Below are 72,089 nucleotides of genomic sequence, written 5' to 3'. Positions count from 1 at the left end.
GAGTATAGAAAAGCTGAGTACAGTTGCAGAGGTTCTATGGAGAGTATAGAAAAGCTGAGTACAGGTGCAGAGGTTCTATGTAGAGTATAGAAAAGCTGAATACAGGTGCAGAGGTTCTATGTAGAGTATAGAAAAGCTGAGTACAGGTGCAGAGGTTCTATGTATAGTATAGAAAAGCTGAGTACAGGTGCAGAGGTTCTATGGAGAGTATAGAAAAGCTGAGTGCAGGTGCAGAGGTTCTATGTAGAGTATAGAAAAGCTGAGTACAGGTGGAGAGGTCATATATAGAGTATAGAAAAGCTGAGTACAGGTGCAGAGGTCATATATAGAGTATAGAAAAGCTGAGTGCAGGTGCAGAGGTTCTATATAGAGTATAGAAAAGCTGAGTACAGGTGCAGAGGTTCTATATATAGTATAGAAAAGCTGAGTGCAGGTGCAGAGGTCATATATAGAGTGTAGAAAAGCTGAGTGCAGGTGCAGAGGTCATATATAGAGTATAGAAAAGCTGAGTATAGGTGCAGAGGTTATATATAGAGTATAGAAAAGCTGAGTACAGGTGCAGAGGTCATATAGAGTATAGAAAAGCTGAGTACAGGTGCAGAGGTCATATGTAGAGTATAGAAAAGCTCAGTACAGGTGCAGAGGTTCTATGTAGAGTATAGAAAAGCTGAGTACTGGTGCAGAGGTCATATAGAGTATAGAAAAGCTGAGTACAGGTGGAGAGGTCATATGTAGAGTATAGAAAAGCTGAGTACAGGTGCAGAGGTTCTATGGAGAGTATAGAAAAGCTGAGTACAGGTGCAGAGGTCATATAGAGTATAGAAAAGCTGAGTACAGGTGCAGAGGTCATATAGAGTATAGAAAAGCTGAGTACAGGTGCAGAGGTCATATAGAGTATAGAAAAGCTGAGTACAGGTGCAGAGGTCATATGTAGAGTATAGAAAAGCTGAGTACAGGTGCAGAGGTCATATATAGAGTATAGAAAAGCTGAGTACAGGTGCAGAGGTTCTATGTAGAGTATAGAAAAGCTGAGTACAGGTGCAGAGGTCATATATAGAGTATAGAAAAGCTGAGTGCAGGTGCAGAGGTCATATATAGAGTATAGAAAAGCTGAGTACAGGTGCAGAGGTCATATATAGAGTATAGAAAAGCTGAGTACAGGTACAGAGGTCATATATAGAGTATAGAAAAGCTGAGTGCAGGTGCAGAGGTCATATATAGAGTATAGAAAAGCTGAGTGCAGGTGCAGAGGTTATATATAGAGTATAGAAAAGCTGAGTGCAGGTGCAGAGGTTATATATAGAGTATAGAAAAGCTGAGTGCAGGTGCAGAGGTCATATATAGAGTATAGAAAAGCTGAGTACAGGTGTAGAGGTTCTATATATAGAGTATAGAAAAGCTGAGTACAGGTGCAGAGGTTCTATGGAGAGTATAGAAAAGCTGAGTACAGGTGCAGAGGTTCTATGGAGAGTATAGAAAAGCTGAGTACAGGTGCAGAGGTCATATATAGAGTATAGAAAAGCTGAGTACAGGTGGAGAGGTCATATGTAGAGTATAGAAAAGCTGAGTACAGGTGCAGAGGTTCTATGGAGAGTATAGAAAAGCTGAGTACAGGTGCAGAGGTTCTATGGAGAGTATAGAAAAGCTGAGTGCAGGTGCAGAGGTCATATATAGAGTATAGAAAAGCTGAGTATGGTGCAGAGGTCATATATAGAGTATAGAAAAGCTGAGTGCAGGTGCAGAGGTTCTATGGAGAGTATAGAAAAGCTGAGTACAGGTGTATAGGTCATATATAGAGTATAGAAAAGCTGAGTACAGGTATAGAGGTCATATATAGAGTATAGAAAAGCTGAGTACAGGTGTATAGGTCATATATAGAGTATAGAAAAGCTGAGTACAGGTGCAGAGGTCATATGTAGAGTATAGAAAAGCTGAGTACAGGTGCAGGGGTTCTATGGAGAGTATAGAAAAGCTGAGTACAGGTGGAGAGGTCATATGTAGAGTATAGAAAAGCTCAGTACAGGTGCAGAGGTTCTATGTAGAGTATAGAAAAGCTGAGTACAGGTGTAGAGGTTCTATATAGAGTATAGAAAAGCTGAGTACAGGTGCAGAGGTTCTATGGAGAGTATAGAAAAGCTGAGTACAGGTGCAGAGGTTCTATGTAGAGTATAGAAAAGCTGAGTACAGGTGCAGAGGTTCTATGTATAGTATAGAAAAGCTGAGTACAGGTGCAGAGGTTCTATGGAGAGTATAGAAAAGCTGAGTGCAGGTGCAGAGGTTCTATGGAGAGTATAGAAAAGCTGAGTACAGGTGGAGAGGTCATATATAGAGTGTAGAAAAGCTGAGTACAGGTGCAGAGGTCATATATAGAGTATAGAAAAGCTGAGTGCAGGTGCAGAGGTTCTATATAGAGTATAGAAAAGCTGAGTACAGGTGCAGAGGTTCTATATATAGTATAGAAAAGCTGAGTGCAGGTGTAGAGGTCATATATAGAGTATAGAAAAGCTGAGTGCAGGTGCAGAGGTCATATATAGAGTATAGAAAAGCTGAGTACAGGTGCAGAGGTTATATATAGAGTATAGAAAAGCTGAGTACAGGTGCAGAGGTCATATGTAGAGTATAGAAAAGCTGAGTACAGGTGCAGAGGTTCTATGGAGAGTATAGAAAAGCTGAGTACAGGTGCAGAGGTCATATAGAGTATAGAAAAGCTGAGTACAGGTTTAGAGGTTCTATGTAGAGTATAGAAAAGCTGAGTACAGGTGCAGAGGTTCTATGTAGAGTATAGGAAAGCTGAGTACAGGTGCAGAGGTTCTATGGAGAGTATAGAAAAGCTGAGTACAGGTGCAGAGGTCATATATAGAGTATAGAAAAGCTGAGTGCAGGTGCAGAGGTTCTATATAGAGTATAGAAAAGCTGAGTACAGGTGCAGAGGTCATATATAGAGTATAGAAAAGCTGAGTACAGGTGTAGAGGTCATATATAGAGTATAGAAAAGCTGAGTACAGGTGTATAGGTCATATATAGAGTATAGAAAAGCTGAGTACAGGTGCAGAGGTCATATATAGAGTATAGAAAAGCTGAGTACAGGTGCAGAGGTTCTATATAGAGTATAGAAAAGCTGAGTACAGGTGTATAGGTCATATATAGAGTATAGAAAAGCTGAGTACAGGTGCAGAGGTCATATATAGAGTATAGAAAAGCTGAGTACAGGTGCAGAGGTTCTATATAGAGTATAGAAAAGCTGAGTACAGGTGTATAGGTCATATATAGAGTATAGAAAAGCTGAGTACAGGTGCAGAGGTCATATATAGAGTATAGAAAAGCTGAGTACAGGTGCAGAGGTCATATATAGAGTATAGAAAAGCTGAGTGCAGGTGCAGAGGTTCTATGTAGAGTATAGAAAAGCTGAGTACAGGTGCAGAGGTCATATAGAGTATAGAAAAGCTGAGTACAGGTGGAGAGGTCATATGTAGAGTATAGAAAAGCTGAGTACAGGTGCAGAGGTTCTATGGAGAGTATAGAAAAGCTGAGTACAGGTGCAGAGGTCATATAGAGTATAGAAAAGCTGAGTACAGGTGCAGAGGTCATATATAGAGTATAGAAAAGCTGAGTACAGGTGCAGAGGTCATATATAGAGTATAGAAAAGCTGAGTACAGGTGTAGAGGTCATATAGAGTATAGAAAAGCTGAGTACAGGTGCAGAGGTCATATATAGAGTATAGAAAAGCTGAGTACAGGTGCAGAGGTCATATATAGAGTATAGAAAAGCTGAGTACAGGTGCAGAGGTCATATAGAGTATAGAAAAGCTGAGTACAGGTGCAGAGGTTCTATATAGAGTATAGAAAAGCTGAGTACAGGTGTAGAGGTTCTATGTAGAGTATAGAAAAGCTGAGTACAGGTGTAGTGGTCATATATAGAGTATAGAAAAGCTGAGTACAGGTGCAGAGGTCATATATAGAGTATAGAAAAGCTGAGTACAGGTGTAGAGGTCATATATAGAGTATAGAAAAGCTGAGTACAGGTGCAGAGGTTCTATGTAGAGTATAGAAAAGCTGAGTACAGGTGCAGAGGTCATATATAGACTATAGAAAAGCTGAGTACAGGTGTATAGGTCATATATAGAGTATAGAAAAGCTGAGTACAGGTGCAGAGGTCATATATAGAGTATAGAAAAGCTGAGTACAGGTGCAGAGGTTATATATAGAGTATAGAAAAGCTGAGTACAGGTGCAGAGGTTCTATATAGAGTATAGAAAAGCTGAGTACAGGTGCAGAGGTTATATATAGAGTATAGAAAAGCTGAGTACAGGTGTAGATGTTCTATATAGAGTATAGAAAAGCTGAGTACAGGTGTAGAGGTCATATATAGAGTATAGAAAAGCTGAGTACAGGTGCAGAGGTTCTATGTAGAGTATAGAAAAGCTGAGTACAGGTGCAGAGCTCATATATAGAGTATAGAAAAGCTGAGTACAGGTGCAGAGGTTCTATATAGAGTATAGAAAAGCTGAGTACAGGTGCAGAGGTTATATATAGAGTATAGAAAAGCTGAGTACAGGTGCAGAGGTCATATGTAGAGTATAGAAAAGCTGAGTACAGGTGTAGAGGTCATATATAGAGTATAGAAAAGCTGAGTACAGGTGCAGAGGTCATATGTAGAGTATAGAAAAGCTGAGTACAGGTGTAGAGGTCATATATAGAGTATAGAAAAGCTGAGTACAGGTGCAGAGGTCATATGTAGAGTATAGAAAAGCTGAGTACAGGTGCAGAGGTTCTATATAGAGTATAGAAAAGCTGAGTACAGGTGCAGAGGTCATATATAGAGTATAGAAAAGCTGAGTACAGGTGTAGAGGTCATATATAGAGTATAGAAAAGCTGAGTACAGGTGTAGAGGTCATATATAGAGTATAGAAAATCTGAGTACAGGTGCAGAGGTTCTATATAGAGTATAGAAAAGCTGAGTACAGGTGTAGAGGTCATATATAGAGTATAGAAAAGCTGAGTACAGGTGCAGAGGTTATATATAGAGTATAGAAAAGCTGAGTACAGGTGCAGAGGTTCTATATAGAGTATAGAAAAGCTGAGTACAGGTGTAGAGGTCATATATAGAGTATAGAAAAGCTGAGTACAGGTGCAGAGGTCATATATAGAGTATAGAAAAGCTGAGTACAGGTGCAGAGGTCATATATAGAGTATAGAAAAGCTGAGTACAGGTGCAGAGGTCATATATAGAGTATAGAAAAGCTGAGTACAGGTGCAGAGGTCATATATAGAGTATAGAAAAGCTGAGTACAGGTGTAGAGGTCATATAGAGTATAGAAAAGCTGAGTACAGGTGCAGAGGTCATATATAGAGTATAGAAAAGCTGAGTACAGGTGCAGAGGTCATATATAGAGTATAGAAAAGCTGAGTACAGGTGCAGAGGTCATATAGAGTATAGAAAAGCTGAGTACAGGTGCAGAGGTTCTATATAGAGTATAGAAAAGCTGAGTACAGGTGTAGAGGTTCTATGTAGAGTATAGAAAAGCTGAGTACAGGTGTAGAGGTCATATATAGAGTATAGAAAAGCTGAGTACAGGTGCAGAGGTCATATATAGAGTATAGAAAAGCTGAGTACAGGTGCAGAGGTCATATATAGAGTATAGAAAAGCTGAGTACAGGTGTAGAGGTTCTATATAGAGTATAGAAAAGCTGAGTGCAGGTGCAGAGGTCATATGTAGAGTATAGAAAAGCTGAGTACAGGTGTAGAGGTCATATATAGAGTATAGAAAAGCTGAGTACAGGTGCAGAGGTCATATGTAGAGTATAGAAAAGCTGAGTACAGGTGCAGAGGTTCTATATAGAGTATAGAAAAGCTGAGTACAGGTGCAGAGGTCATATATAGAGTATAGAAAAGCTGAGTACAGGTGTAGAGGTCATATATAGAGTATAGAAAAGCTGAGTACAGGTGCAGAGGTTCTATATAGAGTATAGAAAAGCTGAGTACAGGTGCAGAGGTCATATATAGAGTATAGAAAAGCTGAGTACAGGTGCAGAGGTCATATGTAGAGTATAGAAAAGCTGAGTACAGGTGCAGAGGTTCTATATAGAGTATAGAAAAGCTGAGTACAGGTGCAGAGGTCATATATAGAGTATAGAAAAGCTGAGTACAGGTGTAGAGGTCATATATAGAGTATAGAAAAGCTGAGTACAGGTGTAGAGGTCATATATAGAGTATAGAAAATCTGAGTACAGGTGCAGAGGTCATATATAGAGTATAGAAAAGCTGAGTACAGGTGCAGAGGTCATATAGAGTATAGAAAAGCTGAGTACAGGTGCAGAGGTTCTATATAGAGTATAGAAAAGCTGAGTACAGGTGTAGAGGTTCTATGTAGAGTATAGAAAAGCTGAGTACAGGTGTAGAGGTCATATATAGAGTATAGAAAAGCTGAGTACAGGTGCAGAGGTCATATATAGAGTATAGAAAAGCTGAGTACAGGTGCAGAGGTCATATATAGAGTATAGAAAAGCTGAGTACAGGTGTAGAGGTTCTATGTAGAGTATAGAAAAGCTGAGTACAGGTGCAGAGGTCATATATAGAGTATAGAAAAGCTGAGTACAGGTGTATAGGTCATATATAGAGTATAGAAAAGCTGAGTACAGGTGCAGAGGTCATATATAGAGTATAGAAAAGCTGAGTACAGGTGCAGAGGTTATATATAGAGTATAGAAAAGCTGAGTACAGGTGCAGAGGTTCTATATAGAGTATAGAAAAGCTGAGTACAGGTGCAGAGGTTATATATAGAGTATAGAAAAGCTGAGTACAGGTGTAGATGTTCTATATAGAGTATAGAAAAGCTGAGTACAGGTGTAGAGGTCATATATAGAGTATAGAAAAGCTGAGTACAGGTGCAGAGGTTCTATATAGAGTATAGAAAAGCTGAGTACAGGTGTAGAGGTCATATATAGAGTATAGAAAAGCTGAGTACAGGTGCAGAGGTCATATATAGAGTATAGAAAAGCTGAGTACAGGTGTAGAGGTCATATATAGAGTATAGAAAAGCTGAGTACAGGTGCAGAGGTCATATATAGAGTATAGAAAAGCTGAGTGCAGGTGCAGAGGTCATATATAGAGTAAAGAAAAGCTGAGTACAGGTGCAGAGGTCATATATAGAGTAAAGAAAAGCTGAGTACAGGTGCAGAGGTTATATATAGAGTATAGAAAAGCTGAGTACAGGTGCAGAGGTTCTATATAGAGTATAGAAAAGCTGAGTACAGGTGCAGAGGTTATATATAGAGTATAGAAAAGCCGAGTACAGGTGTAGATGTTCTATATAGAGTATAGAAAAGCTGAGTACAGGTGCAGAGGTCATATATAGAGTATAGAAAAGCTGAGTACAGGTGTAGAGGTCATATATAGAGTATAGAAAAGCTGAGTACAGGTGTAGAGGTCATATATAGAGTATAGAAAAGCTGAGTACAGGTGCAGAGGTTCTATATAGAGTATAGAAAAGCTGAGTACAGGTGCAGAGGTCATATATAGAGTATAGAAAAGCTGAGTACAGGTGTAGAGGTCATATATAGAGTATAGAAAAGCTGAGTACAGGTGTAGAGGTCATATATAGAGTATAGAAAAGCTGAGTACAGGTGCAGAGGTCATATATAGAGTATAGAAAAGCTGAGTGCAGGTGCAGAGGTCATATATAGAGTAAAGAAAAGCTGAGTACAGGTGCAGAGGTCATATATAGAGTATAGAAAAGCTGAGTACAGGTGCAGAGGTCATATATAGAGTATAGAAAAGCTGAGTACAGGTACAGAGGTCATATATAGAGTATAGAAAAGCTGAGTGCAGGTGCAGAGGTCATATATAGAGTATAGAAAAGCTGAGTGCAGGTGCAGAGGTTATATATAGAGTATAGAAAAGCTGAGTGCAGGTGCAGAGGTTATATATAGAGTATAGAAAAGCTGAGTGCAGGTGCAGAGGTCATATATAGAGTATAGAAAAGCTGAGTACAGGTGTAGAGGTTCTATATATAGAGTATAGAAAAGCTGAGTACAGGTGCAGAGGTTCTATGGAGAGTATAGAAAAGCTGAGTACAGGTGCAGAGGTTCTATGGAGAGTATAGAAAAGCTGAGTACAGGTGCAGAGGTCATATATAGAGTATAGAAAAGCTGAGTACAGGTGGAGAGGTCATATGTAGAGTATAGAAAAGCTCAGTACAGGTGCAGAGGTTCTATGGAGAGTATAGAAAAGCTGAGTACAGGTGCAGAGGTTCTATGGAGAGTATAGAAAAGCTGAGTACAGGTGCAGAGGTCATATATAGAGTATAGAAAAGCTGTATTCCAAGCGGAGAGGTCCTATGGAGAGTATAGAAAAGCTGAGTACAGGTGCAGAGGTCATATAGAGTATAGAAAAGCTGAGTACAGGTGCAGAGGTTCTATGGAGAGTATAGAAAAGCTGAGTACAGGTGCAGAGGTTCTATGGAGAGTATAGAAAAGCTGAGTGCAGGTGCAGAGGTCATATATAGAGTATAGAAAAGCTGAGTACAGGTGCAGAGGTCATATATAGAGTATAGAAAAGCTGAGTGCAGGTGCAGAGGTTCTATGGAGAGTATAGAAAAGCTGAGTACAGGTGTATAGGTCATATATAGAGTATAGAAAAGCTGAGTACAGGTATAGAGGTCATATATAGAGTATAGAAAAGCTGAGTACAGGTGTATAGGTCATATATAGAGTATAGAAAAGCTGAGTACAGGTGCAGAGGTCATATGTAGAGTATAGAAAAGCTGAGTACAGGTGCAGGGGTTCTATGGAGAGTATAGAAAAGCTGAGTACAGGTGGAGAGGTCATATGTAGAGTATAGAAAAGCTCAGTACAGGTGCAGAGGTTCTATGTAGAGTATAGAAAAGCTGAGTACAGGTGTAGAGGTTCTATATAGAGTATAGAAAAGCTGAGTACAGGTGCAGAGGTTCTACGGAGAGTATAGAAAAGCTGAGTACAGGTGCAGAGGTTCTATGTAGAGTATAGAAAAGCTGAGTACAGGTGCAGAGGTTCTATGTAGAGTATAGAAAAGCTGAGTACAGGTGCAGAGGTTCTATGGAGAGTATAGAAAAGCTGAGTGCAGGTGCAGAGGTTCTATGGAGAGTATAGAAAAGCTGAGTACAGGTGGAGAGGTCATATATAGAGTGTAGAAAAGCTGAGTACAGGTGCAGAGGTCATATATAGAGTATAGAAAAGCTGAGTGCAGGTGCAGAGGTTCTATATAGAGTATAGAAAAGCTGAGTACAGGTGCAGAGGTTCTATATATAGTATAGAAAAGCTGAGTGCAGGTGTAGAGGTCATATATAGAGTATAGAAAAGCTGAGTGCAGGTGCAGAGGTCATATATAGAGTATAGAAAAGCTGAGTACAGGTGCAGAGGTTATATATAGAGTATAGAAAAGCTGAGTACAGGTGCAGAGGTCATATGTAGAGTATAGAAAAGCTGAGTACAGGTGCAGAGGTTCTATGGAGAGTATAGAAAAGCTGAGTACAGGTGCAGAGGTCATATAGAGTATAGAAAAGCTGAGTACAGGTTTAGAGGTTCTATGTAGAGTATAGAAAAGCTGAGTACAGGTGCAGAGGTTCTATGTAGAGTATAGGAAAGCTGAGTACAGGTGCAGAGGTTCTATGGAGAGTATAGAAAAGCTGAGTACAGGTGCAGAGGTCATATATAGAGTATAGAAAAGCTGAGTGCAGGTGCAGAGGTTCTATATAGAGTATAGAAAAGCTGAGTACAGGTGTATAGGTCATATATAGAGTATAGAAAAGCTGAGTACAGGTGCAGAGGTCATATATAGAGTATAGAAAAGCTGAGTACAGGTGCAGAGGTTCTATATAGAGTATAGAAAAGCTGAGTACAGGTGTATAGGTCATATATAGAGTATAGAAAAGCTGAGTACAGGTGCAGAGGTCATATATAGAGTATAGAAAAGCTGAGTACAGGTGCAGAGGTCATATATAGAGTATAGAAAAGCTGAGTACAGGTGCAGAGGTTCTATATAGAGTATAGAAAAGCTGAGTACAGGTGTATAGGTCATATATAGAGTATAGAAAAGCTGAGTACAGGTGCAGAGGTCATATATAGAGTATAGAAAAGCTGAGTACAGGTGCAGAGGTCATATATAGAGTATAGAAAAGCTGAGTGCAGGTGCAGAGGTTCTATGTAGAGTATAGAAAAGCTGAGTACAGGTGCAGAGGTCATATAGAGTATAGAAAAGCTGAGTACAGGTGGAGAGGTCATATGTAGAGTATAGAAAAGCTGAGTACAGGTGCAGAGGTTCTATGGAGAGTATAGAAAAGCTGAGTACAGGTGCAGAGGTCATATAGAGTATAGAAAAGCTGAGTACAGGTGCAGAGGTCATATATAGAGTATAGAAAAGCTGAGTACAGGTGCAGAGGTCATATATAGAGTATAGAAAAGCTGAGTACAGGTGTAGAGGTCATATAGAGTATAGAAAAGCTGAGTACAGGTGCAGAGGTCATATATAGAGTATAGAAAAGCTGAGTACAGGTGCAGAGGTCATATATAGAGTATAGAAAAGCTGAGTACAGGTGCAGAGGTCATATAGAGTATAGAAAAGCTGAGTACAGGTGCAGAGGTTCTATATAGAGTATAGAAAAGCTGAGTACAGGTGTAGAGGTTCTATGTAGAGTATAGAAAAGCTGAGTACAGGTGTAGAGGTCATATATAGAGTATAGAAAAGCTGAGTACAGGTGCAGAGGTCATATATAGAGTATAGAAAAGCTGAGTACAGGTGCAGAGGTCATATATAGAGTATAGAAAAGCTGAGTACAGGTGCAGAGGTTCTATGTAGAGTATAGAAAAGCTGAGTACAGGTGCAGAGGTCATATATAGAGTATAGAAAAGCTGAGTACAGGTGTATAGGTCATATATAGAGTATAGAAAAGCTGAGTGCAGGTGCAGAGGTCATATATAGAGTATAGAAAAGCTGAGTACAGGTGTAGAGGTTCTATATATAGAGTATAGAAAAGCTGAGTACAGGTGCAGAGGTTCTATGGAGAGTATAGAAAAGCTGAGTACAGGTGCAGAGGTTCTATGGAGAGTATAGAAAAGCTGAGTACAGGTGCAGAGGTCATATATAGAGTATAGAAAAGCTGAGTACAGGTGGAGAGGTCATATGTAGAGTATAGAAAAGCTCAGTACAGGTGCAGAGGTTCTATGGAGAGTATAGAAAAGCTGAGTACAGGTGCAGAGGTTCTATGGAGAGTATAGAAAAGCTGAGTACTGGTGTATAGGTCATATATAGAGTATAGAAAAGCTGAGTGCAGGTGCAGAGGTTATATATAGAGTATAGAAAAGCTGAGTGCAGGTGCAGAGGTCATATATAGAGTATAGAAAAGCTGAGTACAGGTGTAGATGTTCTATATATAGAGTATAGAAAAGCTGAGTACAGGTGCAGAGGTTCTATGGAGAGTATAGAAAAGCTGAGTACAGGTGCAGAGGTCATATATAGAGTATAGAAAAGCTGAGTACAGGTGGAGAGGTCATATGTAGAGTATAGAAAAGCTCAGTACAGGTGCAGAGGTTCTATGGAGAGTATAGAAAAGCTGAGTACAGGTGCAGAGGTTCTATGGAGAGTATCGAAAAGCTGAGTACAGGTGCAGAGGTCATATATAGAGTATAGAAAAGCTGAGTACAGGTGGAGAGGTCCTATGGAGAGTATAGAAAAGCTGAGTACTGGTGTATAGGTCATATATAGAGTATAGAAAAGCTGAGTGCAGGTGCAGAGGTTATATATAGAGTATAAAAAAGCTGAGTACAGGTGCAGAGGTCATATATAGAGTATAGAAAAGCTGAGTACAGGTGCAGAGGTCATATAGAGTATAGAAAAGCTGAGTACAGGTGCAGAGGTTCTATATAGAGTATAGAAAAGCTGAGTACAGGTGTAGAGGTTCTATGTAGAGTATAGAAAAGCTGAGTACAGGTGTAGAGGTCATATATAGAGTATAGAAAAGCTGAGTACAGGTGCAGAGGTCATATATAGAGTATAGAAAAGCTGAGTACAGGTGCAGAGGTCATATATAGAGTATAGAAAAGCTGAGTACAGGTGCAGAGGTTCTATGTAGAGTATAGAAAAGCTGAGTACAGGTGCAGAGGTCATATATAGAGTATAGAAAAGCTGAGTACAGGTGTATAGGTCATATATAGAGTATAGAAAAGCTGAGTGCAGGTGCAGAGGTCATATATAGAGTATAGAAAAGCTGAGTACAGGTGTATAGGTCATATATAGAGTATAGAAAAGCTGAGTACAGGTGCAGAGGTCATATATAGAGTATAGAAAAGCTGAGTACAGGTGCAGAGGTCATATATAGAGTATAGAAAAGCTGAGTACAGGTGCAGAGGTTCTATATAGAGTATAGAAAAGCTGAGTACAGGTGTATAGGTCATATATAGAGTATAGAAAAGCTGAGTACAGGTGCAGAGGTCATATATAGAGTATAGAAAAGCTGAGTACAGGTGCAGAGGTCATATATAGAGTATAGAAAAGCTGAGTGCAGGTGCAGAGGTTCTATGTAGAGTATAGAAAAGCTGAGTACAGGTGCAGAGGTCATATAGAGTATAGAAAAGCTGAGTACAGGTGGAGAGGTCATATGTAGAGTATAGAAAAGCTGAGTACAGGTGCAGAGGTTCTATGGAGAGTATAGAAAAGCTGAGTACAGGTGCAGAGGTCATATAGAGTATAGAAAAGCTGAGTACAGGTGCAGAGGTCATATATAGAGTATAGAAAAGCTGAGTACAGGTGCAGAGGTCATATATAGAGTATAGAAAAGCTGAGTACAGGTGTAGAGGTCATATAGAGTATAGAAAAGCTGAGTACAGGTGCAGAGGTCATATATAGAGTATAGAAAAGCTGAGTACAGGTGCAGAGGTCATATATAGAGTATAGAAAAGCTGAGTACAGGTGCAGAGGTCATATAGAGTATAGAAAAGCTGAGTACAGGTGCAGAGGTTCTATATAGAGTATAGAAAAGCTGAGTACAGGTGTAGAGGTTCTATGTAGAGTATAGAAAAGCTGAGTACAGGTGTAGAGGTCATATATAGAGTATAGAAAAGCTGAGTACAGGTGCAGAGGTCATATATAGAGTATAGAAAAGCTGAGTACAGGTGCAGAGGTCATATATAGAGTATAGAAAAGCTGAGTACAGGTGCAGAGGTTCTATGTAGAGTATAGAAAAGCTGAGTACAGGTGCAGAGGTCATATATAGAGTATAGAAAAGCTGAGTACAGGTGTATAGGTCATATATAGAGTATAGAAAAGCTGAGTGCAGGTGCAGAGGTCATATATAGAGTATAGAAAAGCTGAGTACAGGTGTAGAGGTTCTATATATAGAGTATAGAAAAGCTGAGTACAGGTGCAGAGGTTCTATGGAGAGTATAGAAAAGCTGAGTACAGGTGCAGAGGTTCTATGGAGAGTATAGAAAAGCTGAGTACAGGTGCAGAGGTCATATATAGAGTATAGAAAAGCTGAGTACAGGTGGAGAGGTCATATGTAGAGTATAGAAAAGCTCAGTACAGGTGCAGAGGTTCTATGGAGAGTATAGAAAAGCTGAGTACAGGTGCAGAGGTTCTATGGAGAGTATAGAAAAGCTGAGTACTGGTGTATAGGTCATATATAGAGTATAGAAAAGCTGAGTGCAGGTGCAGAGGTTATATATAGAGTATAGAAAAGCTGAGTGCAGGTGCAGAGGTCATATATAGAGTATAGAAAAGCTGAGTACAGGTGTAGATGTTCTATATATAGAGTATAGAAAAGCTGAGTACAGGTGCAGAGGTTCTATGGAGAGTATAGAAAAGCTGAGTACAGGTGCAGAGGTCATATATAGAGTATAGAAAAGCTGAGTACAGGTGGAGAGGTCATATGTAGAGTATAGAAAAGCTCAGTACAGGTGCAGAGGTTCTATGGAGAGTATAGAAAAGCTGAGTACAGGTGCAGAGGTTCTATGGAGAGTATAGAAAAGCTGAGTACAGGTGCAGAGGTCATATATAGAGTATAGAAAAGCTGAGTACAGGTGGAGAGGTCCTATGGAGAGTATAGAAAAGCTGAGTACTGGTGTATAGGTCATATATAGAGTATAGAAAAGCTGAGTGCAGGTGCAGAGGTTATATATAGAGTATAGAAAAGCTGAGTGCAGGTGCAGAGGTCATATATAGAGTATAGAAAAGCTGAGTACAGGTGTAGATGTTCTATATATAGAGTATAGAAAAGCTGAGTACAGGTGCAGAGGTTCTATGGAGAGTATAGAAAAGCTGAGTACAGGTGCAGAGGTCATATATAGAGTATAGAAAAGCTGAGTACAGGTGGAGAGGTCATATGTAGAGTATAGAAAAGCTCAGTACAGGTGCAGAGGTTCTATGGAGAGTATAGAAAATCCGAGTACAGGTGCAGAGGTTCTATGGAGAGTATAGAAAAGCTGAGTACAGGTGCAGAGGTTCTATGGAGAGTATAGAAAAGCTGAGTACAGGTGCAGAGGTCATATATAGAGTATAGAAAAGCTGAGTACAGGTGGAGAGGTCATATAGAGTATAGAAAAGCTGAGTACAGGTGCAGAGGTTCTATGGAGAGTATAGAAAAGCTGAGTACAGGTGCAGAGGTTCTATGGAGAGTATAGAAAAGCTGAGTGCAGGTGCAGAGGTCATATATAGAGTATAGAAAAGCTGAGTACAGGTGCAGAGGTCATATGTAGAGTATAGAAAAGCTGAGTACAGGTGCAGAGGTTCTATGGAGAGTATAGAAAAGCTGAGTACAGGTGCAGAGGTCATATATAGAGTATAGAAAAGCTGAGTACAGGTATAGAGGTCATATATAGAGTATAGAAAAGCTGAGTACAGGTGTATAGGTCATATATAGAGTATAGAAAAGCTGAGTACAGGTGCAGAGGTCATATGTAGAGTATAGAAAAGCTGAGTACAGGTGGAGAGGTCATATGTAGAGTATAGAAAAGCTCAGTACAGGTGCAGAGGTTCTATGTAGAGTATAGAAAAGCTGAGTACAGGTGTAGAGGTTCTATATAGAGTATAGAAAAGCTGAGTACAGTTGCAGAGGTTCTATGGAGAGTATAGAAAAGCTGAGTACAGGTGCAGAGGTTCTATGTAGAGTATAGAAAAGCTGAGTACAGGTGCAGAGGTTCTATGTAGAGTATAGAAAAGCTGAGTACAGGTGCAGAGGTTCTATGTATAGTATAGAAAAGCTGAGTACAGGTGCAGAGGTTCTATGGAGAGTATAGAAAAGCTGAGTGCAGGTGCAGAGGTTCTATGTAGAGTATAGAAAAGCTGAGTACAGGTGGAGAGGTCATATATAGAGTATAGAAAAGCTGAGTACAGGTGCAGAGGTCATATATAGAGTATAGAAAAGCTGAGTGCAGGTGCAGAGGTTCTATATAGAGTATAGAAAAGCTGAGTACAGGTGCAGAGGTTCTATATATAGTATAGAAAAGCTGAGTGCAGGTGCAGAGGTCATATATAGAGTGTAGAAAAGCTGAGTGCAGGTGCAGAGGTCATATATAGAGTATAGAAAAGCTGAGTATAGGTGCAGAGGTTATATATAGAGTATAGAAAAGCTGAGTACAGGTGCAGAGGTCATATAGAGTATAGAAAAGCTGAGTACAGGTGCAGAGGTCATATGTAGAGTATAGAAAAGCTCAGTACAGGTGCAGAGGTTCTATGTAGAGTATAGAAAAGCTGAGTACTGGTGCAGAGGTCATATAGAGTATAGAAAAGCTGAGTACAGGTGGAGAGGTCATATGTAGAGTATAGAAAAGCTGAGTACAGGTGCAGAGGTTCTATGGAGAGTATAGAAAAGCTGAGTACAGGTGCAGAGGTCATATAGAGTATAGAAAAGCTGAGTACAGGTGCAGAGGTCATATAGAGTATAGAAAAGCTGAGTACAGGTGCAGAGGTCATATGTAGAGTATAGAAAAGCTGAGTACAGGTGCAGAGGTCATATATAGAGTATAGAAAAGCTGAGTACAGGTGCAGAGGTCATATATAGAGTATAGAAAAGCTGAGTACAGGTGCAGAGGTTCTATGTAGAGTATAGAAAAGCTGAGTACAGGTGCAGAGGTCATATATAGAGTATAGAAAAGCTGAGTGCAGGTGCAGAGGTCATATATAGAGTATAGAAAAGCTGAGTACAGGTGCAGAGGTCATATATAGAGTATAGAAAAGCTGAGTACAGGTACAGAGGTCATATATAGAGTATAGAAAAGCTGAGTGCAGGTGCAGAGGTCATATATAGAGTATAGAAAAGCTGAGTGCAGGTGCAGAGGTTATATATAGAGTATAGAAAAGCTGAGTGCAGGTGCAGAGGTTATATATAGAGTATAGAAAAGCTGAGTGCAGGTGCAGAGGTCATATATAGAGTATAGAAAAGCTGAGTACAGGTGTAGAGGTTCTATATATAGAGTATAGAAAAGCTGAGTACAGGTGCAGAGGTTCTATGGAGAGTATAGAAAAGCTGAGTACAGGTGCAGAGGTTCTATGGAGAGTATAGAAAAGCTGAGTACAGGTGCAGAGGTCATATATAGAGTATAGAAAAGCTGAGTACAGGTGGAGAGGTCATATGTAGAGTATAGAAAAGCTCAGTACAGGTGCAGAGGTTCTATGGAGAGTATAGAAAAGCTGAGTACAGGTGCAGAGGTTCTATGGAGAGTATAGAAAAGCTGAGTACAGGTGCAGAGGTCATATATAGAGTATAGAAAAGCTGTATTCCAAGCGGAGAGGTCCTATGGAGAGTATAGAAAAGCTGAGTACAGGTGCAGAGGTCATATAGAGTATAGAAAAGCTGAGTACAGGTGCAGAGGTTCTATGGAGAGTATAGAAAAGCTGAGTACAGGTGCAGAGGTTCTATGGAGAGTATAGAAAAGCTGAGTGCAGGTGCAGAGGTCATATATAGAGTATAGAAAAGCTGAGTACAGGTGCAGAGGTCATATATAGAGTATAGAAAAGCTGAGTGCAGGTGCAGAGGTTCTATGGAGAGTATAGAAAAGCTGAGTACAGGTGTATAGGTCATATATAGAGTATAGAAAAGCTGAGTACAGGTATAGAGGTCATATATAGAGTATAGAAAAGCTGAGTACAGGTGTATAGGTCATATATAGAGTATAGAAAAGCTGAGTACAGGTGCAGAGGTCATATGTAGAGTATAGAAAAGCTGAGTACAGGTGCAGGGGTTCTATGGAGAGTATAGAAAAGCTGAGTACAGGTGGAGAGGTCATATGTAGAGTATAGAAAAGCTCAGTACAGGTGCAGAGGTTCTATGTAGAGTATAGAAAAGCTGAGTACAGGTGTAGAGGTTCTATATAGAGTATAGAAAAGCTGAGTACAGGTGCAGAGGTTCTATGGAGAGTATAGAAAAGCTGAGTACAGGTGCAGAGGTTCTATGTAGAGTATAGAAAAGCTGAGTACAGGTGCAGAGGTTCTATGTATAGTATAGAAAAGCTGAGTACAGGTGCAGAGGTTCTATGGAGAGTATAGAAAAGCTGAGTTCAGGTGCAGAGGTTCTATGGAGAGTATAGAAAAGCTGAGTACAGGTGGAGAGGTCATATATAGAGTGTAGAAAAGCTGATTACAGGTGCAGAGGTCATATATAGAGTATAGAAAAGCTGAGTGCAGGTGCAGAGGTTCTATATATAGTATAGAAAAGCTGAGTGCAGGTGTAGAGGTCATATATAGAGTATAGAAAAGCTGAGTGCAGGTGCAGAGGTCATATATAGAGTATAGAAAAGCTGAGTACAGGTGCAGAGGTTATATATAGAGTATAGAAAAGCTGAGTACAGGTGCAGAGGTCATATGTAGAGTATAGAAAAGCTGAGTACAGGTGCAGAGGTTCTATGGAGATTATAGAAAAGCTGAGTACAGGTGGAGAGGTCATATGTAGAGTATAGAAAAGCTGAGTACAGGTGCAGAGGTTCTATGGAGAGTATAGAAAAGCTGAGTACAGGTGCAGAGGTCATATAGAGTATAGAAAAGCTGAGTACAGGTTTAGAGGTTCTATGTAGAGTATAGAAAAGCTGAGTACAGGTGCAGAGGTTCTATGTAGAGTATAGGAAAGCTGAGTACAGGTGCAGAGGTTCTATGGAGAGTATAGAAAAGCTGAGTACAGGTGCAGAGGTCATATATAGAGTATAGAAAAGCTGAGTGCAGGTGCAGAGGTTCTATATAGAGTATAGAAAAGCTGAGTACAGGTGCAGAGGTCATATATAGAGTATAGAAAAGCTGAGTACAGGTGTAGAGGTCATATATAGAGTATAGAAAAGCTGAGTACAGGTGTATAGGTCATATATAGAGTATAGAAAAGCTGAGTACAGGTGCAGAGGTCATATATAGAGTATAGAAAAGCTGAGTACAGGTGCAGAGGTTCTATATAGAGTATAGAAAAGCTGAGTACAGGTGTATAGGTCATATATAGAGTATAGAAAAGCTGAGTACAGGTGCAGAGGTCATATATAGAGTATAGAAAAGCTGAGTACAGGTGCAGAGGTCATATATAGAGTATAGAAAAGCTGAGTACAGGTGCAGAGGTTCTATATAGAGTATAGAAAAGCTGAGTACAGGTGTATAGGTCATATATAGAGTATAGAAAAGCTGAGTACAGGTGCAGAGGTCATATATAGAGTATAGAAAAGCTGAGTACAGGTGCAGAGGTCATATATAGAGTATAGAAAAGCTGAGTGCAGGTGCAGAGGTTCTATGTAGAGTATAGAAAAGCTGAGTACAGGTGCAGAGGTCATATAGAGTATAGAAAAGCTGAGTACAGGTGGAGAGGTCATATGTAGAGTATAGAAAAGCTGAGTACAGGTGCAGAGGTTCTATGGAGAGTATAGAAAAGCTGAGTACAGGTGCAGAGGTCATATAGAGTATAGAAAAGCTGAGTACAGGTGCAGAGGTCATATATAGAGTATAGAAAAGCTGAGTACAGGTGCAGAGGTCATATATAGAGTATAGAAAAGCTGAGTACAGGTGTAGAGGTCATATAGAGTATAGAAAAGCTGAGTACAGGTGCAGAGGTCATATATAGAGTATAGAAAAGCTGAGTACAGGTGCAGAGGTCATATATAGAGTATAGAAAAGCTGAGTACAGGTGCAGAGGTCATATAGAGTATAGAAAAGCTGAGTACAGGTGCAGAGGTCATATATAGAGTATAGAAAAGCTGAGTACAGGTGTAGAGGTCATATATAGAGTATAGAAAAGCTGAGTACAGGTGCAGAGGTCATATATAGAGTATAGAAAAGCTGAGTACAGGTGCAGAGGTCATATATAGAGTATAGAAAAGCTGAGTACAGGTGTAGAGGTTCTATGTAGAGTATAGAAAAGCTGAGTACAGGTGCAGAGGTCATATATAGAGTATAGAAAAGCTGAGTACAGGTGCAGAGGTTCTATGTAGAGTATAGAAAAGCTGAGTACAGGTGCAGAGGTCATATATAGAGTATAGAAAAGCTGAGTACAGGTGTATAGGTCATATATAGAGTATAGAAAAGCTGAGTACAGGTGCAGAGGTCATATATAGAGTATAGAAAAGCTGAGTACAGGTGCAGAGGTCATATGTAGAGTATAGAAAAGCTGAGTACAGGTGCAGAGGTTCTATATAGAGTATAGAAAAGCTGAGTACAGGTGCAGAGGTCATATATAGAGTATAGAAAAGCTGAGTACAGGTGTAGAGGTCATATATAGAGTATAGAAAAGCTGAGTACAGGTGTAGAGGTCATATATAGAGTATAGAAAATCTGAGTACAGGTGCAGAGGTCATATATAGAGTATAGAAAAGCTGAGTACAGGTGCAGAGGTCATATAGAGTATAGAAAAGCTGAGTACAGGTGCAGAGGTTCTATGTAGAGTATAGAAAAGCTGAGTACAGGTGTAGAGGTTCTATGTAGAGTATAGAAAAGCTGAGTACAGGTGTAGAGGTCATATATAGAGTATAGAAAAGCTGAGTACAGGTGCAGAGGTCATATATAGAGTATAGAAAAGCTGAGTACAGGTGCAGAGGTCATATATAGAGTATAGAAAAGCTGAGTACAGGTGTAGAGGTTCTATGTAGAGTATAGAAAAGCTGAGTACAGGTGCAGAGGTCATATATAGAGTATAGAAAAGCTGAGTACAGGTGTATAGGTCATATATAGAGTATAGAAAAGCTGAGTACAGGTGCAGAGGTCATATATAGAGTATAGAAAAGCTGAGTACAGGTGCAGAGGTTATATATAGAGTATAGAAAAGCTGAGTACAGGTGCAGAGGTCATATGTAGAGTATAGAAAAGCTGAGTACAGGTGCAGAGGTTCTATATAGAGTATAGAAAAGCTGAGTACAGGTGCAGAGGTTATATATAGAGTATAGAAAAGCTGAGTACAGGTGTAGATGTTCTATATAGAGTATAGAAAAGCTGAGTACAGGTGTAGAGGTCATATATAGAGTATAGAAAAGCTGAGTACAGGTGCAGAGGTCATATATAGAGTATAGAAAAGCTGAGTACAGGTGTAGAGGTCATATATAGAGTATAGAAAAGCTGAGTACAGGTGTAGAGGTCATATATAGAGTATAGAAAAGCTGAGTACAGGTGCAGAGGTCATATATAGAGTATAGAAAAGCTGAGTGCAGGTGCAGAGGTCATATATAGAGTAAAGAAAAGCTGAGTACAGGTGCAGAGGTCATATATAGAGTAAAGAAAAGCTGAGTACAGGTGCAGAGGTTATATATAGAGTATAGAAAAGCTGAGTACAGGTGCAGAGGTTCTATATAGAGTATAGAAAAGCTGAGTACAGGTGCAGAGGTTATATATAGAGTATAGAAAAGCCGAGTACAGGTGTAGATGTTCTATATAGAGTATAGAAAAGCTGAGTACAGGTGTAGAGGTCATATATAGAGTATAGAAAAGCTGAGTACAGGTGCAGAGGTTCTATATAGAGTATAGAAAAGCTGAGTACAGGTGCAGAGGTCATATATAGAGTATAGAAAAGCTGAGTACAGGTGTAGAGGTCATATATAGAGTATAGAAAAGCTGAGTACAGGTGCAGAGGTCATATATAGAGTATAGAAAAGCTGAGTGCAGGTGCAGAGGTCATATATAGAGTAAAGAAAAGCTGAGTACAGGTGCAGAGGTCATATATAGAGTATAGAAAAGCTGAGTACAGGTGCAGAGGTCATATATAGAGTATAGAAAAGCTGAGTACAGGTGCAGAGGTTCTATGTAGCTCAGAATAGGTGCAGAAGTCCTATACAGAGTATATGAAAACTTCCCCTAGACGTGTAAGGGTCATACATAAAATACAATGCAGGTGAGGCAGGATTGAAGGGGAAATGAGTGTAAGGCTGGGCTCACACGAGCACATTAACGTCCGTAATGGACGGACGTATTTCGGCCGGAAGTCCCGGACCGAACACAGTGCAGGGAGCCGGGATCCTAGCATCATAGTTATGTACGATGCTAGGAGTCCCTGCCTCTCCGTGGAACTACTGTCCCGTACTGAAAACATGATTACAGTACGGGACAGTTGTCCGGCAGCGAGGCAGGGACTCCTAGCGTCGTACATAACTATGATGCTAGGAGCCCGGCTCCCTGCACTGTGTTCGGTCCGGGACTTGCGGTCGAAATACGTCCGTCCATTACGGACGTTAATGTGCTCGTGTGAACCCAGCCTAATACAGTATAAGGCATCTTGCCACATGGACTTTCTCATCCTCACACTGATACTATTGCAGCTGATGTTTTATTCACAGTTAATGAGCGCCGACTTCCTCGGTCCGTAACATTTCTGTTTTTTCCCGTGTGTCTTTACATGGTATTAACTGCTCCAATAAAGAATGTAGGGCCATATCAATGGGACAAGGACAAGGCGTCCACGCACGCAAACTCATACAGATGTCCATGCAGCAGGTGAGTGTGTGGTCAACGTCACATCAGCCCTGACGTCATGAGAACACTGCACAGATGTAGCAGAGCTGAGAGGGTTATTTAACGCAATGTATTATGATGTATTTTAGAAGTTAATAGACACCTCAACCTAAGGACAAAAACCCCAAAGCGTTATTTAAAAAATAAAATTAACTAGAACAGTTGACGCTGTACGTGCAGACCTCTCACCCGCATGAGAACAAACATCACCCTCGCTTCTCATGTTATTACATTGCTTGTTTGTGGAAGTGACGTGACTTAGGCTCATATATAATAGGTTACCACAAATCCAATGCCTACAGTACTATATAACCTACAATCATGTGGGGCAACATCACATCATTAATCCAAAAGCCGGAAAGTTTATATCAAAATATAATTGAAGAATGTAGAATAATGAATGACAAAAACCACAACTACATGTGGGTGAGAAAGAGATCCTAAACACACAGCTAAAAACAGTCTCCGCTGCTAAATGTAATTGTAATGTAAAAAAATACATAAATCCCAATTCATGTATGAAAATATTTAATAGGATGATATTTAATATGATGGCGATTTTCTGCACATATTGCAGGCTTACCAATATAATCCATCTGAGTGGAGGCAGTATTATTATATTATAGACACTGGCGCTTCTCAGCAATATAAATCAACCCCCGCCATGAAACCATGAAAATAATACTGGTGTAAAGGGGGTTTAACACAGGACGATTATCGGGCAGGCGAGCGTTAATATAACGCTCGTTGCCGATAATTGCCCTTTTTAAACAGGGGAACAATCAGCAGATGAATGAGCAAACGCTCAATCATCTGCTGGTCTTATCGTTTTAAAAAGTAAAAGATTATCGTTGTCGGCAGCACATGTGTAAACAGGGAGACACGCTGCCGACATGATAATAATGGATGGGGAGGACGAGTGATCGGAGTAACGACCGCTCGTCCCCATCCATTGCTCCGTGTGACAGGAGCAAACGAGCACCGATCAACCATATCTCGTTCATCGGCGCTCTCTGCACTGGCCACTTATTGGCTGGTGTAAAAGGCCCTTTAACACCTCTACGTCACACCATAGAAACCCATTTCAGGCTGGGGAAAGGAGGACTAAATATAATATCTTACTCCCTGTTATCAGCCATTTCAGACTGGGGAGAGGAGAACTAAATATAATCTTTTACTCCGTGTTATTAGACATTTCAGAGGCTGACTGTGGGACAAGTGAATACAATCTAAGGCCCCAGACGTTTCACGCTCGCTGATCCCATGATCACTACTATATCCTATATCTGAAAACCTCCAGAGACATCTACATGCATTTGTATGACTGATATGAACAGCTTTAGGTTTAGTGGCCCTTTAAGAGGCATTGTTAATTAGTTTTCTCATTTTACATAAATAAAGCTTGAATAGACATTAACTATTCAGACAACTTTATTCTAATAACCTGATATAGATCAATTTTGTAATTTAATAACTGTTAAAATGTTGTGGTTTTATCCATGCAAGTTCTGTGTGAAGTTACTGCCACTCGGTGTCTCCCGTCCTGTAATCTGCTGTCCATCCCCTGTTGTCAAGCAAAATTGATCTCTAGTTACAGAGCAGAGGAGACAGACTGCAGAAGGTGAGGGTGTATCTCTTCACTGCCTGCCGATAAAAGTCCATGGAGAGATGGAAGGATCAGAGAGAGAAAGAGACACCTACATGCTGCCTATAGAAGTTTATGGGGAGGGGAGCAGAAGGAGGGAGCAGAGAAAGACACAGACACTGCCCATACAAGTCTGGGGAGGGGGAGCAGGAGGAGGGAGCTAGAGCAGATAGGAGACGCAGACACGCTGCCCATATAAGGCTATAAAGAGGGGAGAGGAAGCAGTAGGGGAGCAGGAGCAAAGAGAAAAGACTCAAACACGATGCCCAAAGAAGTCTGTGGAGAGGGGGGAGCAGGAGGAGGGAGCAGAGAGAGAAAGAGACACGCTTCCCATACAAGTCCACGAAGAGGGTACAGGGAGCAGTCCCAGGGGAGCAGGAGCAGAGAGAAAAGACTCCGACACACTGCCCATAGAAGTCTGTGGAGAGGGGGTAGCTGAAGGAGGGAGCAGAGAGAGAAGATACACAGATACTGTTGCCAATACAAGTCCATGGAGGGGGGATAAGGAGCAGAGTGAGAAAGACACAGACAGACATGGTGCTGCTTCTGCTAAGTGGTATATCTCAACCCAGTGCTGGAGTCTCAGCTACACTGGTCATTACTGCTGTATACTCCTCTTCTATGTGTGCAGTGTATAAAAGACATGATATCAGTTAGGCTCCGCCCACTAGCTCAGAGACAACTGAGAATTGGAGATAGAGTCTGCAGAGGAGAAAACTGCTATAATTATGCAGAATACAAGACATATTGTTATTCCTCATGTACACACAGCTTATTCTGATAAGCTCCCTAAAAAGTTAGGTATATTTAAAGTGGATGAAAACCTGTGCAGACCTGATTATTCTCACAGCTGAGAGTCTGCTACATTTATATCCAGCCTAGACAGCCTGGACTGAAGTTTGGTCTCATCACAGACAATTCATTTATTCAGATGGCCTGAGCCCTCCAGAACTAGAGCACTTGCTTGTTAGCCCCTTTCTCTGGTTCCCCCCTATGATCTCTTCAATGAGGAGAGGGGGGTAAGACGAAGGAACGTGCATTTTGCCTATCACTATCTAAGGTATATGGCCACTTCTGTCAGCCTGGGTCACAGTTGGCAGAGATCTCACATTCTTAAGGAACGTCTAGCAGTGATTTTCATTCTGACCGATGCTTTGTCCTCTGTAACGCAGGGAGGATGGGTCCTGCTTCAAAACTGTCACCTGGGCCTGGATTTTATGGATGAATTGTTTGAGACCATAGATACCCCGGCAGTCGTTCATGAGACGTTCAGGGTGTGGATGACGACGGAGCCGCACAGACAGTTCCCCATAACTCTGCTCCAGGTACGCATCATAGTTCATACCGTCTACGCCGCGCTGTCTACGTAATATTCCATCAAACACGTCTCTAGCCCCTCAGTCAAATGTGAGGAGATGGAAATGTGAAATAAGGAAGGTTTATGTTATTCTCTGCCTGGATATTTCTAATAACATTTTGGCAATAAGGAACTGTCACGGTTTTCTTACTAGTACGTTTTATGGCATATCACTCAGTGCATGGAGGGGAAGTGGAGGTCCACGTTCTTGGAGACGTGGCTTCTGTGTGCACACAGCCACTCTCATTAAAATGAATATCAGACAACAGAAGAAAGTAAAACATCAGAGTTGCAGGATCAGACGACACACAAGGTGCGTTTTATTGTAACTATGGAGACACATAGGTCTGCATAAGAGCTGTAGACACAAAACGGTAGGAGTTTTGTAATTACGACTTTGCAAAGTAGCTTAAATTTTTTTTCCGTTTAGGATGCATTGGACCAGTAAAGAATTTGATGCAAAGTCTACATAATAATAATGATCATAGTTATTTATATAGCATCAACATATACCGCAGCACTTTACAATTGGTGAACTAAATAACATTACAGTAAAATTATAAATACTCAAAACAACGGAACAAACTGAGACAAATAGGCCCCTGCCCATAAGAGCTTACACTCTACAGGAGAGACACTGCTGCCCATAAGAGCTTACACTCTACAGGAGAGACACTGCTGCCCATAAGAGCTTACACTCTACAGGAGAGACACTGCTGCCCATAAGAGCTTACACTCTACAGGAGAGAGGACACTGCTGACCATAAGAGCTTACACTCTACAGGAGAGAGGACACTGCTGACCATAAGAGCTTACACTCTATAGGAGAGAGGACCCTGCTGATCATAAGAGCTTACACTCTACAGGAGAGAGGACACTGCTGACCATAAGAGCTTACACTCTACAGAAGAGAGGACCCTGCTGATCATAAGAGCTTACACTCTACAGGAGAGAGGATACTGCTGACCATAAGAGCTTACACTCTACAGGAGAGAGGACCCTGTTGGCCATAAGAGCTTACACTCTACAGGAGAGAGGTCCCTGCTGACCATAAGAGCTTACACTCTACAGGAGAGAGGACCCTGCTGATCATAAGAGCTTACACTCTACAGGAGAGAGGACCCCGCTGACCATAAGAGCTGACACTCTACAGGAGAGAGGACCCCGCTGACCATAAGAGCTTACACTCTACAGGAGAGAGAACCCTGCTGATCATAAGAGCTTACACTCTACAGGAGAGAGGACCCTGCTGATCATAAGAGCTTACACTCTACAGGAGAGAGGACCCTGCTGACCATAAGAGCTTACACTACAGGAGAGAGGACACTGCTGACCATAAGAGCTTACACTCTATAGGAGAGAGGACCCTGCTGATCATAAGAGCTTACACTCTACAGGAGAGAGGACCCTGCTGATCATAAGAGCTTACACTCTACAGGAGAGAGGACCCTGCTGACCATAAGAGCTTACATTCTACAGGAGAGAGGACCTCGCTGACCATAAGAGCTTACACTCTACAGGAGAGAGGATCCCGCTGACCATAAGAGCTTACACTCTACAGGAGAGACACTGCTGCCCATAAGAGCTTACACTCTACAGGAGAGACACTGCTGCCCATAAGAGCTTACACTCTACAGGAGAGACACTGCTGCCCATAAGAGCTTACACTCTACAGGAGAGACACTGCTGCCCATAAGAGCTTACACTCTACAGGAGAGACACTGCTGCCCATAAGAGCTTACACTCTACAGGAGAGACACTGCTGCCCATAAGAGCTTACACTCTACAGGAGAGAGGACACTGCTGACCATAAGAGCTTACACTCTACAGGAGAGAGGACACTGCTGACCATAAGAGCTTACACTCTATAGGAGAGAGGACCCTGCTGATCATAAGAGCTTACACTCTACAGGAGAGAGGACACTGCTGACCATAAGAGCTTACACTCTACAGAAGAGAGGACCCTGCTGATCATAAGAGCTTACACTCTACAGGAGAGAGGATACTGCTGACCATAAGAGCTTACACTCTACAGGAGAGAGGACCCTGTTGGCCATAAGAGCTTACACTCTACAGGAGAGAGGTCCCTGCTGACCATAAGAGCTTACACTCTACAGGAGAGAGGACCCTGCTGACCATAAGAGCTGACACTCTACAGGAGAGAGGACCCCGCTGACCATAAGAGCTTACACTCTACAGGAGAGAGAACCCTGCTGATCATAAGAGCTTACACTCTACAGGAGAGAGGACCCTGCTGATCATAAGAGCTTACACTCTACAGGAGAGAGGACCCTGCTGACCATAAGAGCTTACACTACAGGAGAGAGGACACTGCTGACCATAAGAGCTTACACTCTATAGGAGAGAGGACCCTGCTGATCATAAGAGCTTACACTCTACAGGAGAGAGGACCCTGCTGATCATAAGAGCTTACACTCTACAGGAGAGAGGACCCTGCTGACCATAAGAGCTTACATTCTACAGGAGAGAGGACCTCGCTGACCATAAGAGCTTACACTCTACAGGAGAGAGGATCCCGCTGACCATAAGAGCTTACACTCTACAGGAGAGAGGACCCCGCTGACCATCAGAGCTTACACTCTACAGGAGAGAGGACCCCGCTGACCATCAGAGCTTACACTCTACAGGAGAGAGGACTCTGCTGACCATAAGAGCTTACACTCTACAGGAGAGAGGATCCCGCTGACCATAAGAGCTTACACTCTACAGGAGAGAGGACACTGCTGACCATAAGAGCTTACACTCTACAGGAGAGAGGACCCCGCTGATCATAAGAGCTTACACTCTACAGAAGAGAGGACCTCGCTGACCATAAGAGCTTACACTCTACAGGAGAGAGGACACCGCTGATCATAAGAGCTTACACTCTACAGTAGAGAGGACACTGCTGACCATAAGAGCTTACACTCTACAGGAGAGAGGACCCCGCTGATCATAAGAGCTTACACTCTACAGAAGAGAGGACCTCGCTGACCATAAGAGCTTACACTCTACAGGAGAGAGGACACCGCTGATCATAAGAGCTTACACTCTACAGTAGAGAGGACACTGCTGACCATAAGAGCTTACACTCTACAGGAGAGAGGACCCCGCTGATCATAAGAGCTTACACTCTACAGAAGAGAGGACCTCGCTGACCATAAGAGCTTACACTCTACAGGAGAGAGGACACCGCTGACCATAAGAGCTTACACTCTGCAGAAGAGAGGACCTCGCTGACCATAAGAGCTTACACTCTACAGGAGAGAGGACCCTGGTGATCATAAGAGCTTACACTCTACAGGAGAGAGGACACTGCTGATCATAAGAGCTTACACTCTACAGGAGAGAGGACCCTGCTGATCATAAGAGCTTACACTCTACAGGAGAGAGGACACTGCTGACCATAAGAGCTTACACTCTACAGGAGAGAGGTCCCTGCTGACCATAAGAGCTTACACTCTACAGAAGAGAGGACACTGCTGACCATAAGAGCTTACACTCTACAGGAGAGAGGACCTCGCTGACCATAAGAGCTTACACTCTGCAGAAGAGAGGACACTGCTGATCATAAGAGCTTACACTCTACAGGAGAGAGGACACCGCTGACCATAAGAGCTTACACTCTACAGGAGAGAGGACCCCGCTGACCATAAGAGCTTACACTCTGCAGAAGAGAGGACCTCGCTGACCATAAGAGCTTACACTCTACAGGAGAGAGGACACTGCTGACCATAAGAGCTTACACTCTACAGGAGAGAGGTCCCTGCTGACCATAAGAGCTTACACTCTACAGAAGAGAGGACACTGCTGACCATAAGAGCTTACACTCTGCAGAAGAGAGGACCTCGCTGACCATAAGAGCTTACACTCTACAGGAGAGAGGTCCCTGGCCATAAGAGCTTACACTTTACAGGAGAGAGGACACTGCTGACCATAAGAGCTTACACTCTACAGGAGAGAGGACCCTGCTGACCATAAGAGCTTACACTCTACAGGAGAGAGGACACTGCTGATCATAAGAGCTTACACTCTACAGGAGAGAGGACCCTGCTGATCATAAGAGCTTACACTCTACAGGAGAGAGGACACTGCTGATCATAAGAGCTTACACTCTACAGGAGAGAGGACCCTGCTGATCATAAGAGCTTACACTCTACAGGAGAGAGGACCCTGCTGATCATAAGAGCTTACACTCTACAGGAGAGAGGACCCTGCTGATCATAAGAGCTTACACTCTACAGGAGAGAGGACACTGCTGACCATAAGAGCTGACACTCTACAGGAGAGAGGACCCCGCTGACCATAAGAGCTTACACTCTACAGGAGAGAGGACCCTGCTGACCATAAGAGCTTACACTCTACAGGAGAGAGGATCCCGCTGACCATAAGAGCTTACACTCTACAGGAGAGAGGACCCTGCTGACCATAAGAGCTTACACTCTACAGGAGAGAGGATCCCGCTGACCATAAGAGCTTACACTCTACAGGAGAGAGGACACTGCTGACCATAAGAGCTTACACTCTACAGGAGAGAGGACCCCGCTGATCATAAGAGCTTACACTCTACAGAAGAGAGGACCTCGCTGACCATAAGAGCTTACACTCTACAGGAGAGAGGACACCGCTGATCATAAGAGCTTACACTCTACAGTAGAGAGGACACTGCTGACCATAAGAGCTTACACTCTACAGGAGAGAGGACCCCGCTGATCATAAGAGCTTACACTCTACAGAAGAGAGGACCTCGCTGACCATAAGAGCTTACACTCTACAGGAGAGAGGACACCGCTGATCATAAGAGCTTACACTCTACAGTAGAGAGGACACTGCTGACCATAAGAGCTTACACTCTACAGGAGAGAGGACCCCGCTGATCATAAGAGCTTACACTCTACAGAAGAGAGGACCTCGCTGACCATAAGAGCTTACACTCTACAGGAGAGAGGACACCGCTGACCATAAGAGCTTACACTCTGCAGAAGAGAGGACCTCGCTGACCATAAGAGCTTACACTCTACAGGAGAGAGGACCCTGGTGATCATAAGAGCTTACACTCTACAGGAGAGAGGACACTGCTGATCATAAGAGCTTACACTCTACAGGAGAGAGGACCCTGCTGATCATAAGAGCTTACACTCTACAGGAGAGAGGACACTGCTGACCATAAGAGCTTACACTCTACAGGAGAGAGGTCCCTGCTGACCATAAGAGCTTACACTCTACAGAAGAGAGGACACTGCTGACCATAAGAGCTTACACTCTACAGGAGAGAGGACCTCGCTGACCATAAGAGCTTACACTCTGCAGAAGAGAGGACACTGCTGATCATAAGAGCTTACACTCTACAGGAGAGAGGACACCGCTGACCATAAGAGCTTACACTCTACAGGAGAGAGGACCCCGCTGACCATAAGAGCTTACACTCTGCAGAAGAGAGGACCTCGCTGACCATAAGAGCTTACACTCTACAGGAGAGAGGACACTGCTGACCATAAGAGCTTACACTCTACAGGAGAGAGGTCCCTGCTGACCATAAGAGCTTACACTCTACAGAAGAGAGGACACTGCTGACCATAAGAGCTTACACTCTGCAGAAGAGAGGACCTCGCTGACCATAAGAGCTTACACTCTACAGGAGAGAGGTCCCTGGCCATAAGAGCTTACACTTTACAGGAGAGAGGACACTGCTGACCATAAGAGCTTACACTCTACAGGAGAGAGGACCCTGCTGACCATAAGAGCTTACACTCTACAGGAGAGAGGACACTGCTGATCATAAGAGCTTACACTCTACAGGAGAGAGGACCCTGCTGATCATAAGAGCTTACACTCTACAGGAGAGAGGACACTGCTGATCATAAGAGCTTACACTCTACAGGAGAGAGGACCCTGCTGATCATAAGAGCTTACACTCTACAGGAGAGAGGACCCTGCTGATCATAAGAGCTTACACTCTACAGGAGAGAGGACCCTGCTGATCATAAGAGCTTACACTCTACAGGAGAGAGGACACTGCTGACCATAAGAGCTGACACTCTACAGGAGAGAGGACCCCGCTGACCATAAGAGCTTACACTCTACAGGAGAGAGGACCCTGCTGACCATAAGAGCTTACACTCTACAGGAGAGAGGATCCCGCTGACCATAAGAGCTTACACTCTACAGGAGAGAGGACCCTGCTGACCATAAGAGCTTACACTCTACAGGAGAGAGGATCCCGCTGACCATCAGAGCTTACACTCTACAGGAGAGAGGACCCCGCTGACCATCAGAGCTTACACTCTACAGGAGAGAGGACTCTGCTGACCATAAGAGCTTACACTCTACAGGAGAGAGGACTCTGCTGACCATAAGAGCTTACACTCTACAGGAGAGAGGATCCCGCTGACCATAAGAGCTTACACTCTACAGGAGAGAGGACCCTGCTGATCATAAGAGCTTACACTCTACAGGAGAGAGGACACCGCTGACCATAAGAGCTTACACTCTACAGGAGAGAGGACCCCGCTGACCATAAGAGCTTACACTCTGCAGAAGAGAGGACCTCGCTGACCATAAGAGCTTACACTCTACAGGAGAGAGGACCCTGGTGATCATAAGAGCTTACACTCTACAGGAGAGAGGACACTGCTGATCATAAGAGCTTACACTCTACAGGAGAGAGGACCCTGCTGATCATAAGAGCTTACACTCTACAGGAGAGAGGACACTGCTGACCATAAGAGCTTACACTCTACAGGAGAGAGGTCCCTGCTGACCATAAGAGCTTACACTCTACAGAAGAGAGGACACTGCTGACCATAAGAGCTTACACTCTACAGGAGAGAGGACCTCGCTGACCATAAGAGCTTACACTCTGCAGAAGAGAGGACCTCGCTGACCATAAGAGCTTACACTCTACAGGAGAGAGGTCCCTGGCCATAAGAGCTTACACTTTACAGGAGAGAGGACACTGCTGACCATAAGAGCTTACACTCTACAGGAGAGAGGACCCTGCTGACCATAAGAGCTTACACTCTACAGGAGAGAGGACACTGCTGATCATAAGAGCTTACACTCTACAGGAGAGAGGACCCTGCTGATCATAAGAGCTTACACTCTACAGGAGAGAGGACACTGCTGACCATAAGAGCTGACACTCTACAGGAGAGAGGACCCCGCTGACCATAAGAGCTTACACTCTACAGGAGAGAGGACCCTACTGACCATAAGAGCTTACACTCTACAGGAGAGAGGATCCCGCTGACCATAAGAACTTACACTCTACAGGAGAGAGGACCCTGCTGACCATAAGAGCTTACACTCTACAGGAGAGAGGATCCCGCTGACCATAAGAGCTTACACTCTACAGGAGAGAGGACACTGCTGACCATAAGAGCTTACACTCTACAGGAGAGAGGACCCTGCTGACCATAAGAGCTTACACTCTACAGGAGAGAGGACCCTGCTGATCATAAGAGCTTACACTCTACAGGAGAGAGGACCCCGCTGACCATAAGAGCTTACACTCTACAGGAGAGAGGACACTGCTGATCATAAGAGCTTACACTCTACAGGAGAGAGGACACTGCTGACCATAAGAGCTTACACTCTACAGGAGAGAGGACACTGCTGATCATAAGAGCTTACACTCTACAGGAGAGAGGACACTGCTGACCATAAGAGCTTACACTCTGCAGGAGAGAGGTCCCTGTCCATAAGACATTACACTCTACTAGGAAGAGTGATACAATGGGCATAAGGTGCATTTTTTTATCCAGTGGACTGACATCTTGTGTTGGCAAAGGGAAATATATAAATAAAGCTGCATTAACCTGCGACCAGCCAGTATCTGGGCCAATGTGGCTATAAAGTGCAGATGCATTGTGGGTAGCTGGTTGAGGATATAGCAGAGTTGAGTGTAGATGTTTGTGACCAGGTCGGGTTGTGTATGGGCCATGGACTATGATTATGTGGCACAAATCTCCTTTAAGAAATAGTTTTTCAAGGCACACTTAAAACTGAGACTGTCAGGAGTAAGTCTGATGGTCCGGGGGGCAGTGCGTTCCACAGAATGGGTGCAGCACGGGAGAAGCCCTGCAGACGGGAGGATAAGAGTCATCGGTCAAGGCTGAGCAAAAAGCATGACTGGGTTTGTAAACTGGGATAAAAGCAGAGATGTGTGACGGTGCAGCATTGTGGGGGGCTTTGTAGAGTAGGAGAGTTTTGACTTTAATTCTGCAAGAAACATATAAATCTATAAGGCCTCATTCCCACAGGGTATGTGTCTGGTGTTTTAGGCTGCGTTCACACGGAGTATTTTGCAGGTAGAAAATCTGCCTCAAAATTCCGTTTGAAATTTTGAGGCAGATTTTGCTCTGCCTGCACGCCGTTTTTCGCCTGCGGCCATTGAGCGCTGATGAGCAAAAACACAGCGAAATACGCTTTCTCTGCATCACAAAAAAACCACCACTGAAAACGTGTCACAACGCTGTGTGTGAAACAGATCTGATAAGGAAACTGATTTGGATTAATCCTGATTTAACAAAGTGATTTTCTTTCTGTACAGACATCAATCAAATTCACCAACGAGCCCCCACAGGGCATGCGAGCCGGCCTGAAGAGGACGATGACTGGGATCAGCCAGGATTTACTGGATGTCAGCAGCAACCCCATGTGGAAGCCTCTGCTGTACACGCTGCTATTTCTACACTCTGCTGTGCAGGTGAGCGCTATGAATGTCTCCCAGGAACCGACAGTCAGCCACCAGTGGGTCACACGCCTTGGGACACCCTTAGACATAACTGGTTGTCCAGGATTAGAAAAACATGGCTTCTTGTCTTTAGAAACCGCGCCATACCTGTCAATGAGCTGTCTGGTATTGCAGTTCAGATCCATTGAAGTGAATGGCACGGAGCTGCAATACCTCACACAGCCTGCGGACAGGTGTGGTGCTGTTTTTGGAAGAAAGCAGCCATGTTTTTCTAACCTTGGAATTCCTATGCAGCCAGTTTTAGTTTTTTCCTCCCCGCATTCCATGATCCATAACTTTGGATTTTTCTGTTCGAGTTGTAGTTTTTAATGGTAGCATTTAATGTACTGAACAAACTTGAAATAGTTTTTAGTGGGGTGGAATGGAAAAAAACCAGACATTACTCTATCTTTTGGGTTTTGATCTGACGACGTTGACTGTGCGGTGACTACGAGATGTTGACCTTAATCTGCGAGTCAGTACGATTACGGCGATACCAAATGTATGTTTTTTTTATGTTTTATTACTTTTACCAAATAAAAACTATTTGTTATAAAAAAAAAATAATAGTGTCGCCATATCCTGACACCCATGCATTTATTTGTTTTCTCGGTGATTGAGCGGTGTGAGAGCTTGTGTCTTGTGGGGCGAACTGTCGTTTTTATTGTTACCATTTTGGGCTACATGAGACTTTTTGATCACTTTGGGGGAGGCGCGGTGGTCAACAAACAGCAATTCTGGCCTCGTTTTAATTTTCTCTATTAATGTCGTTTACTGTGCAGGATAAATAACTTTATATTTTAATATTTTCATAAACGAATACAGTTATGTTTATTATTATCATTTTTTTTACATTATTTTATGGAAAAATGGGAAAATATATATATTAACCTAATTAAACTAACTTAAAGAGAACCTTTCACCTGCCCATACATGTGAGTCTGAGTGCAGCATATAATGGGCCGGGCTTCACAAACACTGCCTCACTTTAAATAATTTTTTTAACTTCCTCCGTTATTTACATATCGGTGCCGTTATATTTGGCGCCGGGGCGTGATGTCTTCGCTCTGACACTGTCCAATCAGCTGCGGACAGTGTTCCCTCCCGCGAGAACAGACACGGACTGAGAGAGCGCTGTCTACAGAACCACCGGTCTGTGCGTGTTCTCACGGGAGGGAACACTGTCCGCAGCTGATTGGACAGTGTCAGAGCGAAGACATCACGCCCCGGCGCCATTTAGTTAGATAGAAACGCCCCATTGACAGTCCAGGAGATTCTTTACATATCGGGCGCCAAATAAAACGGCACCGATATGTAAATAACGGAGGAAGAGAGGAAAAAAATGTAAAGTGAGACAGTGTAGGTGGTGCCACACAACCCCCTTGTATGTAGTGCAACACAGCCCCCTGTGGAGGTGCCATCTACGGAGGCTGCAAAAAATCTCCTCCTCACATGCGCTTCTCACTGTGAGGAGGAGAAGAGAAAGCACAGCCGTGGTCCAGAGGAGTATCACAGCGCCCCGGTTGGAAAACACTGGCCTTGTAGATAGCAGGGTAGGGAGATAACTCTCTGCTATAGTGTTCAATAGTATCTGCGTCCTAAGGACGCAGATACTATTGAATGTGGCGTCGCTACTACTGTAGCAGCCACAGCGGCTGCTAGCGGCACTGCCCGCCATGGGGGGAGGCCATTCCGGCGTGCGGCACTGGCAGAAAGGCATTTGCTGAGTCGCTGGGCCCTGGTGCTTCTGAAACACAAGCAGGGGAAGGGAGCCAGTGCAGCGCCCCCTTCCACCTGCTGGAGTGATGCGCCCTGTGCGATGGCACAGGTCGCACACCCCTAATGCCGGCCCTGGTCAGAGCCATCTGCTTCCGGCTCCAACTACTGCATACCATTCCAAACATCCGGTGCATGGAGGCAGCTGGAGCGGCGGATTGGTGCGGGGTCCGGGTGTCGGACACGCATCGATCATATACTGATGATCTATCCGGTCGATAGGTCATCACTTTTCAGAAAGTGGAAAACCCCTTTAAAGATAGACGTTGAAGATGAACAGAGTTCCTACTATCACTAGAACTGAAGAGGCCAAAAATCTCCAGGATCCAGACGTCATGGAGTCCACAAACTGTCTGATTGGGTGCAGGGGGTGATTACATGTCTAAGTCCTCCTCTTCTCACCCTCTAGTATAAAAAAACTACCCCCCCCCAAATGTGACAAAGAGAAATCACCTGAACACATGTCGTCTCTCATTGGTAATAGGGGTGATAGCAAGGACGACATTCCATGTATGAGGCTGCACAGGGGAAAGATGACGGACATTATCAGATATGTGTCAGTTTGTAGAATATGGCCAATGAATATATGACAATTTTGTGTAGATGCCATATATATTTATATCAGAAGTCACTCATTGAGGTTTAGGATATATACGGAATGTGCATAATGTTCTAACAGGTATGAAGGGGGTGAATATTTCTTGCACACAGACCGGTGAGAGCAGAATACATGTGTTATATAAAGCAAAATAACCAAAATATCGCACAATAAAAGAAACGCAATGTCCTATTCACTATACGCTGTAAAATGTGATTTCTGACCATGAAGAAGAAAACAGCGAGCTACGCACACTCCGTAATTCATGGTCGGAAATCACACAGTGCAGAAGAACAGGGTTTAGTGGGCCCCGGTCTAGAGATAGGCGCAGGTCCCAGAGGTGGCACTTACATCTATCTGACATTCATCACATATTCTGTGGATTTGTCATAAATGTCTCTGATGGGAAAACCCCTTTGAATGGAAATTTTATCTCCAAAATGTTTAAAAGTGAAGGGGTATTTCAACTCGCACATGTATGACATATCCACATCTCTGAAACCCGCACCTACGTGGAGAACGAGGGTCCCCAAACCCCTGTCCTGCCTGGTAAGCGGCCGTGCGACACCGCAGCCTCAGGCAGAGAACGTTGGGGGACTTCCATTCTCCACATGGGTGCAGGTTGCAGAGGTGTGGATATGCCGTAAATGTGTGAGTTGGGAATAACTCTGTAATATTAGTCATACTTTGACTTAAATTCTTTCTTGGAGTGAAATAAACAATAAATCTAAACTTTCATATTGTTTTACTTTGGCAGGAAAGGCGCAAATACGGTCCTCTCGGCTGGAATATTCCTTATGAGTTCAACTCTGCAGACTTCATGGCGAGCGTTCAGTTCATGCAAAATCACCTGGATGAGTCCGGCGTCAGGAAAGTAAGCCCTTAAAGGGAAAGTCTTATGGATGTGACTATAGTGTTATTCATTAGATGTCGGTTGGTAGGAGAGAAATAATGTGTTTGTCCTTGGGGGCGGCCATATTAGGGACACACACTCCCCGTATTGATTGTATAGGGGCGTGCATATTGGAGACACTCCTCCTTTCTGTATTGACAGTACGGCAGGGTGTGTGTGCTTTATGGCAGCTGAAATAAATGGAAGTCGATTGACGTCATAGACTATTACAGACTCCACGAAGTGGACCAGAGATAGAGTGACAAGGGAGATGCATACAGAGCCTTATGTGTGTATTGTGTCACTATCCTGCCTAGTCTCGGCCTCCAACAGTACAATAAAGCTTTCATTACATCCCCACCCTCTAATGATAATGAGATGACTCAGCTAATGACATACCAGTCTATACAGCAAAGTTGACAAGTGATCTGCTGAAAACAGGAACTGTCAGCCTGTAGTGTGCTCTAGTGGTCATTGTGAGAACTGCAGTATTGTAAGATTTATTTTCCTTTGGATACTAGTTACATGAAAAAATAAAAACAACTACAAAATGTTTAAAAATCGTATCTATAATACAAATCTGATTTTAATTCGTTTCCTAATTATACATTCAATTTAAAATAAAATCCCCGGCAAATATAAGTGCACAACCACCCATCCCAGAAGACAATTATGAGCTGTTTCTACTCATGGACGAACTTAAACCATGAGTTCCCCATCTTATGGTATAACAACAATTTACCTCCACACCGGCGGCTCTTTTATAAAACATTGCAACCTGATTCAGAAGGTTGACCATCTAGAAATTCAGGGGATCTCAGAGTTATCCATTTCCTAAGAAGACATAGAAGTTTCATCTAAGATACTCTATCTGGCCAAAATTATGTGAACCCCTGACCTCACACCTCTATGAACTTGTTTGACATCCCATTACAAAACACCCATGGGCATTCATTTTGAGTTTGCCCCCTTTGTGGTGTAACAGTTTCCACTCTTCTGGGAAGGCTTTCCACTAGATTTTGGGGCAAATACTGTTCAAATTCATCCCAAAGGTGTTGTATGGGGGTGAGGTCAGGACTCTGTGCAGCCACTCAAGTTTCTTCACACCAGACTCCTCACCCCATGTCTTTATGGAGCTCTCTGTGGGCACAGGGGTGCAGTCATGCTGGAACAGGACCCCAAATTGTTACCATAAAGCTGATAGCTACAATTGTGTAAAATGTCTTTGTATGTTGTAGCATTGACCCTTCACTGGAAATAAGGGGCCAAACCCTGAAAAACAGACCCAGACCATTACCCCTCCTCCACCACATGTTACAGTAGGCACTGTGCATTCCAGTATGTGGCGTTCTCCTGGCATCCGCCAAACTCGGATTCCTCCATCAGACTGCCATATAGTGAGCCGTGATTCACTCATCCACGCAGAGAAAGCTGCTCCAGAGTCCAGTGATGACGTGCTTTACACCACTCCACTGGCATTGTGCATGGTGATCTTAGGATTGTGTGCAGTGACCATGGAAACCCATTTCATGAAGCTCCCAGGAACAGACTTGCGGCATCCTATGACTTGTGCCATGTGTAAAGTCACTGAGCTCTTCAGTACGACCCAAACTACTGGCAATGTCTGTCGATGTAGATTACATGGCTGTGTGCATGATTTTATGCACCTGTTTGTTATCGGAGTGGCTGAAATACCTAGAATCCATCATAAGGAGGGGTGTCCACATACTGTTATACAACCATATAGTGTGCATATAGACTCTCAGGGTTCATTCTTCCATTTCTCATTTTAGTAAGTGATCGCATATAGCGAAGATATGCCATCACTTCATCATCGGTGGGAGTCCGACTGCGGGGTCTCTCCCCTATTTTCAGAATGAAGGTAGCTGCTTCACAGATTGTGCACACAGCGCCCCCCTTGTATATAGGGCCACACAGCGTTCCCCCCCTTGTATATAGGGCCACACAGCGTTCCCCCCCCTTGTATATTGTGCACACAGCGCCCCCCTTGTATATAGGGCCACACAGCGCTCCTCTCCCCCCTTGTATATAGGGCCACACGGCACTGCCCCCTAAAAAAAAAATATATATATTGTACTTACCTTGCCCCGTTCCTGCTACGGCCGGACGCATGCGCAGATGGGCGTGATGCAGTGATATCATCACGCCGGCCTGCACAGGGAGTCTTCCCGGCGCCTTATAATCTGCAGGGCTAACGTGGCCTGCAGCCTATAATCTTCATTTGTATCTGAGTTCTGAGGACTCAGATACAAGTGAATGTGGCTGCTGCTGCTAGTACCGGGGCCCCCTCTGGTGCTAGCGACGCCACCGGGCATGAGGGGGCCCGTGCGGTTCCAGCCGCCCGAATCGCCCTAATGATGATCCGCCACTGGCATTTACCATAAATCTGATCGCTCAACAAGTTATAGAGCGTAGAGTTCCGACATGATTTTAATTTTCTATGAATTTTAAAAATTTCAATATAACCAATAGTGTCATTTCATAAAAAGAGCCGTCTTCATAATGTCGCAGATGCCTGAAGAAGTTTGGCTTTGACCCATTAAAGTCTTTTCACAAATCTTTATAAGATTTAAATTATCTAAAAAAAATGGTGTCATATTGTACAAAGCTAAAGACAAAATGTGTAATCCTGATAGATAAGTGATAAAGATGCGGTATCTGTGTCTATTCTTCACACACCCATCATCAGTAACCACACTCTCGTACTCTGCATTATGTGAAGTCTTTTCATATTCTATTCAATTATTTCATGATGTCTGTTAATAGTAAAGACGGGTGACAACCAATATAACTGTTATCACGGCTCTCGCGGCTCCTAAATAACTCTGCACAGTTATCTCTAGTGTTGTGTCTGATGCCTGCGATGTAAGATATCACGCTTCATATACGCAGGGTGTGTCGTGGAGCACTGTCAGGTACATGATTGGAGAAGTGCAATATGGAGGGCGCATCACCGACGATTATGATAAGCGTCTCCTCAACTGTTTTACAAAGGTATGTACTAGAGTATTTATACAGATAGATAGATAGATAGATAGATAGATAGATAGATGATAGATAGATATGAGATAGACAGACAGATAGATAGATAGATAGATAGATAGATAGATAGATAGATAGATAGATATGAGATAGATAGATAGATAGATATGAGATAGATAGACAGACAGATAGATAGATAGATAGATAGATAGATAGATAGATATGAGATAGATAGATAGATAGATATGAGATAGATAGATAGATAGATATGAGATAGATAGATAGATATATTTGGTCACCCCCCCCCCCCTGTAATGATGATAATCAACGCTGTCTGATATCTGGCATGCTTCCTTGGTTGGGGGTGTACAGATTTACATTCATGTATCCATAGAAACAGAAGTTTATTGTTAGAGGTAATGAGTGTACTTCAAAAATAGAAACCCTCCTTCCTCCCCCAACAGTTCAGTCTCCTGACCCTGAAGAAATATATCTCATGTATATAATTGTGTGAAGAAGCTCCGGAAAACTTCAAGTCTTCACACACCAGAAAGTTTTCCTCTTCACAGACGACACCAAATAATACTATTCATGTGTATCCACCACGTCACCCAGCACAGCCACCGACTGACGGATTATGTACACACCTCTGTATATACAGTGAAGGAAATAAGTATTTGATCCCTTGCTGATTTTGTAAGTTTGCCCACTGTCAAAGACATGAACAGTCTAGAATTTTTAGGCTAGGTTAATTTTACCAGTGAGAAATAGATTATATAAAAAAAACAGAAAATCACATTGTCACAATTATATATATTTATTTGCATTGTGCACAGAGAAATAAGTATTTGATCCCTTTGGCAAACAAGACTTAATACTTGGTGGCAAAACCCTTGTTGGCAAGCACAGCAGTCAGACGTTTTTTGTAGTTGATGATGAGGTTTGCACACATGTTAGATGGAATTTTGGCCCACTCCTCTTTGCAGATCATCTGTAAATCATTAAGATTTCGAGGCTGTCGCTTGGCAACTCGGATCTTCAGCTCCCTCCATAAGTTTTCGATGGGATTAAGGTCTGGAGACTGGCTAGGCCACTCCATGACCTTAATGTGCTTCTTTTTGAGCCACTCCTTTGTTGCCTTGGCTGTATGTTTCGGGTCATTGTCGTGCTGGAAGACCCAGCCACGAGCCATTTTTAATGTCCTGGTGGCGGGAAGGAGGTTGTCACTCAGGATTTGACGGTACATGGCTCCATCCATTCTCCCATTGATGCGGTGAAGTAGTCCTGTGCCCTTAGCAGAGAAACACCCCCAAAACATAATGTTTCCACCTCCATGCTTGACAGTGGGGACGGTGTTCTTTGGGTCATAGGCAGCATTTCTCTATCTCCAAACACGGCGAGTTGAGTTAATGCCAAAGAGCTCAATTTTAGTCTCATCTGACCACAGCACCTTCTCCCAATCACTCTCAGAATCATCCAGATGTTCATTTGCAAACTTCAGACGGGCCTGTACATGTGCCTTCTTGAGCAGGGGGACCTTGCGGGCACTGCAGGATTTTAATCCATTACGGCGTAATGTGTTACCAATGGTTTTCTTGGTGACTGTGGTCCCAGCTGCCTTGAGATCATTAACAAGTTCCCCCCGTGTAGTTTTCGGCTGAGCTCTCACCTTCCTCAGGATCAAGGATACCCCACGAGGTGAGATTTGGCATGGAGCCCCAGATCGATGTCGATTGACAGTCATTTTGTATGTCTTCCATTTTCTTACTATTGCCCCAACAGTTGTCTCCTTCTCAGCCAGCGTCTTACTTATGGTTTTGTAGCCCATTCCAGCCTTGTGCAGGTCTATGATCTTGTCCTGACATCCTTAGAAAGCTCTTTGGTCTTACCCATGTTGTAGAGGTTAGAGTCAGACTGATCATTGAGTCTGTGGACAGGAGTCTTTTATACAGGTGACCATGTAAGAGCTGTCTATAATGCAGGCACCAAGTTGATTTGGAGCAGTAACTGGTCTGGAGGAGGCTGAACTCTTAATGGTTGGTAGGGGATCAAATACTTATTTCTTTGCACCATTTTCAGACTTTTTTTAAATTACGGCCAGCTTTCTCTTCTATTCCAAAATTTGCGGCACGTTGCAATTTGCGACTTGTTTTGACACAATTTACACCAAAACCTGACGTAAACTGCGTGATAAATGTGGACCATAGATTCCATCTTAGACTCTTCCACATCGGAGCCTCCGTCTCACATTCCTTCGGATTGAATGGAAAGGACTGCTCGGCATGCAGTCCTGTTCCTGGACACCCCGACAGAACTCCACGGACCCCATTAAAAGTCAATGACCATCAAACACCGGTGTCATCAGTCGTGGTTTCCATTATAAACGAAAACCCTGACGCAGATGGAGCAGCATTAACAAACCACCGGCTCTCCCCTGGGTCGCAGCCTAAGGCTAGAAAGCAGCAGCAAACTTTAAAGATTTGTCTCTAGCAACATATATATCAAAAGAAGCAAATATCCACACTCAGCATCAATGTGCCACCTATGCGCATCTTCCCTTCCCGTATGGACCTCGGACGACCCCCTTGTTAAAATTAACTATATCTTATCCCCTTTCGGATCATCCCCTCTCCGAAATGTCTAGAGGTCCCAAGGATCCATTTGCCGGGGAGGTGTTCATGTCTATAGGAGTTGTGGAAGCAGCCGAGCACTGGTGTCTCTAGCTCTCTACTAATATTACATTATCTTCTGTCTTCTAGGCCTGGTTCAGCGAGAAGATATTTGATCCCACCTTCTGTTTCTATACCGGATATAAGATCCCTCATTGTAAGACCGTGGAGCGCTACTCTAATTACATCCAGTCTCTGCCAGTGATTGACTCCCCACAAGTGTTTGGTTTGCACCCCAATGCTGACATTACGTAAGAAGCTAGAGTTGTATCAGTCTCGTGCCATAGATATGTGCCATCCTCTCTAAATACATTCCCCATAACTACAGAAATACATTCTGACCTGTCATATGTATCACAGATATCAGAGCAATGCAGCTGCCGACGTCATGGACACCATAACCAACATCCAGCCCAAGGAGAGCCGAGCGGAAATGGGGGAATCTCGGGAAGCCGTTGTATATCGAATCGCTGGAGACATGCTGGAGAAGCTGCCCCCGGATTACGTTCCTCATGAGGTGAGTTACTACTCTTATCCCTCGTTCATCCCCATAAATACAAACATTTTATTTCTACAGATTTTAGGGTTAACCTACTGCAATGTAGCAGACTGCCTTCCTCTCCGCTGTCTGTATGGGATATGTTTGTACATAGAAACCTATGGACTTATCCCATGCCGCCCACGGACTGGATGCAGCCGCGGTTACCATGGCTAACAGTCTATACTAGGAAATAAAAGCTTGTATAGTCATCATTCATGTTCGCTATATCTGTGTACTTCAAAACAACCCCCTTAACACTTTCTCTGCCAAGGACGAACTAATAGTGAAGTTATTTGTCATGTTTTGGAGTGTGGGGCAAACCAGAAAACTCAGTGGAAACCGACAAGTACACAGGGAGAACATACAATCCCCAGGTGGCGGCCATTCGTGGGACAACGATATTAGTTGTCACCTTTTGCTTCTTAGTCACTTTGTTATTGACTGAACATGCAGAGAAAATGACATCCGGTTCTGACTACCGTGGAGCCTATGCAAAGGCGACAAACAATATCTGCATTTCCTCTTGTCATTTGTGGAAAAAAAAAGATGCCACAACAAAAACAAAAATGTCAAAATCGGTGTAAGTAATACAAGTAGAATGAGCAGACGGCGGCTGCTGCTCTAACTCCCGACTAATATACAGTATGGACAATTTTACATTTTGGGTGGAAATAATCTCTAACATTCACTTCAGCAGGGGATGTCGAAAGTAGAGCACGTCCGGGTCCTGCGGGACTCAAGAAATGATGATAATAATCTTTATTTATAAAGTGGCGACATATTCATAACACTTTACAATTGTGGAAATAACAGAAGTAAAATGACAAGTTGTCAAAACAAATGAAGCTTACACTCTACAGGAGAGAGGACCCTGGCCATAAGAGCTTACACTCTACAGGAGAGAGGACCCTGCTGACCATAAGAGCTTACACTCTACAGGAGAGAAGACCCTGCTGACCATAAGAGCTTACACTCTACAGGAGAGAGGACCCCGCTGATCATAAGAGCTTACACTCTACAGGAGAGAGGACCCTGGCCATAAGAGCTTACACTCTACAGGAGAGAGGACCCTGGCCATAAGAGCTTACACTCTACAGGAGAGAGGACCCTGGCCATAAGAGCTTACACTCTACAGGAGAGAGGACCCTGGCCATAAGAGCTTACACTCTACAGGAGAGCGGATCCTGGCCATAAGAGCTTACACTCTACAGGAGAGAGGACCCTGCTGACCATAAGAGCTTACACTCTACAGGAGAGAAGACCCTGCTGACCATAAGAGCTTACACTCTACAGGAGAGAGGACCCCGCTGATCATAAGAGCTTACACTCTACAGGAGAGAGGACCCTGGCCATAAGAGCTTACACTCTACAGGAGAGAGGACCCTGGCCATAAGAGCTTACACTCTACAGGAGAGAGGACCCTGGCCATAAGAGCTTACACTCTACAGGAGAGAGGACCCTGGCCATAAGAGCTTACACTCTACAGGAGAGCGGATCCTGGCCATAAGAGCTTACACTCTACAGGAGAGAGGACCCTGCTGACCATAAGAGCTTACACTCTACAGGAGAGAGGACACTGCTGACCATAAGAGCTTACACTCTACAGGAGAGAGGACCCTGCTGACCATAAGAGCTTACACTCTACAGGAGAGAGGACCCTGGCCATAAGAGCTTACACTCTACAGGAGAGAGGACCCTGCTGACCATAAGAGCTTACACTCTACAGGAGAGATGACACTGCTGACCATAAGAGCTTACACTCTACAGGAGAGAGGTCCCTGGCCATAAGAGCTTACACTCTACAGGAGAGAGGACACTGCTGACCATAAGAGCTTACACTCTACAGGAGAGATGACACTGCTGACCATAAGAGCTTACACTCTACAGGAGAGAGGTCCCTGACCATAAGAGCTTACATTCTACAGGAGAGAGGACACTGCTGACCATAAGAGCTTACACTCTACAGGAGAGATGACACTGCTGACCATAAGAGCTTACACTCTACAGGAGAGAGGTCCCTGGCCATAAGAGCTTACACTCTACAGGAGAGAGGACACTGATGACCATAAGAGCTTACACTCTATAGGAGAGAGGACCCTGCTGATCATAAGAGCTTACACTCTACAGGAGAGAGGACCCTGCTGACCATAAGAGCTTACACTCTACAGGAGAGAGGTCCCTGGCCATAAGAGCTTACACTCTACAGGAGAGAGGACCCTGGCCATAAGAGCTTACACTCTACAGGAGAGAGGTCCCTGGCCATAAGAGCTTACACTCTACAGGAGAGAGGTCCCTGGCCATAAGAGCTTACACTCTACAGGAGAGAGGACCCTGGCCATAAGAGCTTACACTCTACAGGAGAGAGGACCCTGCTGAACACAAGAGCTTACACTCTACAGGAGAGACACTGCTGACCATAAGAGCTTACACTCTACAGGAGAGAGGACCCTGCTGACCATAAGAGCTTACACTCTACAGGAGAGGGGTCCCTGCCCATATGAGATTACACTCTACAGGAGAGAGGAGCTGACAATCTACGTGTACTGGGGGGAATGACACAATAGTTACATGGTGCTAATTTTGTCTAGGGGACTAGCCTCTTTTGTTGGCAAGGAAAATATACCATGACTAAAGCTGCTTGAACCCGTTACTAGACAGCATCTGAGGTTATATGGATATAAAGTGCAGATTGATGCATTGCATTGTGAGTAGCTAGTTGAGGACAGGATGGAGTGTAGATATTTGTGACCAGGTCGGGTTGTGTATGGGCCATGGACTATGATTATGTGGCACAAATCTTGAAGAAAGTAGTTTTCCAGGCCACGCTTAAATCTGGGAATGTAAGGAACAAGTCTGATGGCCCGGGGCAGTGCGTTCCACAGAATGGGTGCAGCCCGGGAGAAGCCCTGCAGACGGGAGTGAGAGGATGTAAGAGACAGAGATCAGTGGCATTAGTGGAACCACTACACCGAGAGATCAGCCTGGCTGCTGTGTTCATGATGGAATGGCGAGAGATGATTAGGGCCTGCAATTTTGATGTAGCCGTGTCAGTGGTTGGGACGAATATGAGCGATGTTTTTTAGATAAAGGGGACAGGATTTGGCAATGGACTGAATGTGAGGAAGGAAGGACCGATCAGTGTCCAGTACAACTCCAAGACGTCGGGTGTGATGTCTAGGGAAGATGGTGATGTCACAGCCGGAGATGATGGAGGAAACACACGGCGCTCGGTTTCAGAAAGATGAAGTTAGAGATATAGAGAGACAGACACTCAGGAGAGCAGGAGAAATGTCCTGGGAGGATGGATATAGTTTGGTGTCATCATTAGAAAGATGGTGCCGGAAACCAAACCTGCTGATAGTCGCCCAATTGGGATTGTGAGAAAGCAAGAGGGTGCCCAACACTAAACCATGGGGAACCCCGACAGAGACATGAAGTGGAGGGGAGGTAGATCCAGCACAAGACACAATGAAAGTGCGGTTAGAGAGAGAGAAGGAAAATCAGGAAAGGACAGTGTCCTCTAAACCAAAGGCATAGAGTGTGAAGGTGAAGGAGGCGATTTACTGCGTCACATGTGGCAGATAGATCTAGAAGGATTGATAGGGGGGATTTGGATTTGGCTGACAAGAGATCATTAGATACTTTGGTAAATGCAGTTTTGGTAGAATGTAAAGCACGGAGGTCAGACTGCAAAGTGGCCATCAGACATCATGGAGATAAGCGTCTCTGGGAGGTTCTGCTTTTCTGTAGACTGCAGTAAGTACTTATCTGCCCTATACCATTGCACCGGCAGTAAGTGGATATATAATGTATAATGTACGGGGCTCCTACAGAGCTGCAGAACATCACAATTCATCTACCCCTTATAAATGATCATATATGTTCTGCTTTATAACATTTGCAGCATGAACATTCTTTAAATATCATCCTATTGGCTGCGGAAAAAATCTTGTCTTCAGAAAAAGGTCATATGCGGAATACATATTTACAATTCAAAAGTCAAGTTTGTATGAGCAATCGAGAAAACAAGAAGATATGAAATATTATATGTAAACCTTCCATTTAAGGTGAAGGCGCAGCTGCAGAAAACCGGCGCTCTCAGCCCAATGAATATTTTTCTTCGTCAAGAAATAGATCGAATGCAAAAGGTCATCACGATTGTAAGGAGCAGCCTGAGTGACCTGAAGCTGGCGATAGACGGGACTATTATTATGAGTGAGGTGAGACTTATTATACATCACACTGGGAACATGAAGCAGCCGGATAATGGAGGGTTGTTGTCCAGAATATGGGCAAGGTAAGGTCACTGGTCCCTGATTTTGTAGGGAAGTTGGTCAGTTCACACAGGTGTTATAGGGAGGATGGTCAATAGATAGGAGCGGTTTTAGGGAAGTCGGTCGGTAGACGGGGCCGTTTTAGGGAGGTTAGTCAGTAGACACAGGTTGTTTTAGAAAGGATGTTCAATAGATAGATGTTTTAGGGAAGTCAGTCAATAGATTTGGCCTTTTTTTAGTGAGGTTGGTCAGTAGATGGGGCCCTTATAGGGCAGTTAGTCAGTAGAGAGGGATTAAGGATGACTCGTCAGAATACAGGCTGTTTTAGGATGGCTCATCATTAACACAGGGGTTGTTTTAGGGCTTGTCCACATGTAACGGAATTTCTGCAGCAATTCCATTGAAAGTAGTAGACAATCTGCTGCGAAAAAAACGCACTATTTCCTGCGTTTTTTACTGCTAAAAATGGTGCGTATTTTGCTGCGTTTTTCACAATGTAGGGGGATGGTGACATCCGAAAAACATAGCAATTCAGTCCACTTTCCGCAGCAGGACTTGACGTGCTGTGGTCCAAAAAATATGCACCGCAGGCCAATTTCTGCTCAAAATTTTTACACAGCGTGTGGATGAGATTTGTTAAAGAGGCTCTGTCACCAGATTTTGCAGCCCCTATCTGCTATTGCAGCAGATCGGCGCTGCAATGTAGATTACAGTAACGTTTTTATTTTAAAAAAACGAGCATTTTTGGCCAAGTTATGACCATTTTTGTAGTTATGCAAATGAGGCTTGCAAAAGTCCAAGTGGGTGTGTTTAAAAGTAAAAGTCCAAGTGGGCGTGTATTATGTGCGTACATCGGGGCGTTTTTAATACTTTTACTAGCTGGGCGCTTTGAAGAGAAGTAACATCCTCTTCTCTTCAGAACGCCCAGCTTCTGACAGTGCAGATCTGTGACGTCACTCACAGGTCCTGCATCGTGACGGCCACATCGGCACCAGAGGCTACAGTTGATTCTGCAGCAGCATCAGCGTTTGCAGGTAAGATCGACTTACCTGCAAACGCTGATGCTGCTGCAGAATCAACTGTAGCCTCTGGTGCCGATGTGGCCGTCACGATGCAGGACCTGTGAGTGACGTCACAGATCTGCACTGCCAGAAGCTGGGCGTTGTGAAGAGAAGTGGATGATACTTCTCTTCAGAGCGCCCAGCTAGTAAAAGTATTAAAAACGCCCCGATGTACGCACATAATACACGCCCACTTGGACTTTTACTTTTAAACACAACCTCTTGGACTTGTGCAAGCCTCATTTGCATAACTACAAAAATGGTCATAACTTGGCCAAAAATGCTCGTTTTTTAAAAATAAAAACGTTACTGTAATCTACATTGCAGCGCCGATCTGCTGCAATAGCAGATAGGGGTTGCAAAATCTGGTGACAGAGCCTCTTTAAATCTCAACCACTTTGCTGCTACTGTATTCTGCTGCGTATTTTCCATCTGCAATTACGGATGGAAAATCCGCAGCAATTCCGCTACGTGTGGACAAGCCCTTAGTGTGCCTGTACATGTAGCAGCCACGTGACAACTCTGCTGTGCAACAACACCGCATTCGAACTGCTGCGGTTTTGCAATGCGGTTTTTGGCCGTGCAGCTTGTACAAATGAAGAACATGCTGTGCTTCACCACATGCTTCTTGGCCGCTCGGTACAATACCGCTACGTGCACAGGTACCCTTAGGATTGCTGGTCAGCAGACGAGCGGATTGTTTCTTTGCTCAGGCCGCTCGTACACATATCGGTAGTGTAGCCAGTAACCAAGAACCACAAATGAACACACAGTTTTACCGCAAATTAACCCGGTTTTACGATGAGGTTTTTGGTCATGGTGAAACAAATTGAACCCAAGGGATAAGAACATTTTCTTACATTACCAAGTGATTCTTTTTTTGATGTGGAATTCTCTTTATGGCTGTGCCGCAGACTGTCACATCTCCTGGTTACGTGTTCATCTTTCCCCAGAGACTTAGAGATGCCTTAGACAACATGTACGATGCTCGTGTTCCCCGAGTCTGGAGGACGGTGTCATGGGCTTCTGCTACACTTGGATTCTGGTTCACCGAGTTGCTGGAAAGGAATAGTCAGTTCAGATCATGGATTTATGAGGGAAGACCAAACGTTTTTTGGATGACGGGGTTCTTCAACCCACAGGGTTTGTACTTGTACAACGTGCAGAGAGTCCGCACTCAATCAGCAATTAAACCAGTCAGGAGTTACTCCAGTTACTCTTTATGGCTGTGTCTCGCTCTAGAAGCGCTGTCAGCCGTTGAATGCGCTCGTCTCCTTTACCTTAAGTAACCGAGCACAATCTTTCCGGCAGCAATAATCACTTCAGCCTCCAAACATTTATTCACACGTTGTTTTATTACCACAAATATTCATTAGCACTTTAATGATGAGAATATTCTGAGCGGGCAAAGTCTCCACACAGTGATGCTCCTAAATTAACGTCACAAAGGGGGTGTCTGTGTGGCCACTCTTCACAGCGCCCTGGGAATCCAAATTTGTTACAAAGACTTTACAAACTATAGGAGAAGAAGTTTTGATCAGTATTGGTCCGAGCACTGAAACCCCCACGATCACTAAAACGAAGCAGCAGCAGAGTTCGTCTGAGCGCTATGCCACTTAGATTCTGATCGGCTTTCCTTGGAGCAGTGTACAGGATTAATAGAATGTCTATGAGCCCGTACACATCTCACTCGGTTTTCCTCGGAAACGAATCGGCACAACACTCACCCGAGCGCTTCTGCCGCTTTGTTTTAGCGATTAGTGGGGGTCTCAGTGCTCGGTCCCCCACCGATCAAAACTTCTGACATGTCACGATGACATGTCAAACGTTTTCTAAAAGTTTAGTTACCCTGTATGGTTTTTTTTACCATGCCAATGCTCCCTATGTGGTATTTATTTGTGAACTCGCTGTTGTTTGTGTTCCAGGATTTCTGACCGCTATGAGACAAGAAGTGGCCCGAGCACATAAGGGTTGGGCTCTGGACTCTGTGACTGTTCACAATGTGGTATTGAAACAGATGAGGGAGGAAATTACTTCTCCCCCCACTGTGAGTATTCACTCTGCTCACTCACTCCCCCCATATACATTCATCATTACATTAAGCTTCCCAAAATTAGAAGTGATCGTAAAAAGCTAGATTGTGCCTTCACATCCTGATCGGTGGAGGTTTGACAGCCGGGTGGGCGAGACTACAACATTTCAGGAAAAGAAGAGGAAGGGGTCTCAGTGCGGACCTTCACCGATCATATTGTTATGGCATATCCTAGTATTATACTATAACATTAGATGGGAGTCCCCCTTTAACCCCTCTGACTCAGGTCTGCATTCTCCCATATCACGGAGCTCACTGATACCTTACTGATCTTACAAACCATATCACTGAATCCTTTCTTTATATTCACATTACTGAGTTCAGGTCACGTCTTCATACTCACACATCACCTATTTCACCCAATTACTTCTTCATATTCACAAACCATTAGTCACCTCTGCATTCTAATACCACCATTGTATTACTTCTCTATAGTGACACTTTACTGATCTCCGCACACAACCTTTCTTACATAATCTATTCTCCACTCTGCTAAAAGTTGTACAATAACATTTGCTGTCTTTTCCACACATGAATTATCACTGAATCACTTCTCCAAACTCACATATTACCAGTCTCACTGAACATCTATTACCACCATAGTAATACATCACCAACCTCACGCCAGACTCACGTACTTCAGTGAATCACTTCTCCATGCTGATACATCGCCAGTCACACAAGTCAATTCTTTATATCTACACATATCACTAGTTTCACTGAATCACTACTCCATAGCTACCGTCAATCACTTCTGTATATTTACACATCACCAGACACAAATAATATCTCCACAGTCACAAATCACCGGTCTCACTGAATCCCTTCTCTATACTGACATATCACTAGACTTATTGAATCATCTCTCTATAGCTACGATGTATCACTTCTCTGTACTTACACATCACCAGTCCCACAAATCATTTCTTGCATAACCAATTGCACCAGTTGAATCATTTGTCTATACTCCCATATCACTAATCATTTCTCCATAGTCACACATAACCAGTCTTAAGACTCTATTACATGGGCCAATCATCGGACAAACGAGGGTTCATATGAATGCTTTTTCCAGATAATTGCCCTGTCTAATAAGGGCAATGATCAGCTGATGAACGAGCAAACACTCCTTCACCGGCTGATCTGCTCTCCATGTGTAGTCGGGGAGATGCGCTGCCGACATGATGAGAAAAAGTATGGGGACGAGCGATCGTAGTAATGAGCGCTCGTGCCTATACATATCCAATTATTGCTCCATGTGATAGCATTGCTGATCAATGAGCTGTCTCGTTGATCGGTGCTCGTTTACACAGCCCATATCGGACCATGTAAAAGTATCCTAACTGAATCACTTCTCTATAGTTACACATATCCAGATACACTTATGACTTATCTCAATGAATCACTTCTCCATTCTCACACGTCATTTATTTATATATTATTAATACTTACAAATGACCGAATAGAGTAAATCCACACATATCAGACTTTTTCCGGCGTGGATTTCACCGCAAATCTGCTGCGAATCCGCACATTTTTCTGCAGATTTGCCTATGCATTGCAAAAGGTGAAATACAAAGCGAAAATCAACAACAAATACACAACCGAATTGCCATGATTTGAAAATCTGCAGCTTGCCCTAGATATTGCGTTGATTTTTTCTGTTACATGTGAATGGGGTTTGAAAACCTCATCTACAGGCACTATACAGGAAATCATAGCGGATCTTCAGTGCAGAATACACACCAAAAATGTAAAGCGAATTGCTGACATGTGACTTCACCCTTTGACTACTACTAGAGTCACAGAAAGTGCACAGATCTGTACTGAGAGTCTCCCTTATTATTTGTGTACAATATATAAAAGTAATAAGAGACTGAACATATTCACAAATAAACGTATGAAGTATAAAGCCGCTCCCTTTTTTACACATTATATAATATATGGTTACTCTAAGGTGAAGACAATGAATGTCTGTGGTTTTCTTGTGTGTCCCGCAGGAAGGAGTGTTCATACATGGTCTCTTCCTGGAGGGAGCCGGATGGGACAGAAGGAACAGTAAACTGGCTGAGTCCACCCCCAAAGTCTTGTTTACCATGCTGCCGGTGGTGCACATATTTGCTGTTAATTCACCCAGTGCGACCGATCCCAGTTTATATACCTGTCCCGTGTATAAGAAGCCTCAGCGCACCGACCTAACCTATGTGACCACTGTGTCTCTGAAAACCAGTCAGCCCGCTGACCACTGGATCCTGCGGGGAGTAGCCGCTCTGTGCGACATCAAGTGATCCGTCCATGCGGCCTCACATGTGGTGATATACAATTTTATGTTCATGTTTTTTTTCTTTAAAACTATTGTTCTGCATCGCAGTTCTTCATAAAGGACTGAATATAAAAGTTAAATAATAAATTGCACATTTCACGTGATACAGCATTTTATTGTAAATACATTGAAGCCAGAGAGTGGGGTCGTCTACTGTATAATGTCCGATCGGACGGCCTCACATCGCTCCATTATAGGGTAGGAATACCATGTGTTGTAGAATTACAAAAAGCGGGATTAACCACAGCATGACTCCCAGACCGACCATAAAGTTCGTCATTGATGATGGTAGAAAAGGCAAAAATGTTATTAGACATCAGCAAATTCTCTATAATGTCACATAGACATACGACGAATCCATCCGGACTCAATCATTGCAGCATAGGACATGGAATATTGTACTAAGGAACAGCAGGAACATATAAAACATCTTCCAGCAGGATGGGAATATTTTCTGCACAGAGACCGGTCAGAGCAGGAAGAAAATGGTATCATCATATGGTGCAGAATAACAAAAATGTGGCATCGTATACCACATCCTTCTACCATGTACATAAAAAGATGAAATAACCAGACTCCATATAAAGATGATGCCTGGATGTACACCATTTCCTACTCCAGTATATTGTCTGTGCCCAGTAGCTCTGTGTACTTATTATATTCTTATCATTTTATTGCCCCTCGCATTATATGAGACTTGGAAGAAGTCAGCAGGACTATGGTTGCATACGATTATCTTCTCAGACATCGTCTTAGCCAGGTGATTCCCATCCAGGGTTCCTTGGTACTTGATCAGGTGTTCCCCAGAAGACACAGCCGCAAGCAGAGATGGCAAACTCTGCCTGCTCATAGGTGCTTAGCATGGGCACAGGCAAAGCAATCAACAAATCTCGTGTAAAATCTAAAATTGTATTCACACCATGCGGTCAAATAGCATTTTTTGCTGCAATTTTCACATAACTGCAGCAAAACGCTTAAAATCCTTAACCTGCTTCTACACCAAGCAACTGTTAGATAGGAATAGAAGAAGAGGTTCCTCGGGAGCAAAAACATTTTTCACGGGTTCCCTCCATCGTAACATAATTTCCTAAGCCTCCAGTGGAGTATTATTAAGAGAAATGGAAAGATAGATATTAGCTAGATAGATTTGATATGAGATAGATAGATAGATAGTGTAATGTCGGGGTAGGGAGACAGACAGGTGAGCCCTAATCTACCCTATGTAATGTCGGGGTAGGGAGACAGACAGGTGAGCCCTAATCTACCCGCCACTCAGTCCCTGCCTACTTGCATGGCCCGTCCTAGGCGACGGCGTAAAACTGGGCGACGGTCCCTACGCTCAATAAGTGCACGACAGACCAACAGACAAGGGTACACAGAAGCTAAGGGAAATGGGGCAGTTGCCCACGGCAACACCGTGAGCAACAAGAGTAGTGAACGAGCCGAGTCAAACCAGGAGTGTATGAGGTACCAAACGCAGAGCAGGAGAGTAGTCCGTAAAGCCAGGGTCAATTTGAAGCAGAGGTCAATAGTACTAGCAGGAACAGCAGAGCCAGGAAACAAGGGAGAATCACAGGCAAAGGAGGAGCATGAAATGAAGGTATAAATAGACCGAGGGCGGGAGCTAGCTCCGTCTGGCCAGGCTGTGATAGGTTCTCCTACTCCTCAGCCTACCAGCCTGAGTGGTAGCAGATGGAGTCACTCTATCAGACCTAGGAGCAGATGCAGACTGATTAACCACGGGCATCAACACAGAAGCTGTGTCTGGCAGAACCTTTACAGATAGATAGATAGATAGATAGATAGATAGATTAGATTAGATTTAATGATAGATAGATAGAGCACACAAGAGAATGGCGACAGCACACTGCGAACACTAATGCCACCTAAGCCACAAATTATAAATAAATATGCATTACTGCTAAATCTACTTACAATAGGGAGGTTCTTAGCTCACATTTTGATAAAATTGTGTGAGCCCACCTGCCACGACAAGTCAACCTCTATGATGTGGGAACCTACGCTGTACATACACCCAGAACTGGGACTAAGCCTACATATACCTGGGGATGGTAGGAACCAGCATTAAATTAATTAAAATCACTCAGGGCAGAATGGGAGGAGTGCAAGATGGAATTAATTTAATGCTGGTTCCTACCATCCCCAAGTACATTGAGGCTTTGTCCTGGTTCTGGGTGTATGTGCAGCGTAGGTTCCCACATCATAGAGGTCACCTTGTCGTGGCAGGTGGGCTCACATAATTTTATCAAAATGTGCGCTGATAACCTCCCTATTGTAAGTAGATTTAGCAGGAATGCATATTTATTTATATTTAGTGGCTTAGGTGGCGTTAGTGTTCGCAGTGTGCGGTCACCATTTTCTTGTGTGCTGTGTATTTGCAGTCACCGGCGTTCTTGCACCTATATACACGTTTTGTTTCATTTTGTTGGAATGTGCTGAGCAAACTTTTGGGATAGATAGATAGATAGATAGAGAGATATGAGATATGAGATAATAGAGAGAGAGAGAGAGAGAGAGAGCGCGAGATAGATAGGATAGATAAATATGCAGTTTATTTGGTAATTTTCTACCTTTCTGTAATTTAGTTTTATTAACTTTTTATTTTCCTGTGAAATCTATTTTCTTATGAGACCATAAAAAGACCAAGACTCGTCTCCTGCTCGTCTATTACTCCAGACATCTGCTCATCAAACTTCAAAACACAATCTTCAAATCTGATACCCAAAACACGAGCTGTTGTCAGCCATAAATATTTATATTACTCCACCACATTATGCAAATTACGGCGTAGCGTCCGTCAGCTCGTAACTGTGCCGGCGCCAGGGAAACTTTATCAATCTATAGTAAAATTAGAGCAGCAGCAGCCGGCACCTGTCACATGGTTTAATAACATTTTATAAAGTTTTACAAGTTGTAATTTTTTAATTACTTTTTCTAATGCAGTTTAGATTCTTTGTCGTCGTTACATTATATTACATCATCTGCTGTTGTATGTCATTGTTATCAATTAGAAAGTTAAGCCAATTATACGCGTAAAAAGTGTTACTGTACTGAATAACATATCTGAGAAACACCCATCAGCCAAAACATTACAACCACCGGCCTAATATCATGTAGTCGCCTTCGTGCCGCCCATACAGTTCTGACCCGTCGAGGCCTGGACTCCACACGACGTCTGACGTTTCCCTTGGTCTCTGGCACAAGACGTCGGCAGCAGACCCCTTAAGTCCTGTAAGTTGTGAGGTGCGGCCTCCATGTATCAGACTTGTGTTTCCAGCACATCCCACAGGCGATCGATCGGATTGAGATCTGACCAAGGTTTTCCAGCAGAACATTGCCCAATTAACGTACACGGCCGCGGACCGTCGTTCTGACTTACCCCTCGACGGCCGCGGCCATGGACTTGTGAGTGCTGGCCGACATCTTCCTAGGAGACGCCAGCACTCACTTCCGCTCTGGGCCAGCGCGCGCACATGTAAAAAGTTACCAATTAGCCCATGATCACCCTGGAATATAAAAAGGGCTCTGCCCTTTCACTCCTTGCCTGAGCGTTGTTGTGTATACCCATGTTAGTCTTAGCAAATTGTTCCCTAGTGTGATCCTGTTCCCGTGCCCTGCTACCTGTCACCCGTGCTGTATTTCTTCCTGTGCCTTAGAGTGTTGGAGTCGTGTTGCTGTCTTACACCACGTCTGGTGTCATCTGCCTTTAACTCCTTAATGACCGGGCATGTTTGTACCTTAATGACCAAGCCAGATTTGTCAAATCTGGTATGTCTGACTTTATCAGAGAATAACTCTGTGAAAGTTTTGAATATCCAAGTAATTCTGACATTGTTTTTTCGTCAGATGTTGTACTTTATTTTAGTGGTAAAAGTAGACTGATACGATTTGTGGAAATTAATTAAAAAATAGAGAAATTGAAGACATTTGGTAAAAATGATCATTTTTCCCTATTTTTAACTGCAATATGTCATATATGTACATACATACTGCACAATTTTTTTAATTAAATATATATTTCCATCTCTTTACTCTATTTTGGCAGCACTTTTGAAAAAAATATTTTTTTTTTGAGCAATTTGGAAGACTTACAAATTTAGTAATCATTTTATACATTTTGAAGTACATTTTGTTTTCCTGCACGAAGCCAGGTTTTCAGAGGCTCATAGGTGTCAGAATGGTGGAAACCCCCACAAGTGACCCCATTTTGAAAACTACACCCCTTAAGGTATTTATTAAGGGGTGTTGTAAGTATTTTGACCCCACAGTTTTTTTGTAAGAATTCATGCAAAGCAGGCGTAAAAAAATATAATTTCACTTTTTTCATAAAAGTATCACTTTGAAGACCAATTTCTGTGTAAAGTGACCATGAGAATGAAGAAATATACCCCAAAATATATCACCCTGTTTCTCCTGTTTTCAAAAATGCCCCCATTGTGACCCTAATGCATTGCTTGGACACACGACAGGGCCCGAAAGGAAGGGAGCACCCGGAGGCTTTCAGGACTCATATTTTGCTTGAAAATGTTTTAGGCCCCACTGTACATTTGGAGAGGTTTTGAGCTACCAGAGCGATAGAAACTCCCCATAAACGACCCCATTTAGAAAACTAGACCCCTTAAGGTATTTATCTAGGGGTGTAGTGCGTACTTTGACCCCACAGTTTTTTGCTAAATTTAATGCATAGCAGGTGAAAAAAAAAAATTTCACTTTTTTCATAAAAGTATTTGTTTGAAGACCCATTTCTTTGTAAAGCGAACATGAAAATGAAGAAACACACCCCAAAATCTATCACCCTCTTTCTCCTGTTTTCAAAAATACCCACATTGTGGCCCTAATGCGTTGTTTGGACACACGGCAGGGCCCCAAAGGAAGGGAGCACCCGGAGGCTTTCAGGACTCATATTTTGCTTTAAAATGTTTTAGGCCCCACTGTACATTTGGAGAAGCTTTGAGCTGCCAGAACGATAGAAACTGCCCATAAACTACCCCATTTCGAAAACTAGACCCCTTAAGGTATTTATCTAGGGGTATAGTTAGCATTTTGACCACACAGGTTTTTCGCTAAATATATTGGAATTAGTCTGTAAAAATTAAAATGTACTTTTTTTCTGAAACATCATAGACATTTTTATTATTTACAAGGAATAACGAAGAAAATGCACCCCAACATTTGTAAAGCAATGTCTCCCGATTACGACAATACCCCATATGTGGTAATAAACTGCTGTTTGGACCCACAGCAGGGCTCAGAAGGGAAGGAGCGCCATTTGGATTTATGATTTTGCTGGAATGGTTTTCGGTGCCATGTCGCATTTGCAATGCACTGGAGGGACCAAAACAGTGGAAACCCCCCAAAAGTGACCCCATTTTGGAAAAACCTTCAAGGAATTTTTCTAGGGGTATAGTGAGCATTTACACCCCACGGGTCTTTTGCAGAGTTTATTAGAATTAGGGCGCGAAAATTCATATCAACATTTTTTCCACTAAAATGTTGAATTTTCTCATTTTCACAAGGGATAAAGGAGGAAAAAAACAACCATTTTTTATAAAGCAATTTTTCCCGAGTACGGAAATACCCCACATGTGGTCAAAAGTTTTTTCATTAGAAATGAATTAACCCTTTCAGGACTGATCCAGTTTTTGCTTTCTTATTTTAGATTTTCACTCCCCGCTTTCCAAGAGCCATAACTTTTTTATTTTTCCATCAATAAAGCGGTGTGAGGGCTTATTTCTTGCGGGAGGAGCTGCAGTTCTTATTGGTACCATTTTTTGGTACATAAAATTGATTCAAAAGTTGTATTACATTTTTTTTTAGAGCGAAGGTGACAAAAAAAAACAAACTGCGATTTTGGCGGTTTCAATTATTAATTTTTTTTAAGGTGTGCACTGTGCAAATTAATTATTGGTATATTGTAATAGTTCGGACTTTTACGGACGTAGCGATACCAATTTTGTTCATTTTTTTACATTACTTTACAAGAAAAATGAGAAAAGGTGTTTTGTTTTTTTAACTTAAAAAAAAAAAATTCTCACTACTAATAACTATAATTCTTCTACACATTTTATTAATCAATCCCCTTAGGGGACTTGATCCAGCGATCATTGGATCGCTGGTACAATATACTGCAATACTAATGTATTGCAGTATATTGTTATTCATACAGGCTTCTGTAACAGAGCGATCGCTGTTCCTGTCCGTTAGTACCGAGGGGGCCTGCTGTAATACACAGCCGACACCCGCAGCGTATGGAGCGGGCTCAGCACGTGAGCCGGCTCCATACATCAACCGCCGCACCATGACGGGCAATTAAGTCATAGTGCGCAAAGGGGTTAATGCGCAGCGGATGGTTCAAAGTGAAAATTGCAATTTTCCACTGATACGCCATTTTAGTGCATAATATGTTGTGCCCAGTGTGTGCCACAGAAGACAAATACCTCATAAAACGTTAAGCGGGTTCTCTCGGGTATGGCGACGCCGTATGTGTGGGCGCAAACTGCTGCTTGGGCACGCTGCAGGGCTCAGAAGGGAGGGAACGCCATTTTGCTTTTGGAGCGCAGATTTTGCTTGGTAGTTTTTCTGTTTTGGATTTCGCTGGTATTTCAGTTTATAATGTGGGGGGCATATGTAATCTGTGCGGGGTACATCAGGGTATATGTAATCTGTGCGGGGTACATCAGGGTATATATAATCTGTGCGGGGTACATCAGGGTATATGTAATCTGTGCGGGGTACATCAGGGTATATATAATCTGTGCGGGGTACATCAGGGTATATGTAATATGTGAGAAGTACATCAGGATATATGTAATATGTGAGGAGTACATCAGGATATATGTAATATGTGAGGAGTACATCAGGATATATGTAATATGTGAGGAGTACATCAGGATATATGTAAGCTGTGGAGTACATCAGGGTATATGTAATATGTGAGGAGTACATCAGGGTATATGTAATATGTGAGGAGTACATCAGGATATATGTAATATGTGAGGAGTACATCAGGATATATGTAAGCTGTGGAGTACATCAGGGTATATGTAATATGTGAGGAGTACATCAGGGTATATGTAATATGTGAGGAGTACATCAGGATATATGTAATATGTGAGGAGTACATCAGGGTATATGTAATCTGTGAGGAGTACATCAGGGTATATGTAATATGTGAGGAGTACATCAGGGTATATGTAATATGTGAGGAGTACATCAGGATATATGTAATCTGTGAGGAGTACATCAGGGTATATGTAATATGTGCGGGGTACATCAGGATATATGTAATATGTGAGGAGTACATCAGGGTATATGTAATCTGTGAGGAGTACATCAGGGTATATGTAATATGTGAGGAGTACATCAGGGTATATGTAATATGTGAGGAGTACATCAGGGTATATGTAATATGTGCGGGGTACATCAGGATATATGTAATATGTGAGGAGTACATCAGGGTATATGTAATCTGAGGAGTACATCAGGGTATATGTAATATGTGAGGAGTACATCAGGGTATATGTAATCTGTGCGGGGTACATCAGGGTATATGTAATATGTGAGGAGTACATCAGGGTATATGTAATATGTGAGGAGTACATCAGGATATATGTAATCTGTGAGGAGTACATCAGGGTATATGTAATATGTGAGGAGTACATCAGGGTATATGTAATCTGTGAGGAGTACATCAGGGTATATGTAATCTGTGAGGAGCACATCAGGGTATATGTAATATGTGAGGAGTACATCAGGATATATGTAATATGTGAGGAGTACATCAGGGTATATGTAATATGTGAGGAGTACATCAGGGTATATGTAATCTGTGAGGAGTACATCAGGGTATATGTAATATATGAGGAGTACATCAGGGTATATGTAATATGTGAGGAGTACATCAGGATATATGTAATCTGTGAGGAGTACATCAGGATATATGTAATATGTGAGGAGTACATCAGGATATATGTAATATATGAGGAGTACATCAGGGTATATGTAATATGTGAGGAGTACATCAGGGTATATGTAATATGTGAGGAGTGCATCAGGGTATATGTAATATGTGAGGGGTACATCAGGATATATGTAATATGTGAGGAGCACATCAGGGTATATGTAATATGTGAGGAGTACATCAGGATATATGTAATATGTGAGGAGTACATCAGGGTATATATAATATGTGAGGAGTACATCAGGGTATATGTAATATGTGCGGAGTACATCAGGGTATATGTAATATGTGAGGAGTACATCAGGATATATGTAATATGTGAGGAGTACATCAGGGTATATATAATATGTGAGGAGTACATCAGGGTATATGTAATATGTGCGGGGTACATCAGGATATATGTAATATGTGAGGAGTACATCAGGGTATATGTAATCTGGGCGGAGTACATCAGGGTATATGTAATCTGTGCGGGGTACATCAGGGTATATATAATCTGTGCGGGGTACATCAGGGTATATGTAATATGTGAGAAGTACATCAGGATATATGTAATATGTGAGGAGTACATCAGGATATATGTAATATGTGAGGAGTACATCAGGGTATATGTAATATGTGAGGAGCACATCAGGGTATATGTAATATGTGAGGAGTACATCAGGGTATATGTAATATGTGAGGAGTACATCAGGGTATATGTAATATGTGAGGAGTACATCAGGGTATATGTAATATGTGAGGAGTACATCAGGATATATGTAATATGTGAGGAGTACATCAGGGTATATGTAATCTGTGAGGAGTACATCGGGGTATATGTAATATGTGAGGAGTACATCAGGGTATATGTAATATGTGAGGAGTACATCGGGGTATATGTAATATGTGAGGAGTACATCAGGATATGTGTAATCTGTGAGGAGTACATCAGGATATATGTAATATATGAGGAGTACATCAGGGTATATGTAATATGTGAGGAGTACATCAGGGTATATGTGAGGAGTACATCAGGGTATATGTAATCTGTGAGGAACACATCAGGGTATATGTAATATGTGAGGAGTACATCAGGGTATATGTAATATGTGAGGAGTACATCAGGGTATATGTAATATGTGAGGAGTACATCAGGGTATATGTAATATGTGAGGAGTACATCAGGGTATATGTAATATGTGCGGGGTACATCAGGATATATGTAATCTGTGAGGAGTACATCAGGATATATGTAATATGTGAGGAGTACATCAGGGTATATGTAATCTGTGCGGGGTACATCAGGGTATATGTAATATGTGAGGAGTACATCAGGGTATATGTAATATGTGAGGAGTACATCAGGGTATATGTAATCTGTGAGGAGTACATCAGGGTATATGTAATATATGAGGAGTACATCAGGGTATATGTAATATGTGAGGAGTACATCAGGATATATGTAATCTGTGAGGAGTACATCAGGATATATGTAATATGTGAGGAGTACATCAGGATATATGTAATATATGAGGAGTACATCAGGGTATATGTAATATGTGAGGAGTACATCAGGGTATATGTAATATGTGAGGAGTGCATCAGGGTATATGTAATATGTGAGGGGTACATCAGGATATATGTAATATGTGAGGAGCACATCAGGGTATATGTAATATGTGAGGAGTACATCAGGATATATGTAATATGTGAGGAGTACATCAGGGTATATATAATATGTGAGGAGTACATCAGGGTATATGTAATATGTGCGGAGTACATCAGGGTATATGTAATATGTGAGGAGTACATCAGGATATATGTAATATGTGAGGAGTACATCAGGGTATATATAATATGTGAGGAGTACATCAGGGTATATGTAATATGTGCGGGGTACATCAGGATATATGTAATATGTGAGGAGTACATCAGGGTATATGTAATCTGGGCGGAGTACATCAGGGTATATGTAATCTGTGCGGGGTACATCAGGGTATATATAATCTGTGCGGGGTACATCAGGGTATATGTAATATGTGAGAAGTACATCAGGATATATGTAATATGTGAGGAGTACATCAGGATATATGTAATATGTGAGGAGTACATCAGGGTATATGTAATATGTGAGGAGCACATCAGGGTATATGTAATATGTGAGAAGTACATCAGGATATATGTAATATGTGAGGAGTACATCAGGGTATATGTAATATGTGAGGAGTACATCAGGGTATATGTAATATGTGAGGAGTACATCAGGATATATGTAATATGTGAGGAGTACATCAGGGTATATGTAATCTGTGAGGAGTACATCGGGGTATATGTAATATGTGAGGAGTACATCAGGGTATATGTAATATGTGAGGAGTACATCGGGGTATATGTAATATGTGAGGAGTACATCAGGATATGTGTAATCTGTGAGGAGTACATCAGGATATATGTAATATATGAGGAGTACATCAGGGTATATGTAATATGTGAGGAGTACATCAGGGTATATGTGAGGAGTACATCAGGGTATATGTAATCTGTGAGGAACACATCAGGGTATATGTAATATGTGAGGAGTACATCAGGGTATATGTAATATGTGAGGAGTACATCAGGGTATATGTAATATGTGAGGAGTACATCAGGGTATATGTAATATGTGAGGAGTACATCAGGGTATATGTAATATGTGCGGGGTACATCAGGATATATGTAATCTGTGAGGAGTACATCAGGATATATGTAATATGTGAGGAGTACATCAGGGTATATGTAATCTGTGCGGGGTACATCAGGGTATATGTAATATGTGAGGAGTACATCAGGATATATGTAATATGTGAGGAGTACATCAGGGTATATGTGAGGAGTACATCAGTGTATATGTAATGTGTGAGGAGTACATCAGGGTATATGTAATATGTGAGGAGTACATCAGGGTATATGTAATATGTGAGGGGTACATCAGGGTATATGTAATCTGTGAGGAGTACATCAGGGTATATGTAATATGTGAGGAGTACATCAGGGTATATGTAATATGTGAGGAGTACATCAGTGTATATGTAATATGTGAGGAGGATATCAGGGTATATGTAATATGTGAGGAGTACATCAGGGTATATGTAATATGTGAGGAGTACATCAGTGTATATGTAATATGTGAGGAGTACATCAGGGTATATGTAATATGTGAGGAGTACATCAGTGTATATGTAATATGTGAGGAGTACATCAGGGTATATGTAATATGTGAGGAGTACATCAGGGTATATGTAATATGTGAGGAGTACATCAGGATATATATAATATGTGAGGAGTACATCAGGGTATATGTAATATGTGAGGAGTACATCAGGGTATATGTAATATGTGAGGAATACATCAGGGTATATGTAATATGTGAGGAGTACATCAGGGTATATGTAATATGTGAGGAGTACATCAGGGTATATGTAATATGTGAGGAGTACATCAGGGTATATGTAATATGTGAGGAGTACATCAGGGTATATGTAATATGTGAGGGGTACATCAGGGTATATGTAATCTGTGAGGAGTACATCAGGGTATATGTAATATGTGAGGAGTACATCAGGGTATATGTAATATGTGAGGAGTACATCAGTGTATATGTAATATGTGAGGAGTACATCAGGGTATATGTAGAGGAGTACATCAGGGTATATGTAATATGTGAGGAGTACATCAGGGTATATGTAATATGTGAGGAGTACATCAGTGTATATGTAATATGTGAGGAGTACATCAGGGTATATGTAGAGGAGTACATCAGGGTATATGTAATATGTGAGGAGTACATCAGGGTATATGTAATATGTGAGGAGTACATCAGGGTATATGTAATATGTGAGGAGTACATCAGGGTATATGTAATATGTGAGGAGTACATCAGGGTATATGTAATATGTGAGGAGTACATCAGGATATATATAATATGTGAGGAGTACATCAGGGTATATGTAATATGTGAGGAGTACATCAGGATATATGTAATATGTGAGGAATACATCAGGGTATATGTAATATGTGAGGAGTACATCAGGGTATATGTAATATGTGAGGAGTACATCAGGGTATATGTAATATGTGAGGAGTACATCAGGGTATATGTAATATGTGAGGAGTACATCAGGGTATATGTAATATGTGAGGAGTACATCAGGGTATATGTAATATGTGAGGAGTACATCAGGATATATGTAATATGTGAGGAGTACATCAGGGTATATGTAATATGTGAGGAGTACATCAGGGTATATGTAATATGTGAGGAGTACATCAGGATATATATAATATGTGAGGAGTACATCAGGGTATATGTAATATGTGAGGAGTACATCAGGATATATGTAATATGTGAGGAATACATCAGGGTATATGTAATATGTGAGGAGTACATCAGGGTATATGTAATATGTGAGGAGTACATCAGGGTATATGTAATATGTGAGGAGTACATCAGGGTATATGTAATATGTGAGGAGTACATCAGGGTATATGTAATATGTGAGGAGTACATCAGGGTATATGTAATATGTGAGGAGTACATCAGGATATATGTGAGGAGTACATCAGGGTATATGTAATATGTGAGGAGTACATCAGGGTATATGTAATATGTGAGGAGTACATCAGGGTATATGTAATATGTGAGGAGTACATCAGGGTATATGTAATATGTGAGGAGTACATCAGGGTATGTGTAATATGTGAGGAGTACATCAGGATATATGTAATCTGTGAGGAGTACATCAGGGTATATGTAATATGTGAGGAGTACATCAGGATATATGTAATATGTGAGGAGTACATCAGGGTATATGTAATATGTGAGGAGTACATCAGGGTATATGTAATCTGTGAGGAGTACATCAGGGTATATGTAATATGTGAGGAGTACATCAGGGTATATGTAATCTGTGAGGAGTACATCAGGATATATGTAATATGTGAGGAGTACATCAGGGTATATGTAATCTGTGAGGAGTACATCAGGGTATATATAATATGTGAGAAGTACATCAGGGTATATGTAATATGTGAGGAGTACATCAGGATATATGTAATATGTGAGAAGTACATCAGGGTATATGTAATATGTGTGGAGTACATCAGGGTATATGTAATATGTGAGGAGTACATCAGGGTATATGTAATATGTGAGGAGTACATCAGGATATATGTAATATGTGAGGAGTACATCAGGGTATATGTAATCTGTGCGGAGTACATCAGGGTATATGTAATATGTGAGGAGTACATCAGGGTATATGTAATATGTGAGGAGTACATCAGGATATATGTAATATGTGAGGAGTACATCAGGGTATATGTAATATGTGAGGAGTACATCAGGGTATATGTAATATGTGAGGAGTACATCAGGATATATGTAATATGTGAGGAGTACATCAGGGTATATGTAATATGTGAGGAGTACATCAGGGTATATGTAATATGTGAGGAGTACATCAGGGTATATGTAATATGTGTGGAGTACATCAGGGTATATATAATATGGGAGGAGTACATCAGGGTATATGTAATATGTGAGGAGTACATCAGGATATATGTAATATGTGAGGAGTACATCAGGATATATGTAATATGTGTACTTTTTTAACGTGTTCATTTTTTTTCTATAATAAAAGTCTTATTATAGGAAAAAAAGCATTTAGTGTTTATAGAACTTATAACTTTTATTTTTACACTTTTTTTAAAACATTTTTATTACTTTTTTCACTTGTCCCACTAGGGGACACTTAGTCTTGCAGCTTTGATCACTGCTAGAGTACATTACACTACACACGTAGTGTGATGTACTCTAACTGTCATTGTGACGTGACTGTCACACTGACAGGAAGCAGAGGAGGAACGGCCGGAGCCTGTTCCTCCGAGCCTTCCGTACATGGCAACCCGGAGGTCATTATCTGACCTCCGATTGCCGTGACAAGCATCGGTAGCCCCCACGATCACTTCGTGGGGGCTGCCGATGTGCTTCAAACCACTTAAATGCGGCGACGGCAATCCGTCGCCGCACTTAAGGGGTTAACTGCCGAAAGCAGCGGCGATGGTCCGCTGTCCGGCGAGACTGATGTCTCAGCTGTCTAGGACAGCTGTCAGCGCGGGTCTGTCACTGTGTTTACACAGAGTGACAGTTTGAAATGCGGACGAAAATGCACGTCCTGGTGCGGGAACTAGCAGCCGACCAGGACGTGCATTTTCGTCCTTGGTCGTGAAAGGGTTAAGTTCATCTGTGTCTAAGCCTCTGCTATTGTTACTCCGCTACGGTGGTGAGGCCTAGCGGGTCCACATAGCCAAGGATCGTGACAGCCCACATCATCACACTGCCCTCGCCGGATTTTCTTTTTCCCATAATGCACCCTGATTCCATCTCTTCCCCTCGTAAGCGGCGCACACGCACCCGGCTGTCCACATGATGTAAAACGTGATTCATCAGACCGGACGCCTTCTTCCATTGCTCCAGTTCTGATGATCACGTGCCTATTATAGGCGCTTTCGGCGGTGAACAGGGTCAGCATGGGCGCTCTGACCAGTCTGCGGCTACACATCCCGATATACAGCAAACTGCGATGCTCTGCGTGATCTGACAACTTTCTATTATAGCCGGCAGTAACTTTATCAGTAATTTATGGTACAGTAGCTCCTCTGTGGTATCGGACCAGACAGTCTAGCCTTCCCTCCCCTGCACATCAATGACCTTGGGCGCCCACGACCCTGTCGTCAGTCACCTGTTGTCCTTCCTTGGAGCACTTTTGGTAGGTATTAACCACTGTATACAGGGAACACCCCACAAGACCGGCTGCTCTGGAGATGATCTGACCCAGTCGTCTAGACGTCACAATTTGGCGCTTGTCAACTTCAAGAAACAACTACCTCCTGTCTAATACCCCCCCCCCCCCCCCCCCGTTGTCAGGCGCCATTGTAACCAGATCATCAACGTTATTCACTTCACCCACAGTATCTATCTATTCATCTGTGTCATATCTCTGATATTTATCCAGCTCTCTATCCAGTCTGGTTTACAATCCCTCTGGCAGCCATAATGGTCATCGCCCCTGAAACAGATTTATTAACGGACAGAAAAGGATGATTCGACCTCTGAGTATATTGGCGCTATCTGGAGAAGAGCCGATCATTGGTGATATTTCAGTATATGGATTTAGATTCTTGTGTGTAAGAAATATAACAAGTAGACGATTATATTAATATAGATATTGAAGCCAGCTTAATCTTATTTGTGACTCGTCCTTGAACTTTTATTCCAGAGTATAGTTATAAAATGCACTTAACCTTTCGTAATAGAGCTGCGGTGTCGGCGCTGAGCGCGTTTATCTGCGGTATCCCACACTTCGTCCTGGCATTTCTATAACCCGTATATTAAAGTGCGAATAACCCTTTCCCTGTATAAACAGCATGTTGGGGGATCAGCTATTTCCATGTAATATGGAAGGTTTTATCCCATGTGACCTTTATGGGACTGGTAAATATAAGACTCAGAAAAAACGCGTTAATCTAAACTGTGATATAGAGATATGGAGTCTATTAGAAGACGCCGTCTCTGAACAAATTATAATATTTATTATCATTTATTTTATGGGTTGATATTATTGACCTCAACTTTACCAGGCACTGTGTCTACACTGTAAAAACGAATGTTTCAAAAATGGTCGGCACTCCGGTTCAAGCGCGGTGCACGTGGAAGGGAAATAATACAAAGATAATGAATAAACGAAATCCCGGCACTCACTGGATCAGATAATAGCTATCAACTGATCCAGTGAGTGCCGGGATTACGTTTATTCAGTACACTATAAAAACTGGCGCTGTGAAACATCACTCCCATCATCCCAGTAGCCACATGGAGTTATCACAGAGACAGTCACTTGTAGCTGGGGTCAGTTCTGGCAGACTATTTAAAGGTGTTCTCCTCTTTGTACAATCCCCGTTTGTTAGAAGGGTCCCTTGAAAATAAGCTGATCCCAAATTTTTCCTCTTGCTGGGAACCCCAGCGATCAGCTGTGATTTATAGTTAAACCTGGCAGTAAGTAATCAATTTCCCTGCAGCGCCACCGCAGGGGAAATTAAGTATTACACAGTGACAATTCATATCAATGTGTTGTCTGTGTAATACAGGACAGGAAAGGTCCTCCAGAGAGAGAGACGCTCTATGTAACACTCTAACCAAGGGATGAGGATCCGGACAGTTAACACCCCCCGCTATTGACTCACAATTTACTAATAGGATTCCTACTAGTATGTATGGAAATGGGTTCTGTCACCTGGACAACTCCTTTAAGCCTCAATGCTCCTTTTCTCGCCATCAGGAGTATCAGCGCTGTTGGCTCTACCCTGTCCTGCTGCGGTTCTGATTGCGAGCTCTGATGTCTAATGCTTCTGTACAGGAATCTACTTTAGGTTCTGTGCCACAGTTCTGATGCTTTGCTCCATTTTTATTCCTGTTTCTGACCTCAGCTTATTTCTCTTGGCTCTGTTTTTGGTCCAGTCCTGGTTCTAAGCTTAGAAGCTGTCTGCGGAGGGATGATGCACACAGTTCTGGCAGCAGTAACACACTTTATTGGGAAAACTTTGTCAAATACTTGTCACCCTATGCCAGTACGCTCCCCTATTCCCCAGGGCCTCAATCTTAGTGAGAGGTGCAGAAGATCTGTTTTTCTAATTGAAAATGTTTATAATTGTTGCTGCCTGCAGGCTCCACTAGGGGGAGCTATCTGCATATGATTTATATAGCTAATATTAAATACAATGGGGGCTGTTTAAATCTGTATGAAGCAAACTCCTCCTGATGTTGGGTGCAGATAGCTGCCTAAAAGGGTGGTCCCCTCAGCGACTCACATACCTTTTGTATAAATCTCTAGTCTAGGGGGCATATTTACTGTCTGCCACTTGCAAACTGATGCCTAGTAGTACTTTCAAGGATTTGGGCCACGGAAATAGTCTTTGAAACGCTGAACTTAACAGAATACCTCCTAGCCTTGGTTTAACATAATCAGGTCAACAGTCTCTACAGGTGGAATATTTTTCCTTTAGTTACTGGAGCGAGTGGTGCGACGTGATTACTGTCCCATGTGACACAGAAGAATATTGTCCTTTTTGGTACCATACACAGAGGGTGATAGGATCTAGCGCAATGATAAAATTTAGGGCTGACATTTTCCCCTTCCTTTTTTGCTAATATTGCAGCACTTGTGAATACCATATCCCTGTGCAGGTTCTCACGACTCCTTAAAGGGGTTGTCAGACGACAAACACCTTTTTTAATTTTATATCTTGTCAATGAGACAAATAATGAAAGATAGTTTGATGGGAGTCCAATCACTGAGACCTCAACTGTTGCCGAGACGGAGGGGCCCCTTAGTCCTTTAGTCCGTTTGGCTATTCGACGCCCCCCATTCATCCCTGTAGAGATGGACAGCACATGATCGTCTGCTCTTCAACTGAGAACAGGCACTAAAGACCCCGCAAACATACTTTTATGACTCGTTTGATTGACAGGTTATGAAAGTAAAATAGGGGTTGTCGTTGGTCAACTACTTAAGATGGGGATGGGACCAACTTGGCATGAGTCCCCTCTCTCCAGGGGCCCCATAGCAGCTGGATGGGCTGCCTCTGTGGTACATACATCTTTGTCCTTTTTCCAATGCATCTTTGTGCTTTCTCAGCAGCTATCTGACACTGAAATCCTAAAATTCCATCTACAGTCTAGTAGTATTCGTAGCTCCATTTCTATGGCTTTTTTTTTAACCAGCCGTATTGCACTTAATATATAAAATGTAGATTATTATTATTGGGGACGTTTTTATCTTATCTGGTTGAGATTGGCCGTAGGTGAGCTCTGTTATAGCGCTACGTGCTGCTGTTCATTCTACTGTGCAGGGCTCATTGGTCATAATGACATAAAAGATTCATCAGCCATTTCCCTGCTCAGCCTTCCTATGTCCCTGTAGCACATACTATTAATGATCATACAGTGTAATTAAACACTCATTTGTTCTGCCGTGTATGTAATCTGAGTCTATAAACCACAGTCCTGAGGGTACAATTCTGTACATAGTACGAGGGACATATAACGATGAGGACGCCTTCCGATCAATGCTCAGCCGCAGTCTCGTCTGACTCTTGGCTCCAGGCTATTAATGTTACTCTCGGAGAAAGCAGCTTTCTGATAATATCTGAATACAATACGATTATTAAGTGGATAAACATTTGTAGAGCTCGGCGCGGTGCTTGTAGTCAGCAGGAGAACATGAACCCACTCCATTCATCCAGTGTTATTTACAGAGAGCAATTAGATGGCAAAGAACTTAATTAGAAGTTGTTCAGAATAAAAGATTCCATTAAATTAAGAAGGAGGATTTCAGAAGTGCAGCCGCCGCTACCACCGTCCTGTGTCAGAAACCGGCGGTGTAAAGGATCTGGAGCATTTTCTGAAGACACTTCATGAGGTTCTGTTGCTGTTTCTTTAATGCAGAGCCCCGCTCAATTACTCCCTACACATGTCAAAATATTCTGCGTGTTTCCACCACTAGAGGGCGAACTATAAACAGACTGACCTGAATGGAAACCACATACAGATCGCCCCCCAGTGGTGACAACAGGTAGACAAAACTTTTACAGGTATGTGTGTGGGGGAGCAGCAGGACACTTGTCAAGTGTATTAGAAAATACTCCTGATCATTTATATTGCAGGTTTCTTAGAAGGAAACTGGACAGATCGCTGCACTTTGAAGACAATAGAAGTTTCCCAGACTAGAGAAAGTTCCACGGGTTTCCATAGTGAATATTACAAAGAGCGTATTTTATTGTACTGGACGGGTTTTATATATCATTCTGGTTTGTCACTTACGGGGAAGGTCCACAGTATGACTCCTATGCATGTCAAATAAAAAATGAAGCAACTTTGCAAATAGACTTGGTTAAAAATCGAATGTATTTGTGAATAAATTCTTGAGCCGGCCATAAACTTCAAACAGATGTGGGCAGAATGATCATTTGGCCGACAGCTTTTCCTACAGACTCCGCCATTGGCTCAGCCGAGCATGCATGTTTATTGCAATGAGGAGGGGGCAAAATCCGTACCCCTGAAATTCAACGTGCCAGTTCCCTCTGGGAGACCAGCAATTACGGATAGTATAAAACACGTGCTAACCTATGTGGTGTCCACAG

General features: G+C 42.6%; 1 protein-coding gene across 1 annotated transcript; it reads left to right on the top strand.

Annotated features, from left to right (window-relative positions):
* Positions 1-21,765: 21,765 nt before the first annotated feature.
* Positions 21,766-52,995, top strand: LOC142719291 (dynein axonemal heavy chain 8-like). The gene is made up of 11 exons (XM_075848780.1): positions 21,766-21,908; positions 24,744-24,896; positions 33,480-33,635; positions 36,794-36,910; positions 39,842-39,943; positions 42,691-42,851; positions 42,961-43,117; positions 47,209-47,361; positions 49,430-49,619; positions 50,402-50,523; positions 52,569-52,995. Exons 1-11 carry the CDS (start codon positions 21,852-21,854, stop codon positions 52,854-52,856), a joined length of 1,656 nt encoding a protein of 551 aa, XP_075704895.1. The 5' UTR covers positions 21,766-21,851; the 3' UTR covers positions 52,857-52,995.
* The last annotated feature ends 19,094 nt before the right edge of the window (positions 52,996-72,089 follow it).

Source organism: Rhinoderma darwinii, unplaced genomic scaffold (assembly GCF_050947455.1).
Source record: "Rhinoderma darwinii isolate aRhiDar2 unplaced genomic scaffold, aRhiDar2.hap1 Scaffold_480, whole genome shotgun sequence".
In the NCBI taxonomy this organism is placed as follows: domain Eukaryota; kingdom Metazoa; phylum Chordata; class Amphibia; order Anura; family Rhinodermatidae; genus Rhinoderma; species Rhinoderma darwinii.
The sequence above is the reverse complement of the archived record's forward strand: the minus strand, read 5'-3'. Positions and strand labels throughout refer to the sequence as shown.

Coding starts and splice junctions, on each gene's coding strand:
- LOC142719291 (XM_075848780.1), top strand. CDS start 21,852: ATGGGACAAGGACAAGGCGTCCACGCACGCAAACTCATACAGATGTCC. Junction 36,911..39,841: donor ATGAGTCCGGCGTCAGGAAA/GTAAGCCCTTAA, acceptor TCATATACGCAG/GGTGTGTCGTGGAGCACTGT. Junction 43,118..47,208: donor CGGATTACGTTCCTCATGAG/GTGAGTTACTAC, acceptor CTTCCATTTAAG/GTGAAGGCGCAGCTGCAGAA.